Source organism: Dipodomys ordii, unplaced genomic scaffold (genome assembly GCF_000151885.1).
Source record: "Dipodomys ordii isolate 6190 unplaced genomic scaffold, Dord_2.0 Scaffold205, whole genome shotgun sequence".
NCBI lineage: Eukaryota > Metazoa > Chordata > Mammalia > Rodentia > Heteromyidae > Dipodomys > Dipodomys ordii.
This window is the reverse complement of record NW_012267421.1, coordinates 630,196-700,945: the sequence shown is the minus strand read 5'-3', so window position 1 is coordinate 700,945 and position 70,750 is coordinate 630,196. Positions and strand designations below refer to the sequence as shown.

Genomic DNA, 70,750 nt, shown 5'->3' with positions numbered 1-70,750 from the left:
TCTGGACTTAGCCTAGTAGTCCTCAGAATCTCAGAATGATGCTAAAGCCCAGGTTGGGAGCCCTTTGGGGTGCCCCTTGGGGAAGAAGCTTCAGTAGAGAGCGCCTTCCTCTGGGTAGAAGTTGCTAAAATGGAAGTCAGGGTCCATTTGTTTCCCTTTATGCCTATAGGACTCAAGACTTATGCAACAGGCCAGGAGGCCACAGTTTCAGAGACCTACCTGCCCCCAGACCATCTGTGTACAAACAGGCTGGCATCAGATGTCCCACACAAGCCCATCTAACCAGTGAGGACCACCAGCTATAAGGATGACACAGCTGCTGCCCAGAACACCCCCAAGTCCCCTGTGTGGCAAAGGCCTAGTTTCCCCACAGGCAGCACGATGAAGCAGACAAGGCCATATTTTTAAATATTCAAAGTAATAGCATGTGTCCCCTTGTCTGCAATCTTGGATCTGAATTCTGGCTTATCCTGAGCAGTTAGGCAATCTGGTAGCATTGGGCCAGCATGGACAGTTGACAGCATGTCCCCCCCAGAAAAAAAGCACTCCCTTGGCCACAACCCTCACCGATCCCCATTGCTCCCCATCCCTTCTATCAGCTTTGCCCTGTCATCTTAACAGAGAACTATTTCTCTGTCATTATATCACCATTAAAAGCTGAACATTGAATAGGAGGATGAAAGGATGTGTTTCTACAAACTAGCAAAGGCAGGGTCTTTCCTTGGAAAGCAAAGCATCATAGCATTTTACCCAGTGGCCACAGATGGGCTTTTATTTGGCATCCTAGTCTGATGCTTAAGGCCTAAACACTGAGTTCTCAGGCTGCCCAGAGACTTCCTGTCCTGATTGCTGCTTCCCAACGGGACAGACTCTACAGGTGTCCACCCACAGGCTCCTATCCAGCACTCTCCTTCCCCACTACATGCTAGCACTCCCTTAGCCAGGCTCAGTACCCTGGTGTACAGAGGGGAACCCATGCTGCACCCCAAAAGGGACAATGCTTCCAAAACAACAAGCCAGCATAGCACTGAACTGGCTGGGGAGATGTGGAGCACTAGGAGACTGTGCTGGACAAGGAAACTTTTTCTGGCTCCTCAGGCTGAGCCCTCTACAGGTCCCCACTTGAAAATCCAGCTGATGGTGGAACAAATTCATCCCTAGGCCCCCCTCCCTTCTTCCTTCTTCTGGAGTTGCCATGACAACCAGAGTTCACCCTTGATGCCAAAAACATTGCAAAAACAACACAGAAAACTCCACCCTCAGGAGGGAAGGCAGACACCGACCAGGCTCAGGACTAGGGTAAGGAGGGCCCCTTCTTCCACCCCTAAAAGAAGCACAGCCTGGGAATGTGGGATCCATGCTGGGCCAGAGGCAAAGAGCAGATAAGGGCCAACCCCAGAGGGACTGTGTGCGCCTCAGGGGTGCTCATTTCTCACGCACTCACAGCCCCTATCTGACCCCGTGTCACATGTCTACCTCATGTGTCCCTTTTCAGGGGTAACAGGCAGAATGTGAGAAGAAGGGGTATCTTCCTGGAATGCAGCTCAAAACCAGTACAGGCTTTTAGTCTGGGTGGCCACATGGCCTCAGACAAAGCCTTTTCTCACCTCCTATACCCATTCCCCCACCCTTCAAAGCTGAGCTCATGGTAGATCTGGGATCTCTTGAAGTAAGTGAAGGGTAATGATCAGTAACCTGCAGAGCAGGCATGCAATAGTGGCATTTCAAGTCTCAGGGAGCCAGGTGGGGCACTGCGGGGTATTTCCCACTCTGAAATCCTCCAGCCAGTTCTGGGTAGTGGCTCCAGAACTCAGCTGGGACCCACCTCATGCAGTCAGGTCCACTGCCTGAGGGACTAAGGACTTGAGCCTGAGGACAGCTAGAAACCACACCTTGTCCTGTACCCCAGCTCATCCTGCTGGGCAGACTATTGATAAGCAATGTTCCAACAGCTGAGGGGCTGAGGGACTGCAGGAGTGAGATGCTGTGGAGGAGCAAGAGGCCCAGGGGAAAAGTATCTGTCTGCACACGTTTGCATATGTGTGCATTCTGTGTGCATGAGCACATTCAGCTCCAAGCACTGGGCCCAGGGGGAAGGGTGTCTACATGCCTGTGCATGTCTATGTGCACACATTCTGTATACATGCATGTTTGTATATGTATATGTGAGTATATGTGTATACATGTGCCTATGGTTGCAGAAGGCAGAAAAGTAATCACAGCCTAAGCATGACAGGTGTAGGCAGCTCAAAATCATGGTGTCCCCAGAGGGCAGATTGGGGTGCATGGAGGCTGTTGTCCAGAGTGGATAGGACAGCGGGACACAATTCCACCTAGCAATTCTTCCCAGAGCTCCTACTTAATGATAAGACAGCACTCTCAAGGCTCATGTGTGCCAATCACATGTTCAAGCACTTTTCTTATACTAAGTGACTTAGTCTATACAGCAACAAAATGCATGCAAACTTATGGGCAAGAAAACTGAGGTGCAAGACTCTTCTTGCATGCTCAAGGAGACAACCAAGGATCATTGCTCTTCACCATTCCATGGAGGGGCAATATGCCAAAACCTTGGTCCCAACAACACTAAGCCCCCACCTGGGCCAGTTGTCCCTTCTCACTACTATTACAGCTAGTAGTAGTAGTAGTAATAGTGAGAAGGGACAACTGAGGAGACATCCAAGGTGTTGAATATAAGTGTTGGGTACAGAGAAGGCAAGTAGGAAGCAAGAGGAGGGTGGCAAAGAGTCAAGGGCTGAGGCGTTGGCCAAACTGTCTGGTTTCCATTGATATGGGGTCGACTCTCTGGCTCCCTTCTGAGGCCCAGGTGGAATGGATACAAGGCAGAGGAATGGGTAGAGATGGTGACACTCTACTCTCTCCAGCCTGGTGGGCTGCCAGCCTCTCCATTGCAGCTGAGACAAGAAGATGGGAAGGGCCTAGATATCCACGGGCAATCAACTGCAGAAGAGGAAAAGGCCACGATGCCTCACCCCACCCCCCAGGATCCTCTGGAAAGAGGAAAGGCCATGATGCCCCCAGGTTTCCCTAGGGTCCCACTGAGGCCAAAACAGAGTAACTTCCAGGACTTCTGAAAACTTCACAGGTGGCTCTTTCCTGCCCCTTGCCCAGATCCCATGACTTCTCTTATTCATGTATGGATTCATTAATTTAATAAGCGGTCACCATGCATTTAATGTACCATTAAATGAATCAATTTGTAGTTCACACAATGGTTGTAGAATTAATTTATGTTCGACAAATCAGCACCAACTTTACCCAAGGTAAGCCTTGGTAGGAGGGAGCAAGCCCACCCTAGCTGGATGCCCCAAGAGTGTGAGCTATGGAGCATCTAGAGCTGAACACAGAGCCAGTGGTGAGCACCTCCTTTACAAAGGAGCCAGCCCTGCCTCCCCTGCCCCCTATCCCGGCCCTGAACCCTTACCACCTAGCTGGGCAGAGAATTAACCCAAAGACCCAGGGCTTGGTGACTCTGGGATTGTGGAGGGGAATAGAGGACACCAGCTCCCAACTGCTACTCCATCTGCAGAAGGCTAAATGCCTGTGAGAGGAACATAGAGAAGTCTCATGAGAAACTAACCAGCCCAGAGGAAAGATCTCAGAAGAATGGCATTGAGATTGTCATCCCTGACCTCCAGGAGAGCCCTCAGGGGCAAGCTAGACAAAGCACAGACTCTCCTGTCCTATGGTTAGTGCCTCTGTCTGAAATAGGGACACCTTCTCAGGATCTCTTCTATCTTATTTATTATTATTATTATTACTGTTATTATCAAATAGTTATACAAAGGGGCTTAAGTTTAACCTGTCCATTTGTGTGTGCAATGCTTCATGATCAGTGTCACCCATCCGACATTCTCTCTCCACCCCATCTAGCCCATCCTCACCCATTCCCATAAATTTCCTTGTTCCATTTTCACATATGTTCATTGCCTATCATTACTGTATTCACTCACAATTCATCTTTCCATTCACCTGCCCTCTCTCTTTTAGTCTACCATCAGTCAAGATACATTACAGCTCCCTGGTATTATTCAAAGTGCTTACACCGTGGAAACCCACCCTTGTATACTGACCTTTAGTCAGCTTTGCTCTTGTGTATCGCTCGTGTGTGTGTGTGTGTTTGTGTGTGTGTGTGTGTGTGTGGATGTGTTCTCATATAGATTTATGATATAGATCTAAATTCCACATATGAGAAGAAATGTAAATTCCTTGACTCTCCAGGTTCATCCATTTTTCCCAGGTTCATCCATTTCCCTGCAATTGACATACATTATTTTTCCTGATAAGTGAATAAAATTTATATATATATATATATACATATACATATTATATATAATTGTATACATCCTGTAGATATACAATTGTATACATGCTGTATACATATACACAAATATATGATTTGTTGTAGGGCATTTGGCAGAGTTTGGCTAAAGTGAATAGTGCTGCAATGAACATGGGTGACTTGCAGACTTTTACCTAGACATTGAAATCTTTATCATCGGATTCTGTGTTTTAGTTTTGTGAAGAACTGCCACACTGATATCCACAGTGGTTGCACTAATTTACATTCCCATCAACAGCGCATTGGGGTCCTTTTCCCTCCCATATCATTGACAGCATCTGCTGTTCGTATTCTTCATGATTACTGTTCTAAATGGAGTGAGATGGAATCTCAATGTTGTTTTGATTGCACTTCCTTTATTGCCAAGGATATTGAGCATATTTTTCATGTATTGATTGGTCACTTGCACCTCTTCTGAGACGTGTTTGATTAGCTCTTTTACCCATTTTTATTCAATTATTGATTCTCTAGGTGAGAATAGAGTATTGATGTTTCCAACCACCATTGTTTTGTGGTCTCTATGTGTTTTTAAGTTTAATAATGTTTGCTTAACAAGGCTGTGTGCTCTGGCATCTGGTGCACAGATGTTAGGAATTGTTACATCTTCTCGTCATCAACTTATGATGTACATCATCCTCTCAAATTACTTAGTTCCATTTTCAGATGTGTACATTGAATATTATGGCTGCATTCTCCAACCATTTCTCTATTTTTTCTGTCTTCCTTCCCTTAAATTTGGTCTTTTATTTGAGCCCTGAAATTCTTGCAAGTTCTTTTCATATTTCTTTGCTCTTTCTCTGTATTTTCTTCTACCTTTTCTACTATATTTATTCTGTCATCAAGTCAGAAATTCTGTCTACTAAAGCATCCACTCTGCTGGAGAAGCTTTCTACTTTACTTTTCTTCTGTTGGCTTTCAGTTTGATCATTTTCCTGGATTTTTATCTTTTTCTTGAGATCCTTTTTCATGTCTTGCATTGACTTCCTTGCTTCCTTAGTTTACTTATCTTGTCTACTTCACTCTCTTTAGCTGGTTAGCAGTATTCTCTTTGAGCTCAGCTAGCTCCTTATTCATATTCACCTGGCAGTCATTTAGCTTCACTGTGTTCTCATTGAATTCTAGTATCTCTTTGCTCGTATTCTTTTTGTGTTTGTGTAATTACTTGTAGGTGTCCTCTTCCATTGAACTCTTTTATCAGCAGTTCTTTCAGCTCATTACATGGGGTTTCATTGTCATTCTAATAACTTGTTGTGTGATTGTTTTCAGAGGTGTGTTTCTTTGCTTTCTCGTATTTCTTGCGCTTCTGTGTTGGACTTTACTTATTTAAGGGCTCTTTGTGGCTTGGGGTTTTAGTTGCCTGAAGTCTCCCTCATAGGTTATTCTCTGTATCTCATTAGACTGAGTGTTAGCCGGGTTGCTGAGCTGCTGGTGTAGGGGCATATATCAACTAGAATAACTTCTCCAATCCAGAACCCAGTGAAATCTTTATATACCATTGACCATTGGTTGAATGTCTAGCACTTTTGTTATAGTGTTGTTCTAACTATCCTCTTTTTATCATTACTTGCCCCTCTTTCTCTCTAGGCCCAATTGATAAGAACTAGGGACATTCAGTGTGGAGGATTAGGGCTGACTCCTGTGGTTGAGAGGACACTGCTGGACTGAGCCTGCAGTGCCTTCTACACAGATCACTCTGAGTAAGTGAACACTCCTTCTTCCCTAATCCTGGGAAGCATCCACATCTTGGTTTTCTACCAGGATTTGAACTGGGGCACACCAGGGGCACAGCCATTGCTCTGAGTCTCCTGGGATGTGGAGCAGGGTTTCTACTATGCTCCACATACTGCACACCTGGACCTGAGGCGGGAGTGGCACAGGGCAGCCCCAGGCATCTGGGGACTTTCCAGTAGCCAGATTGGTAGCTTCCCCTGCTTCCTGGGGGTGGTCTCAAGAAAAGAAGATTGACTCTGCTGCCCCTGCCCTGTGCTGAGAAGCCTCGACAAAGAGAAAACAGACATTTGCACAACCTTCTTTTCTGGAAAAGCCATCTAAGTAGTCCCTTGACACAGAACCCTTCAATTTTCTGAGGAAGAAAATTAAATGTCTGCATAGTGCTTGAATAGCTAATGTTCTTTTCAATTCACACTGGTTTGAGAGGAGCTGAATTTTGTGATAGCTAATTACCACTTACCATTGCTGGATGTTGTATGGGGGCTTTGGGAGGTGACCTCGGTGGCCTTTCATGCCAGCCACCTCAGGGGGTAGATCTGTCCTTATTTTACAGAGGAAGAAATTAATCCCCAGGCAGTGATGGGAGGTAACACAGCTGGCAGAGGGGGAGCTGAGTTCTGACCTGGAATTTAGAATGCCTCTGTTGTTCTTTGTACACTTTGGTTTACTTTCGGACTGCAGGAACAAAAATGTCCAGAGTCCAGGTAGGATCCTGGATGCCTGGGTGCTAAAATGGAGTCATGCATGAGTGTAGGTAGGTAAGCCTCTGGTTGTTATCTCTGGGTCTCAGTTCCTCCTTAGGCAGGTGTGCCGGCAATTCTGAAATGCCAGTATCCTGTAACTGGAACTACCTGGGCTTCCCTTTCCAGCAGCCACAGCCCTGCTGTTGTTTGTCCTGAAACAGAAACACCATAGAGGGGAGTTACTTGCAGGTCAGCCTGCAGGCCCAATGAAGGGCAACCCCTGGCTAGACCTGAGAAGCCACCTTCAGGACCTCCTTGCCAGATTACTCAAGGCTGGAATCCCAGCCTAAAGGCTGCTTCCCTCAGCCCCAAGGATTCTGGCTCCTCGTGTGGAGAAGGGACAGGGACAGAGGCAGTTGTAGTCAAGAAGGGAGGAGCAGGTTGTAGAGAGTCATGCTGGTGTGGAGTCAGAGATCACCAGTTTGTTTGAGGGGCCTCGGATGGCAGGGCTGAGAGGGGCTGGAGCCCCCAGAATCCCCCAGGTGTTAAGGAAGGGGGAACCCCCAAGAAATGTGAGTAATATGCCATTCTCTAAGGAGGGAAAAAAGTTATCTGAGGTCCCTAATGTGGGAAGAGAAAATGTCCTCAACAGCTTATAAGGACCAGGGTAGTAGGCAGGGCATTAAGGAGCTAAGGGACAATGGAGAGGCAATGCCTGGTGTCCTGTGGGGACATACAGAGGTGTCATCTTCTATGTCATGTTGCACACAGAGGCTTCCACATTCCACATCCTGCTCCACACAGAGGCCTTCACCTTCCATGTCCTGTTCCACACAGTGGCCACCATTTTCCATGTCTTATTGCACACAGAAGCTGCCATCTTCCACATTCTGCTCCACACAAAGACCGTCCATGTCCTGCTCCACACAGTGGCCACTTATCTTCTACATCCTGTTCCTCCATGGGCTTGAAATCAAGTGCTGGCCCTCTGTTACCCACTTTCTCATTGCCATGCTAGAAACCCCCAAGGTAACAATAAGGAGATGAGCATCATCATCACAAAGGGCCACAGAGCAGGGAAAAGCAGTGATGCTGTGAGAGTCCTCTGTGACCTTGCACGGGGACCCCACAGCCCTCCTTTGAATAAGAGTCAGGACTTACCTGAACAATTTCCCCCCCAGGGGCCTCAGCTCTAGGGAATTACCAGACCTTTCACATCCTTCCCTATAGGACAACACTTATAGTTCACTCTTGGTTCAGAAACAATTCTTTTGCACGTCTCAGGCTTCTAGTTACCAGGAGACACAAAAGAAACACGAGAAACCATTGGCCCCTTGGAAATGTACATATTATCAAGGTCAGGACCACAGGCCCAGCTCCCTCGGACCTGTGACATTTTCCATATCATTGCATGACCCCACCCCCTGTCCTGTCTCCCTTTTCTCCTTCCTGTCTCCTTCCTTCCAGAGCATCTTGGTCCCCAATTACTCTGAGCTGCAGGAGGCCTGCCAGGGAAGAAATTAGAGCTACACATCAGCTATTCTATATTTACCACCTGATGGCTGAGGAGGATCTATCTTCTGCACAATTAAATGAAAAGAGTTTTAATATCAGCAGGCAAAGGACTCTAGCAACAATGGAGAATTAGGTTAGAGCCAGCAATTGGATTAGTGCCAAGCTGCAAGTGAAATGAGGGCTCAGACACAGGAGGGTGATCTTTCTCCGGGTGACAGGCCTTTTCTTGGTGCAGGAAAAGAGGATTGTGGGGCTCAAAGCCAGGCTGGGTTACTGAGATTTGCCCAGCCCCAGACTGAGGACCAAAGACTGCGAGTGACATACCCAGAGTCCTCTGTGGTAAAAACCCTTGCCAGCTGTGGCAGATGAGAGGGTGCTGGCCAGGAGTCCGACAGCCCGGCAGCTGCCCCCTTCTCACTAAGAATCAGCCCTCCCAAAGGCCCTCATTCATCCTTCCTCCTCTAGTCTAGGCCCTGGCAACCTATCCCAGGACTGCTCTGGCCACTCCTCTGCCTGTCTCCCTGCTTCTAGTCCAACCTGGGACTGTGCACAAGGATGTCTTCCTGTACCACCCTCCATTCCAGAGGGTGCAGTGGGATGCAGAGAGGCTATGTTCTGGGTAAAAGGTACAGAGGATACAGAAAGGACACCCCACTGTGGAGGGCGCAGACACATGATCATCCCATCCTGATTTTATTTTCAAATTTGCACCAAGTTGCTTTCTTTAGATGTATTAAATGTGAAACGCATGACTGCTCCTTAGCTCTGCTGAGTGTTTGTTGAAGAGACAAAAATCTTCCAACATTAGACCCAGGGATGCTAAGGAGACGTCGTCTGTGATCATTGTAGTTACCAAGACACCAGCGCTACCCAGATGGCAAACCCAGGCCACCGATGCCACCCGATGGCAAACCCAGGTCCTTGACTAGGAAGCAGGGCAAGTCCTCCCTGTGGGCTTCCTGGAGGTGTCACCACAGCTTCCCTAAACAGGGCCCTAGAAGGCATCCAGTCCTGCCGGTCCTGTTCCTGAAGCCTCTAGAAGCAAAGACCTCATGGCCCACTGAGACTCTTCTGGCTACTTTCTTCCTCACTAACATGAGCTTTTCCTTCCTAGAGCCCAGGAAGAGTCTAAACCGACTGCCATCACCTCAAAAAGAGATGCCCAGATGGCTTGGTTACTTCCAGCAACAGCAGGAGACAGAGTTTCACATAGGACTACTCCATGTCCACCATACCACTGCAGCCTCGCAGAGGCCAGGTCAAAGACCCAAGGTGGTGGGACTACATTACAGAAGAGTGATGCTGATCCTAGGTGATCAACTGCTTTCATAGTACATGGCAAGTACCCTGCACATTACTTGGTGTGAGACATAGATTATCTCTCCATGTTGTCCTGGCAAGTATGATCCTGACAAGTGGCGCAGGTCTGGTCAGGTCCAGTCAGGTCTAGTCAGATCCAGTCAGGTCCTTGCATCCTTGGTATAAGGATGTTAGCAATGTCTATGGTAAACCATCTCTCAACAAGGAACTGATGCAGGAGAAGGGAGGGCATTGCTCCTCCCTGGGAGGGTGCCAGAGGGCCATGCTTTAAGTGTTGCCCCCACACAAGCACAGTGAGCATCCTTCTGGAGACCTACTTCTTTCCCTCAGATCCAATCTCATGAGCCAGGAAGGGAGGGGTTTCTGGATATCTTATATTAAAAACAAGTATCCGAACAGAATTGTAGAATGGAGGGGGGGGCAAGACTGTACGCAAATACTAGAGCAATAGATTGGAGTACATCAACATGCCAAGAACAAGACCACATGGCCTTATCCAGCAGGGCTTCAATCCAGATCCCTCTCAGTGAAATCTTCAGCTGCTTGAGTTCCTCATAGAAAGCAGCATAGTATCTGTACATCTTTATACTTCACATCACTTTTAGAACACGTATAGTACCTCATGAGAAAGTACCTGATGAGAAAGCCAGTCTGTACAGATGCCCTACAGATGGTATTATTTTCTGAATAGTTGCAGCTGTGGTCGGCTGAGTCAAAGGATGTGGACCCAACACAGGGATCCACTGGACTCGAATGCATCACTTAGATACGGCAAGCGGTAACACACAGGCCCCAGACTCAATGGTTCCGAAGCCCACCATGGGTCAACAGGAGCTTAGCATTCAGCCCCAGAGGGATGACTCAACAGCACTGGACCTCTGCAGGCCCCAGAGCTGAAGGGGAAATCAACCCTGTGGGGTAGCACATTCTGACTCAAGCTTCTGCCCAGAAGTGCCATCCTGCTTCTCTTCATCATGTGCCCACAGCTAATGTCAGGGGGACACAGAGAGAGCTGGAGCCTGTAGACCCTTGTCTAGGAAGACAGCCGAGCAGGAAACCAAGGATGAGGCACCATGGCTGAGGTTCTTGAATATATAAATAAGTAGAAGACAAAACAGAACTCTTATCCAGACACTCCTACACAGAGGAGTTGTTGACCAGTGTCAGTGGTCTATGCCCAGGGTGACTGCACCATTGTGACCACCCACCTTTGGCTATGGTGGTCATCACCAGGTCTCACACCAAACTTCCCTAAAGATCAAAAGGAGAGTCAATCCCCTTTCATGAGGCACTAAGTGTCCTAAAGTCACTCCAGACTGAGTGACAGGACTTTACTCAATGGCGTGTGACTGCCCCTCCCCTTCCACCCCTCCATTGTCCCCCATCTCCACCCATCCCCGCTCCTTCTGAGCAGCTGAGTAGCCATATTTGCAGGTTTCTTCGTGCCTCAGTCTCCCTATATGGTAAGGAGCTAACAGGACCTGCCATGTAGGGCTTTGTGAGGCTTTTAGAGATGCTTAGAACGTGAGCCTGTACTGGATGGAGGGCAAATGCTTGTTGCTTTTTAGAACCATTCCAAGGACATACAGCCTATCCCCAAGACTCAGAATACTCAGCACCACACATTTACCAGAGCTTTGCTGACTGTGCTGCCTGGGACCTTGTGAGCTGTCTCTGAATTGCTCCTGCTTGCCAACCTCGCTGGCAAGGTAGGAGATGCACCGCCATCCCCTCAATGTCCAGGGGAAAGGTCTGCTCTGCTCTCCATCCATCTCTGGGACTGTTAGCAAAACCAGCTCATTGATTTTCCTCAAAGATCACCCTGTCTAGGTTTTTTTATGAAAAAAGTGATTTTTCTCTTTGATGCTAATCTATGGTAAATAATAAAGCAGGGCTCTGACCTCAGTATTTTCTCTTTCCTGGACAACACTCTCCCTGCCTAGGACAAAGGGTGGTGCCGTGTGCAAATCTCCCTTCTTCTGCATGAGTTTGCACGGGGTACTTACACAACACAAATCCATGCCTTTCCAAAGATTCTGGGAGGCTACAAGTCCAAGTTCAAGGCATTGGCAGGGCTGTGCACTGTGGTCTCCCTCCTTGTCCAGTCTCCTTTTCTTACAAAGACCTGGCTCAAGAGCTCCCTACCCTCCAGGTGAACGGTGTGGACCTTCATTTTTCCTACAGCCCCCTTCACTGTGAGTGCAGGCAAAACTCAGCACAGCGTGCTTGCCAGCATGTGAGGTACTAGGCACATTCTGAGGCCCTGGGGGTGACTATGGACTTGGACAGACACCTACAATCCATGACGCCCTCACCTCAGGTTGAACAGGAACAGGGAGCAGGCTTCCATGAATTCCACTCCACTGCCCCACCTCCTCCAGCACCTCCACAACAGGGACTCCTGAGGACCCTGTCCCATCCCACAGAAGCACCCCCTGTCCCAAAGCCATGCTCTCAAGATGACTAGAGGCATGGTCAGGGGCCCACACCCAGAGACCAGCCCAGGAGTGAGATGAGAGGTCCAGACCACCAATCCCTGTGGCAATGTTTAGGACTAGGGAGCAGGAAGAGGCCCTGGGAGTCCTCCCTGAGATTCAGCCATGGGATCTGCCTGTCTTCCCTGGGGGCCTCCCTTGGATCTATTTGTCCTTGCTGTCCACCTCTGCCTAGGCAGCCTTGGTCTGGTTGTCCCCTGTGCAGGAGGGTGGCTAATGATGTTTCAGATGTTCATGGAGTTCCTCCACCTCCACATTCTGAAGGGGTTAAAGGGCAGCCAAATGATTCCTGGAGGCAAACTGTGGCTACCGGTGCGCAGCAGTGTGTAAATTCCCTCTGTGCTTTGTCCCACCTCTGCCTCCCATCCCTTTTGTCTGTGGACCCATCTGTGAATTGCCTGACTGTCGGCTCTTCCGGCCAAGGTCTCAGAGCTTCCAGACACTATAGCGGCTAGGGAGGGGCCGTCCAAGCCTCCCATGTCTGTCTGATACTTCTATCTGCTTTCCTTGGTAAATCCCCAGTGTCTGTGGCTGCTCCCTGCATACATGGTGGAGGCTACCTCCTGCACACACATAGTGGAGGTTGCCCCCTATATACACACCATAGAGGCTGCTCCCTGTACACAATGTAGAGGCTGCTCCCTGAACATACAACAGGGTAGAGGCTCAATGTAGTTTTGAAGAAATAAGACCAGGATGAGTCAGCTGCACCATGCAGAGCACAGGAAGGTGGAGAGTGTTTTCTCCATGACACAGCCAGAGAGGCTCTGTGAGAAATCCACTACTCATGGGGGACTCTCCAACCCCAGGAGGGACCCAGGGCTCAGAGCCCAAGGCAGATGAGTTATGCAAGGCACCAATGAGAACTGGTGTGACCCTGCCTCCCACACCTGCAGCCAGTCCCCTGGCCTGCAGCCTTGAGTTCCATGCCCTCCCCAGGGTCCTGGAGAAGCTATGAGGACAGACTGTGCAGTGGCCATGGTGTTCCCTGGGGAACCCGGGCTGAACACAAACTCTGACTCTGTGTGTGGCTACAGGCATATCACTCTTCCTCTCTGGATCCTAATGAACAAAGGCTGATTCTAGGCTCCACCGGGCTCCACACTCAGCAAATGATAAACACAACATGTCAAGCATGCAGAATCTACAAAAGAAGCTTAAAGCTCCCTGCCTGGCTTTTCTGCTGCTATGAGAAGAGCAAAGTGCTATAACCTGTCTGTACATATGTGTATATGAGTGTGTGTGTGGATGTGTGTGACTCATGACCATATTGATCATGGAGATGGACCCCAAGCCCAACCCCAGGCAGGCCCTGGCTTTGGCCCTGGGCTTCATGGTCTTGCATGCTCACCACTTGCATGCTCATTGTCTCCTGCTCCCCAGTTGTAGGCTCGAGGACAAGCACTCTGTCTCCTCTCAGTCTCTTGTACAGGATCGTGTAGCAGCTGGCTGGGCACCTGGAACCTCAACAGTTTTTGTAGCAGGCCCTGAGTCAGAGTTGGAACCACCCAATGAGGCAGGATTTGGTCACTTTGTTCTCAAATTCTTTGAGACTTCACAGAAGTCATGGAACTGTCTGAATTTTGGACTTCTTTCCACCAATTTTTATTCCAAACCAATTCATTTCCACAGCATTGTTCTTTGCTGCACTCCTTTGATATCATGAAAAAGCCATTTCTCCCAAATGGCAGTGATCTATCGAGCATTTACAATGTGCAAGCTGTGGTGCTAAGTAATTACCAATCACCACAGACCCATAGATGAGACCACTGCAGGGTACTATCACCCATGTCTGCTCTTGGCATCCACAAGCACTCTCCTAATGCCTACCCCTGTGCCAGGTTCAGCTGCACCCACCACTCCAAGAACTCCACCACTGAAACTCCCACTGAGGGTGCGCTCATTATGATGGGAAGAGTGAGGAAACAAGGCCAATGACTCAGTCTCTAGAAAGACCAGGCAAGGGCACAATGCCACGGCACCAGGAGCCTTGCTGTGTTGAAGAAGCCCTGTGGGCACTTGATGGACCAGTACAAAGGCCCTATGTTCAGGATCAGCAAGAAGCTGTGCCAAGTGTGTGAGGGAAGGTGAGAAGCAAAACATAGGGTCTTTTCTAGGCCAAGGGGCCTTTTGCTCAGAATGAAGCAGGAGCTCCTGGAGAGCTTGGCAAACAACGATTATTTTAAGTGGCAGTGTCTTACTTGGGGAGTTGATTAGCCTCCATATGTTTCTGTGATTCCAACCCTAACTTGAACCCAGGTCCAACTAACTGGAGACTATAAGTACCTTCGGGACCTAGGTTTCTGAAGAGAAAGATCTGGGAGTGAAGGACCAGTTAGCATTGAGGACTGAGCCCTGGGCTGGGGCCTCAGTCCAGACCAGGAAGGGAAATCTAGGCCTGTAGGATAGCCCCTCTGTGGAGAGGTGGGGATTCCTATGGCATTTCAGGCCCTACAGCGGTGGGACCACAGGAATGTGGCCTGCATCCACGCACTGCGGATGAGGTGGGAGGAGAGGGAAGGAGCAGGCTCCAGGATTGCTCAACAGGCCCCACTGGAGCCAGCCAGCTCCCCATGATCTGTGCCCATCCCCACACCCCAGCAACAACCAGGTCACAACTCTGCTGCTTGCAGCTAGACCCACAGAGCACCAGGCTTTCAGCGGACCCTGGCATGAGCCAGAGTGCAGGGAGGAGGAGACAGGGACCAGGGTGGGGGGACCAGGGCAGCCCCTCTGGGTTCCCAGGACCCAGAGACAGACCACCTGCAGAGCTCAGTCCCAGGAGATCTGAGAGATTCTCAGACAAGATCAGACCAGTTGTGACAGGTCCGTGGATGGGACAGTGGGAGTGAGCAGTACCAGCAGTGTAGTTATGCAGGCAGAGACCAGCTGGCTCTCCCCTAGACAGTTGGAATCTGGCCTGAGAGAGACTGAGAGAGCTGAGGACCCAAAAATAGCCATGTAGCATGGTGGTTAGCAAACCAAGTCTCCAGTGCTCCTCCCCACCTGCAAAGTGGCAGGAGAACCACTCCTCAAAGTGTTTGTTATGGAGCATGTATGTGAGCATGTGTGTGACTGTTTGTATATGCATATTCTGTACACCTTGGGGGAGCATTGTGCATACATGTATTTGCATGTGTCCTGTGCATTGTGTTGTGCATTGCATGCCTGTGGGCATCATGGGGGCAGTATCTATGTGCACTGCATCATACATGTGTGCATGTGTGCTTGTGTGAGTACATTGTGTGTTGCACATGTATGCATCATGTGGATATTATGTGTGCTTGTGTATACAAGGGTGTGCACATGTGGGAGTGTGGACTTACTGCATTGTGTGTGCTTTGTGCACACGTGTTTGCATTAGTGTGCACATTGAGTACCTGTGTGTGTACATATGCACATTTTGCACATGTGTGAGTGATATGTGTGCATTGTGGGTGTGCTTGTTGCAAGTGTTTGAATGTGTATTTGCCATGAGTGTGTGCATGTGTGTGCTTGTCACAGATGTGTGTAGGTGTGTGTGCATGCATGCTTGCTATGAACATGTGTGTCTTAAAGCAGTGCCTGGCACTCCTATTACTGTCATTGCTCAGCCACATGCAGCCACTTACTGGCTTCAGAAGAGTCAGATTGTGTGCCAACAAATGCCATATGGGGCCTCCCTCTCCACCGCCTCCATGCCAGTGAACCAGGCTCTCCTGGGGGACTGATGGGGGCAGGGAGACAATGCTACCTGCTGCCCTCAGCCAGGCCCCACCCACTCTGGGAGGAGAAGATTCATTCTCAGTTCATGGGCATGCAGGTGGGCTCTTGTGGGGCCATAAGCTATGGGAATGCCCTCAATGGGGTACCTCATCCTGGGCCTGAATGCGAGGCTCTGTGGTCTCCCTGGAGTTCCCCATGGGAACTCAGCTGGATGCCGTGCCTGGGGCCCTCTCAGGGAGCACAGCACTTTAGACTTGGTGTCAGTGCAGTGTGTCCTCCCTGGAGAAATGTGGGCTCCGGTGGGACTGCCCAGACCGTGAGACAGGCCACAGAGGGGACAAATGAGCATGGAGTTGGGGGCCAAACACTGGACACCAGAGAGAACTCTTGCAGGGCTGTCCTACCCAACCACCAGGGGCAAGAGCCTCTCCCTTCCATCCTGCACCCACATGCCAGAGAGCCCAGCCTTCACCCAGCTCTGCCAGTACAAACTTCTTATCCAACATCTGTGGGTCTCAGTTCTCCTGGGCACAGAGGGCCATGCTTGCCTCACAGGGCCAGGAGGTTAAGCAAAGTCCACCAAGTATGTGAGCCATCACAGTGCTTGGCCCATGACAGATGCTGACCAAAGAGGAGAGGGGTGTGCTCCTGTCTTCAGCCTTTTATCCCTGTCCCTGTTCCATCCTCTACAGAGGTCCCAGCTCCCAGCAGAGCCTCCCCCCACCCCCAGGCCTCTTTCGGGTGCTTGGCTCAGTGAGCAAGTCTTGTAGCAACAGCAGGCTTTAGGCCTCAGCTCAGTAATTTCCCATGATTACAGCCCTGTCAGTGCACACATGCTCCAGCTGCCAGGAAGCTGTAGGGCCAGGCACATGCTCACACACGTGTCTGCACACACAGGGGCACACGTTTCTACATGTGTGGGGAGAGGGGTGTGCACACAGAACCCAGGCACAGGAATCCTCAGTCATGCCAAGAACACAGAGACTCCATGTTGCCCAGGAAGCCTTCAGGAACAGGTGACAAGTCTGACACAAAGGAGAGGGGTGGGGAGGGGGAAGCTGCAGGCTGAGAGCTCCCACTGACCCCACTCTGCTGCCAGAATCTTCCACTGTCCCTCCCCTGCACTGCTCAAGGCTGGCACAAGAAAGAGATGCCCACCCTGATGTCTTGAGAATTCCTAAGCATTCTGTGTATGCACATGTATGTGTGTGAATGTGCATGCGTGCAGTATCCTCACATGTGCTGTTCTGCGTGTACATGTGTGTACCATGGAGCATTCACTGCACATGTATATGGACATGTGTGCGGTATATTGTGATGCTGTGTATATATGTGTATGCACAAATATGCATGCTTGTGTTATGTGTGTGTTATGAATGCATATGTACATTATACTATGTGTACACGTGTGTGCTTTGCATGCATGCTGTGTGCACACAAGTGCTTTGCACATGCATGTGTGCAAGTGCATGCATGCATCAGTATAAGGAAAATCAGTCAGGCATTGCCATGGTCTGGCTGTGTCCCACAGAGGTTGGTTACTGGAGGCCAGGCCTGTGAAGGCAATGTCAGGATGACAGAACCTTAAAAGGTAGAGCTGGATGGTGGGTAACTGGGTCACAACCAGTCTCAAAAGGGATTCATGAAGGTGTCTTGCAGTGAGGTGGTTCTGAGCCAATGAATCGTTACAAAGTAACTCTTATGGTCTCTGCTTCCCTCTTGCTTCCTGTCACTATGTGACATCCAGCGTGCTGAGATGTGGATCCTGCCCTTGCTGCTGTGGTTCCCACACCCCAGCATCACAGAGCCAATCTGGATACATTTCTCTATACACAGACAGTGCCGAAAGATGTGCTTCATCCAGTGACATACGTCCTGGCCTCTGCCTCCAGGCCAGCTGTTCTCTGCCCTTTGTTCTTTGTGGCTCCGTCTGTGTCCCAAAATGGAACCAGGTCTGCTGTTCTTGTCCCCATTCCATGGTGTCCCAAGCACAGCCTGTTTGGAGGCAGCAGAACACAAGAAGGGCAAAGAGAGCAGGGGCCACATCCACCTTCCTGAGGGGGGCCTAGGGAAAGGTTTGGGGTGAGCAAAGGGTCACCAGAGCTTGCTCTGGGGTCAATGCCAGGCTCTGGTGTGGTCTGGCGGTATGGTCATGGTGGCTGTCACACTACGCCAGGGTCTCTGTGAGGCACAAGAAGCTGGATGCTCAGTCATAGAACCCTGGCCACGTGAGTGCTCCTCACATCACCAGACTCCATTGGATTGCAGGAGGGTCCCCATTCAGTGAGAGCCCAGAGCCTCAGGCAGGCGCCACGCCCAGCAGAGCAGTAGGCCATGCGGGTGCCATGGCAATGCCATTGTGGCCAACCTCTCCTGTAACCATGGGAATGTGCTCCGGGCCCTGGCAGCTTATGCAACACCTCGGATGGAGGAGACTTGCCTGCTGCCTGCCTGCCTGCCCACCCCAGGGGCACCTTCAGGAAGCCAGAGCCCCAGGAGAGTCTGGGAATGTGGGGTATATCCAACCCCCACGGTCTCCCACAGAAGGGCAGGCCAGAGGTCAAGCAGCCCTCCACTGTGCTCCGAGTCTGTGTTAGAGAAGAAGTGGGGGGCAGGAGGAGAAAGGGTGGCCAGGAAGGGAAATTCTCATAGCCAGGGATGGAAGGCTGGCCTCCTCCTTGACATACTTAGATCCCAGATGTTTGGGATCACCGACACCAGACAGTGGCTGGACACTCCACCCACTCCTCGCAGCCGAGCCAGGGCCTCTGGAAGGGGGAGGGGAAAGCAGAGAATGTGCCTGAGCAAGCCAGGGGAGCCTGACCACAGGAAGAAGGTTCACAGAAGAGCTGGGCCGCTGGACAAAAAAACAAATCTTCAGTTTCTTGTCCATTTCCAAAGCTGGGTCAGCCCAGAAGCAGCCCCAGCTCCTCCAAGAGCTGCTGGCCACCAGCAGCCCCAAGACTTGAGGCCATCCCAGAGGTGCATAACGGTCCATGGGCAGGAAACTCAGGACCTTTCCGTGTCTCCTTCTGCCTGCCCTAGTGTCCACTCCATCCCAATCCCATCCCCCTCATTCTATGTCACCCCAATCTTTTCAAACCCCAGCAAGTTTCCCCAAAGTGCAGACTAGTCCTCCACTCTGTCTGATAACAATGAAGACCAATGCCCTGGCCTTGACCTTGCTCTGCTCCTCCCAAGGGACCTTGGCAGTCTCTGCCCTCCTTCCCCCATCACATTCTAACTCAATTTCTTGACGTGGCTGCAGGCCACTTGGGCCGTGCAGAAGCATGATCCCAATTGCTAGGGTCCACCTGTGCTTGCTCTCTGCTTCTTACTTCACAAGACTGAAAGGACTTATTCCTCCCCTTCCTGTGGGGCCCACCACCCCATCCCATATGGCCAGACCAGGAATCCCTTCTTATGCCTGGCCCTGCAGGCTCACTGACCCACCAAGGGCTCCAAGGGCTCTGTCCATCCAGCCAGGGATCTGGCCATAGCTATTCTGCCACCTGGTGGCCAATGGCAGCATTGCTCTTCTTCTCCCATTCCCAGCCTGCCATCCTGAGTTCTTTCTGAAAATTTCTGACACTGCATTCTGACTCGCATCCCCTGCCAACTGGGAAAATGGAGGCCTAAGAGAGGGAAGGAGGTTTACCAGCAAAGGGCTCTTCCAGAACCTGCACCCAGGGGCATGGCTTCAGTTCACCAATATGGAAGGGACTAGAGAAGTGGCAGGAGTTTTAAGCACCACATGAAATTGGAAGAGGGCAAGAAGCAGACTTGCAGCTATAGTAAAATCTACGGGGAGAGGTGAAAAATTCCTAAAAGTTGTTTCTACCCACTTCTATCACCATAAACCAACTTCTGAGAGTAAACATTTATACTAACCAGGCACTAACCAGCATTATCTACTGCTAACAACTACCCACCAACCATTAACACCACTAACCTCTCACTACTGATGTAACAGCCACCAACCACTAAGTAACCACCAGTATTAACTAACCTAAGCCCTAGCTCCATGCTCACATCTCTAACACAGCTGGCACCACTTAAAACTCAGACACAAAGATATGTTTAATAACAATGATGATGCAGATAAACTGTATTTATACTGTGTGTAGGGATATGGTAGACCATCACTTATTGAAAGCAATTTATCTAGGTATTCAAAAGATTTCTGATGCCAGTCTCATTCCTGTAATCCTACTCAGGAAGCTGAGGTCTGAGGACCATGGTTCAAAGCCAGCCTAGGCAGGAAAGTCTGTGAAATTCTTACATCTAATTAACCACCAAAAAGCTGGAAGTGGAGCTGAGGCTCAAGTGGTAGAATGCTGGCCCTGAGCGGAAAAAATTCAGGGACAGCACCCAAGCCCTGAGTTCAAGCCATAGAACCAGAACACACACACACACACCCCCACACACACACTCACACACAGTATCTCCTTATGGCTATTGTTTGTGTTTTCTTGATGCTAGCGACATCCTTACTGACAACCGGGTGTTGAGCCTGTTATTTTTAAACATACAAACTCACAAATATTATGATCTCAAGATATTTCAAAAATGCTGAGAAGAAACTTTCAGGAAACACAAAATAGTCAGTGGCTAAAGTCCTTGGGTAATAAAATGAAAGTTATTTTTATTTTGCTTTTTAAATAGAAGGCTGTGTTGCCTGAATGCCTGCAATGAGTGTAAATGATTTTCAGGATCTGTGATTAAAGGCAGAACTGTGTGCTAGGCCACACTTTGACTTCACCTTTGTCTGACCAGGCAGGTGCCGGGCAGTAGAGCAATGTGTGGGGGCAGCAGTGCCCCCCTTAATTCCCCTTCATACAACCCCTTGGGGCACCGCATCATAGCTTTTTCTGCTCAGAAGAAATGGAGCCAGGCCCAGGATGACAAGCCCATCCCTTGTGTGGCCAAGGATCACAGGGGGTTCACAGTGACAGGACAGGTGACAGAAGGTAATCACCCAGTGGGCAGAGGCTAGAAAGGGAGATCTCTTCTCTCAGGGCAGCTGGGAAAGTGGGGGATGACCAGGAGTCTGGGGTGGGGGCAGAGCTGAGCTGCTCCTTGGCCATGAAGCAGGGAGACATCATCCTGACCTGCAGAGCTTTGATTTCTGCCTGTTCTCTGTGCTGAAATCTGTCCCTAAGGATAGCACCTAGTCCCCTCCTGCCTCTTGCTGGCAGGGAGGGTGGCAGAAGAAAGACCTGTGTGCCCACCTCTGGAAAGGTGCACGGCAGGGGCGAGGAGGAGGGGGGGAGAGGGAGACACAGAAAAACATCTAGAGTTGAGGAATTTCCACCCCACAGAAGCACAGGAAATGAAACTCATCAATTTCCAGTACAAACCCAAAAGGCTAACCAGAAAGAAAAAAGCCATCCACACCTGATAAACATCAGGGAAACGCACTGTGCTGTGCCTTTACCTCATTTGACTCTCACACATTAAAGCAGAGTAAAAGCCAAGTGTTGGTGGGGTGGCTGGGGTTCTAGAATCTGGGGAGCTACCAATGTAGGTGTACAATCTGGCACCACTGAGTCACATGAAGAAGAGGCCCCCAGCCGTGCTCCTGGGTGTGAGTCCCACAGAAAGGTTCCACAGGGGACAGCAGGTAGTAGGAGCGGGGGCGAAAGGGAGGAATGGCACCTTCATACAGCACCCAGATGTCTCCACAGCAACACGGCAGATCCATTAAAATCACAGTGCTGAGTCAGGGAGAGGCGTATGACTGATGGGCGTTATGTGAATTTAGAGCGCGTGCGCAAGCACACACACACACACACACACACACACACACACACACACACACACACACATCCCACTGCAGATTTTGCCAGGTACATAGAAATCCAAAGTGAATACATGGGTTTGCCTGCCTGTGGGAGGAGGGCAATGGGAATGAGGATGGGGACAAAGAGAATACGTTGTCTAAATAAATAAAACATGAGAACCCTTGCAGAGACAGGTGACAATCACGTGGCATGAACAGAGCTAAAAATGCCGCTCTGCACTGGAAGTCCAAGCTAAGCACGCAGACACGCCCCGCTGCACTGCACAAGCCTGGACTCACTCAAGCACACACCATCCTCGTGCAAGTTCCTTGGCTCTCTGGTCTTGGCGTAGCCCCAGACTCTAATGAAAGAACCAATGGGAACAGAAACAAGAACCAAGGAAGTCAGGGGAACCTAGAAAAGAGCTGGTGTAGGGGCAGGGAGGAAGGGCTGCTCCTGCTCAGAACTGGGCAACAGTTTGCAGGGGCTTTGCCCAAGGGCTCCTGGAATCCCCTGGATCCTCCAGAGGGTAGATGGACCAATTACAGCCCAACTTCTAGTGTGGCTTGTCCCAGTGCATGATGGGTCCAGGGTGGCTTGTCCCGGTGCATGATGGGTACAGGGTGGCTTGTCCTGGTGCATGATGGGTCCAGGGTGGCTTGTCCCAGTGCATGATGGGTCCAGGGTGGCTTGTCCTGGTGCATGATGGGTCTAGTGTGGTTTGTCCTGGTGCATGATAGGTCTAGCGTGGCCTGTCCTGGTGCATGATGGGTCCAGAGTGGTTTGTCCTGGTGCATGATGGGTCCAGTGTGGCTTGTCCCGGTGCATGATGGGTCCAGGGTGGCTTGTCCTGGTGCATGATGGGTTCAGTGTGGCTTGTCCTGGTGCATGATGGGTCCAGTGTGGTTTGTCCTGGTGCATGATGGGTCCAGTGTGGCTTGTCCCGGTGCATGATGGGTCCAGGGTGGCTTGTCCCGGTGCATGATGGGTCCAGGGTGGCTTGTCCTGGTGCATGATGGGTCCAGGGTGGCTTGTCCTGGTGCATGATAGGTCTAGCGTGGCCTGTCCTGGTGCATGATGCATCAGTCTAGCACACAGATGTCAACACTTTCATCCCCGAGCCAGAAGGCATCGCCCACTTGGCACAGGTCCTCCGAGCTGGCAGAAGTTCAGGGTCGTGACCATGCCACTTCCGCAAGATCTCATTCCTCACCTCCAGGGACAAGGGAGATGGTGTTAGGAAGATCCCCTTTCCCAGGGAAAAGGGGCAGGAGAGGCAGTATGGAAGGGGTGGGCAAGGATAGCGCACTGCCAAGTAGTACCAAGCACTGCCTTTAGAAGAGACTACCTCCTATTCCCGCTAAAGACATCTGGTCACCTCCTCCTTCCTCTGAGGATATCTAGCCCTTGCCTTTTGCTCTTTGTTTACCCTTTTAGCTGTCTGAGCCCAGTTAGAGATTTGTGAGTGCTTTCCAGAGTTTCTAGCCAAGTAACTACTCTACTCTCCCTAAAGGACTCCACCCACCCCTGCTTCAAGGTTCAGTGCTGTGAGCTCAAGTGCGGCCACCAGACATCTGAGGAGAGACTGTGATGGGAGAGAGAGGACTCAGCCCTCTGCCTGAGGTGCTAGCCCTGTCTGACAGAGCTGAGCTGGGCTGTGAGGACAGGCCAAGGGGAGAGCAGTTTCTGTCTAGCATAGGGTTGACTTCCCACTGCTGTGCCACAGAGACAACACTATTAGGAGGCAAGGAGCTCCCCACGTCTAGGCAATGTCACCTCTGTTCTCTGGCACAGAGAACAGATCTCTTTGAGGGGAGAGAGAAAGGGGAAATGTCACAATGTCTCAGGCCAGCCCTATCCTGCAGCTACTACCCAGAAGAGGGTCTTGCCTGTTTGAGACAAGCTGACCACAATCTAACAAATTGTCTAAAGGGAAGAGACTGGCTGGGATGGGAGCTGCAGGGCATAGACATGGGAAGGGAGGCACTTGGGCAAGGACTGATATGGGAAGGGAGGCATGAATGATTGGAGATGATGGTCACACACCTCTTGGTTGAGGAAGCAGTACAGGACAGCAACAATGAAGCCCTGTAGAGCCATACAGAAAGGATCCCATTAGAACACTTGGGCCTGGTCTCAACATGTCCTAGTCTGTCTATTGCCTTCTCTCCAACAGTCTCAGACTGTGACTGGGCCAAGTGTAAAAGGAGAACTTAATCATTCATCCATTACTATGTACAGGCATACATAGTTGTGCGTCCCATCAAGCCAGCCCCCCATGACTCTGATCATCCCATTCATCCCCCTGTAATGAACACGTGGATGGGTGGATGGATGGGTAGGTGGATGAGTAGACAGATATGTAGGTGAATAAGTGGATATGTGAGTGGGTGGTGGGTATATAGGTGGATGGATGGGTAGGTGGGTGGTTAGATGGGTATGTAAGTAGATGAGCGGATAGGTGGATAAATAGATGGATGGACTGACAAGTAGATGAGGGTGGGTAGGTAGATGGGTGAATGGGTAGATGGATGAAAAGATAGGATAGATAGACAGACAGACAGACAGACAAATTGTTAGATGGCTTGTGGGTAGAGGACTATGTGGATAGTTGAATGAACAGGGAAGTAGAGGGAGGGATAGAAGATGAACAGGTAAATAAATTGTTAAGCAGATGGATGGGCAATAGTGGCCCTCACCCCATCATGAAGTTAACCAACTGCCTAAGTCCTGGGTGTAGGGAAGTGGAGGAGGGGTATAGGGAGGGGGCATCACCTGGAAGGAGCCCAGTCCCAGCTCGAGGGGGAGGCGGACACCCAGGCCAACACTATCCGGCAGGAAGTTGAAGATGATGTAGTGAATCCCAAACAGTGGAATGAGGAGAAGTGTGGACCTGGAGAGTCTCCTGTGGGCAGACAAATGCTAGACTCTGAGGACACCCTGGACACTCTGTCCACTCACACAGTCCTCCACCTCCCTGGATCCTTCATCCTCCCCCCGCCTCCCAGCCCATGAGACTCTCCTCCAGGATCCTGCTGCCCCTGTGTCAGTTCTCTTGCCCCAGCAAAAAGTCTTGGCCTCTTTTAAAGTCTAGTTCAAAGGTTACTTCCTCTAGGAAGTTTTCTCCAACTCCCTTCTTGGTCCCAGAGAGCACCTACTTCCCCACGCCCCAGAGGAGGGGCCACAGTACCTAAGAGTCAGCCTAGGCAGAAGGGAAACTGGGTGTCTGGAGACCTGACTTTCTCCTACTGCAAGACAAGATCTTTTCTCATTCTGGGAATGTTGGACTGGGGTATGAATGCCTGCCATAGGAGAGGTGACCACATGGAATCCCCAACATATGCACACATGCATACATGTACATATATGCCCATAGCACCTGCCTACATACTTATATTCACACATATACATATACACATGCACACACACAGTATCAGTACTGAGACAGCGTGGGGAGCTCCTTGCACACACACACACATGCACACACACACACACATGCACACACAATAAAAAGCTCCTTGCACACACATACACACATGTGTGCACACACACGTTCAGTACCAGTACTGAGACTTGGTGTGGAGAGCCCCCTGTGCTGGCTCCAGCTTTCTCAGCAGGATGCGAATAATATTGAGAAACAGCCCGAAGTTCACCTGGAAATGGTGCACAGAAAGGTGGTATCGAGGGTGAGGGGAGGTCCTGGCAGGCCTAGGGTGGATCCCAAATCCTTGAGATGCCAGGTGGTTCTTGCAGGCAAACAGGAAGATAGATAGAGGCTCCAGAAGGAGAGTACGGAGGGCAGGGGAGGGTGCAGGACTCCCCCTCCTCTCCAGCACTGGAAGCAAGGTGCAATGGCCTTGGCATCTGTCTCAGGTCCCTAGTGGGAGCCCCCTGGGTGCCCACTGGGTGCCTGCCCCAGCTTCTCTTCCCCAGTCCAACCCTTCATCCTTGGCACCTCTGAGGATGAAGAGACCACTAGGGAAGCTGCAGCTGGGAGAGAACTAGGGCAGAGCAGAACCAGGGCCCGTTTCCTGGCCCTTGGAACTTTGACACCCACTGTATGAGACCCCTTGAAGAGCGGGATGGGGGGAGAGGGCTGGAATAAAGTGAGGATACCATCCAGAACTAACCCCCACGGAGAGCACGATGGGCCCTTTGATGATCCACCAGTAGGGGGAGCTGTCATCCAAGTCCCAGCACCTGAGGGGAGACAGCCCAGTTGTGCTACACAGAACCCTTCCTAGACACTACGCAGCCACCACACAGCATCACACAGCCACCCTACACCCCCCTACCTTCCCTCTGTACTAGAGCCCTGGGCCCTTCTCTGCCCCCCACATACCAGGGGCCTGGGTCTTTCTCTGCTCTGTTATCCACACCCTCCACCTCACCTCCACACCCTGTGTCCTGGTCCTATGTCTCAGCCACACTGGCCCCCTTGTCTGAGAGGAATCGCCTGCCCTAAAATCTGTCCTTGCTGCCCCGTTCACCTCTCCAATTCCAGAGCCCCACTGACAGGTCCCTGTGCCCCACAGCCCTGGCAGTCCAGGTCCCTCTTCTGCCCCCTAGGTGCAGCCTGCAGTCCCCTCTTGCCTTGCCCTCCCCTCCAGGCCAGGGCCTCCACTCTGCTCCTCTCCCCAGACTCCAGGCCTGGTGGGGAGCAGAGGGTACTGACACTCACGCGGCATCCTCAAAGGCCATCTTGCAGATCACCCAGGTGCCCGTGCAGAGCATGGGGAACCCTGCGCAGAGCAGAGGAGGCTCCAGTTAGGGTTGTGTCCCTGAGATTGGCCCCACGGCCCACCACCACTGCCAGGCCTGGCTGGGGCCCCAGGGACCTCACCTCAGGATCCCCACCAGTCATGTGAAGGGGCTCTGTCTAGACCCATTGGAACTCCCCGCCCCCTCCTCCACGGAGTCCCACCAGGGATACTCACCCCAGCCTGCCAGAACTAGCCACCAGAAGGCTGATCTGGAGCCCGGGGAAGTGGAGGCCAAGAGGAAACTCAAATAGACGGCTTCTGCGAGCAGCCAGCTGAAGTTGGTCATGGTAGCGAAGTGGGAGGCCGCCACTGAAACCTTACACAGGACCTGAGGGCCAGGGCCAGAGGGCTTCAGAGTGGAGACTCCCACCACAGCCCCCATCCACAATCCACAGTGCCCCACTGCTCTGAGACTGCAAGTCCTTAACCATACACCAGCAAGCCTAGACTGACTGAATCCTTGGGCAGCCCCAGGATGGGGTATCATGATATGGTGGTCAGGGCACAGACTGGAGGTCCAGAAGAGATGGACTAGTATGATATGGTAATGGGACAGACTGGGACCCAGGGCTCAAAGCTGCATGGCTAGCCACACAAGCCTCCCCATGCCTCAGCTTTCCACCCATGCAAGGAGAAACTCTTGTATCATCTTGCAGCCTTGTTGCAGTATTAAACAAAACTGCACAAGAATTGGCCACTGCCTGGGATGGGGACACACCTGTTATCTGTTGCCCATCTATGTGGTTAGACTAGGTAAAAGAATGGGTCTGACATCAGCCCAGAGACCCTCTCTACAAAAAGTAAAGCAAATAGGGCTGTGACATGGCTGATGGGTTAGAGTGCCTGCCTAACAAACCTGAGGCCCTGAGTTCAAATCCCAACACTACCAGAAATGAACTCAAAGGATACACCAGTAAGTGTATTCACTGTCTGGGTTTGCTCACCAGCGGGGTTGGGCAGGGTGGGGGAGTGAGCAGTGAAGCCACCCCTGAGCCTAGATGCCCAGGTTTGAGCCAGCTCCACCGTGTAGCTGTGTGTCCATGGAGCAGTATGTCTGTGTAGCCATGTGAGCGTGTAACCATGTGAGCATGTAGGAGGGTGACCTGGCCAGCTGCCCCCCACAGGGACAGAGTGAGGCGTTCAAGGCATTGGAAGATCCAGGAGATCATTTCTGCAAGGGCTCATAGTAAGTGCTCAGTGTATTCAATTATTCATTTCTTCATTAATTAACTCAGGCGGTGTGCTGGTCCATGCATTCACCAGCACACTGTCAGAGGACCTTCATGGTCCTGAGCCTCACTCTTTGCTTCCTGCCTGCTTTTTCAGCTCCTTTGCTCCCCAACAGCACCCTTTCTGTGTGACATCCAGTTTTGTAGCCCAGATTTGAGTCTGTTCCCCACTGAGCCCACACGAGCCCTGCCGCTAACCCAGCAGCAGAGCCCCCTCCTCCCTGCTTTCAGCTTCCTTCCCCTGAGGTCTTCAGATCTGGGTGCATTCTGTCTGCTGGGTGCTTCTAGAAGGAGGGAGCCAGCATGGCCTAGCCACAGACAGAGAGGTTCTGGGAGAAGGGCAGGAAAAGGCTAGATGTAGTGCACTGGGAGCTGGTGTACATGTGGAATATGGAGTGGCATATGAAATGGGAAGAGATGGCATGTCTCTGGATTCACCTGCAGGTCCAGGGAAGGCCCAGGGCTTGGGCTGAGCTAGAGGAGGTGTGGGTGGTTGCACAAGCTCATAGGTGTACTGTCACTGCCCCTGAGGAAGAGGGTCAGCCCACAGGAGCAGAGCAGACCCATCCTCCAGGCCCCTCCTCTAACCCTACACGCCCACCCTCCAGCCCAGTCCTTTACAGTGGAGAAGCCACAGTGGTCCGAGGTGTCACTGTCACCGAAGAGGGCGGCATCCTTCAGGAACACAGCACACGCCTTGAGGATGAAGGTGGCAAACAGCTGGGTGTGGATGTAGTTCCGGGGACAGTGGAGCCTCCTGGAAGGGGAAGGGGGTGGAAGGGGAATGGGTAGGGACCAGAAGAAGGGATGGGAGATGAGGGTGGACAAAATGGAACCAGTGGAAGGCATGGGGGGATAAGGATAGACAGGTGGAGACCAGAGGCCACAGAGGGCTTTCTGGTACCTAAGACAGGGCCAGGCTGCCCTGGACTATGCTGGTCTGGTCTGAGGGGATTTGGATAAACTCAAAATGGAGGAAACCAAACTAAATCATATGAGAGGAGGTGAATGACATTGAGCAGAATCAAGCTACATGTGAACCTTAGCCCCAAGGGTCAGCTGACCAGTACTGGTTTGGACTGGGCATGCCTCTAGGAGCTCTGCATTCAGTTGGAGAGCTCCTGGTCTGATAGAGCAAAGGCTGACATGGCAGGGCACTGCCTGGGAGCCCTGGATGGATATCAGAGACGCCCTCTTCCCCTTATAGGAGGCAGAACACTGGCCTCATAGGGGGGCTCAGACTCAGAAGTCTAAGGAGCCATTAAAACACACCGTGGTCAGGGGAGGAAACAGTCAAGAGAACCCTGGGCAGGAGGCCAAAGGGAATCTCAGAGGCAGAGGGAGCTGGGATTTTGGCAGATATAAACCCTCCCAGAGGAAAGGAGGCAATCGAAGCCAACAGAATGCTCTATGTGAGCGAAACTATGGCCCTAAGAATGAGTTCTGGTATAGAGGAGGGGGCCCATGCCTCGAAGAGTTGAGAGCCTCTAAAGTGCCCAGGCAAAGAATCAGACTTGGTCCTTGGGCAGCGGGGAGCCAAAGAGTGTTTCTGAGGAAATGAGGATGACAAACCTGAGAGCAAGCAGGATGGCAATGGCCACACACAGGGCGACGATGGAGACACTGTGGCCCGCAGTATAGATGACCTTCACTGTGGAGAAGTAAGACTTCTGGGGCAGCGCACGGGGGAGAGAGAGAATCAAGCATCAGCCCTCAGGGAAAGGGAGACTGGGAGCCTTTGCAGCTCTGCCTGCCGAGTGAACTGTGGCTCTGGGAATGCCACAGGAGACTCCCTCCCTGTACGGAGCCTCTCTCCTGCCCAGCAGGAAGTGGGGGCTGATGGGTGGAAATGTTGAACACTGGCTGCTGTAGCTCTGGGTGCCAGGGAGGACAGCAGAAACTGCCCATCCCTGGAGAATGACAGGGCCTCTGCGCTGACATACATGGGGACACAGCCTCACTACATAAAGGGAGTGAGGCAGCTTTGAGCAGCAGGGAGAGGGAAGATGCTCAGGGACCAAGTGTTTGGATCAGACTCCTGCCTGGTCCCCAAAGATGCAGGCAGCAAAAGCCAGCTCTTCTGTGCAGCTCAGAAGCCCCAGGGCCTCTTCATCTAAAACATGGCCACTCCCATGCTTCCAGCACTCAGGCCTGAGCAGAGGGAAACGGATGTTCTTTATAGGGCCCTGCTCCACAAAACTCTGGGAAGGGCTGGGTCTGTGCAAGCACACATACACACCACACACACACACCACACAGAGATATACACACCACACACACACACACCACACACAAAGAGATGTACAAACCACACTCATACACACACATCATACACACCACACATATACAGCAACATAGATGCTCACACCAACACATATGATACACACATGTACAAACCACACTCATATACACATCACACACCACACACACCAACACAGATGCACACACCAACACATACCACACACACAGCTTCACACACTACACACAGACACACAGACACAGACACACAGACACACACACACACACACACACACACACACTCGTCCCTCCAGGCTGAGGACTGGAGAAGGTAGGTACTTGCTTGCCCAGCAAAACAGCAATCACCATTTCCTCTGGAACCACCCAGAGCTCTCCGTGCAGGAGTCCAGGTACAAAAGGGGCCATAATATTGGAGTCCACACACATCCTGGTCTGCCCTCTACCTCTCCTCTCCCTCTAAGCCCTGTGGATCAGTCTTGTACGCATCGACCAAACCCACCTTTGCAGACACTCACTGCCCCCTGCCGGACACTACTGCAACTACAAGTCCAGAGAACAGTGGCAGTGGGAAAAGTGAAGCCTACAGGTACATAACTCAAACTGTTGTTTGTGGCAACCCAGACTGCAAGAACCAGACTGCAAGACCCCAGGACCTCTTACCTCCTCCACCAGGAGCTCCAAGGGCACCGGGCAGGCCACAGGGTAGGGTGGGAAGGGCTCCGACCAGCCTTGGACCGTACAATCCCGCTTCACTGCTCCTGGGGTGCAAACCCACAGTCACAGCATGCCTTCCCTCCCCCTGGGCAGGATGGGAACACTGGGTCCAAAAGCTGTGGGGCCAGGGATCCTTTCCCACAGAAACCAGGCTCCAGGTTCCCCTCTGCAGCACCTTCTCTTATCTCCATGTGCTTCTGTTAGACAGAGCAATCCCTAGTACAGGGCAGAGTACTCCCTGCTTATGGAGGGACCATATACCTGGCACCCACGCCAGGTGAAGAAGAACAGAGGCACCCACTCCACCCCCTCCACCCAGTCCTCGTAGCTAGAAACTTGGTGGCACAGGCCCTGCCTCCCCCACCTTCCCAACACGCCTTGCCCCTGCTGATGCTCTGCCCTCTCCCCCTCCACCGGAAACTAAAGTCTTACTCTCATGGGGTGGGGGGGACCCTCAGGGTTGCCTGACTTGTACAGGGCTACAAAAGTAGAGGGGAGGTTGGTGTTCAAATCCAGGTCGCTCCTCCCCCAGAGTAGAAACATACCCCACCCCACCCCACCCCACCCCTGATGAAAACAACCTTTCCTCATTCAAAGTCCCTCACCTGGCTCCAAGCTGAACTGAGAGAAGAAATCTGGGCAGGGGAGGGTCACCCACTCGCCAGAGCTTGCTGTAGGCCAGCACAGCAGACCATCCCATGTCACAGGGCAGACTGAGAAGAGCACAGGAGAGATGGAAGAGCAAGCCCACCAACAGAGTGTCTGGCCCCTACTCCGAGGGATGAGGCTGGAGGAGAGGGCAGTAAGGAAAGCCCCCACCCCTCCACCCTTAGCTCCATACTCAGGGAGGTGTTGGATGTCTCCTCGGCCTTCTGCACACAAGCATGCTCATCCTCCCTCAGCTGGGCAATGAAGTCACATTCTGGAGGTCCATAGCCCAGAGCCTGTGGGAGGATGACAGGGTGAGCCAAGCCAACTGGGTTCTAAGCCCTCTCGCTTCTCAGCCCAAGAGACAGAACAGACAAAGTCCTATGCTTTCCCTGACCCTGACCCTGGGCACAGGCCTGCTGTGTTCCATCATGATGGGCTTGGTGGGGCAGTGATCCTGGCATGGTCTCCTCTTGTGTAAGCATCCTGCTTTGCGCTCCTGCTCCCTGGAAGTGGTTCTTCAGAGTAACTCCCCACCCAAGGCTGTCTGTGTACTAGTCATGGAAGCTTGCGAATGTGTAACTTTACGTGGTTAAAGTGCTTTGCAGATGTGAAGTGGGGAATCTTGAGCTGGGCCCAGGCCCTTTGTTATCTGAGTGGCACCATGCCACCACAACGGTCCTTCTAAGAGGACAACAGCAAGGCCAGTGCCCGAGAATGAGGTGAAGTGATGGAGAGGAGAGGAAGAGAGATGGAGATCGCATCATAGAAGCTATGCTGCTGCCTTTGATGCTGGGGGAAGCGGCGCAGGCCAAGGAGAGGACAAGGAAGAGTATTCTCTCCTTTGGCTTATGGAAGGACACCACACTGCCAATAACTCAGCTATTGTCTAATGAAAACAATTTTGGAATTTTGGCCATAGCAAGTTCTGCTTTCAGAGGTTCTCAGGCAAGAAAATGGTAGATAGTGAGAGAGTACATGGATGAGTACATGAGCACTCGGACTAGTACATGGGGGAGCATGTGAATGGGCTGTGTGGGTGGATGGGTGGATGAAAGGATGGATGGATGGATGGATGGATGGATGGATGGATGGATGATGGATGGATGGATGATGGATTGATGGGGAAGGGAAGATGGATGGATTGATGGAGGATGGAGGATGGATGAGTGAGGATTCTGTATCAGGCCTTGAGGTCTATGGAATTGGAGCCCATGTTATGAGACAATCATTGGTTCTAGCACCCCAGTGACCCCTCACTACTCTAGCATTTCCCTCCCTAAAATGGAGCTCTTACTGTAGTATACACACAGAGTTGAGGAAGGGGTGTCCTCCTCTCAAGCTGGGGAAGGGTAATAAAGTTACCTGCACTGCCCCTGGATGTCAGCCCTTGACAATCAGATCCATTTACCATACAGCCCTGGTCAGTAGTGTGGCTTTATCTTTTACACACAAGAATCTGGGGGGGAGGGGCAATTCCTCAGGTCACACAGCTAGTTTCGAGGCTCCAGGATTCAAGGCCAAAGTTCTGGTGTCTAGGGTCAGGTACATCAAGGCTCTTGGAGCAACCCCTGAAAGGCTGGGGGAGAATCCAGCTGTAGCACATGGGGCTCACCCAGGACCTTGTGGCTCCCCTCCTGCCCCCTTGGGCACTTGCAGTGGTAACTTGTGGCCCTTGCCAGCACCACTATGGTTCAAGCTATAGAGGAATAATTGGTAGCCAGAAGCTTCTCAAGTGAAGGGACTCATGGGAGTCTCAGAACAAGAGAGCTGGCATCTACTAACTCCTCAAGCTCAGTGATTCCCAGAACCCTCTTCCAAGAAGCAACCTCTCTGGGGGGCTGATTAGATGGAGTAGCCTCAGGGTAGGGAGGCTCAGACCTTCTCCAGAAGGTGACCTAAAAGAAAAGGAGGACCTCACCTCCCAATTTTAAGGCCTGTCTTAGACTGGGTCAGGGCCCTGTGCACCCCAGGGGGCTCAAACAAGCCAGGGATGTATGCTGTCAGCACTGGAAGAGGGAGAAGGGAGCCCCAGGCTCAGGCAAGGCTACCCCAACCACTGCCCGGCAGCCACCTGGGATGTGTGGTGGGTGGATGGAGGAAGGAGGAAGGGAGGGAGGAAAGAAAGGAAGGAAGGAGAGAGAAATGATCTGGGGAGGGAGGGAAGGGAGGATAAAGGGAAGAAAGACTAGGAGGGATGATGGATGGATGGATGGATGGATGGATGGATGGATGGATAGATGGATGGATGGATGACAGGGAGAGAGAGGACTGGAAGAGAGGGATTGGAATGGAGGGAAAGACTGGCAGGGATGATGGATGGATGAATGGATGGATGGATGGATGGATGGATGGATGACAGAGGAAGGGAGGGAGAAAGGGAGGATAGATGGAAGGAGGGAAGGAGTGAGAGGGAGGGAGGGAGGAAGGGGGGATGAGAAGGATGAGGAAAGGACCCCAAGCTGGGAAGGAGAATGGAGTCTCCAGTTCAGTCCCCAAGGGCTCTGTGGCTCCCAGACCCAGAGCCCAGCAACAGGGCATTAGGGTCTAGCTGGCTACTCACGACTCCCAACTGGCTCAGCAAGCAGAGGGCGCAGGTACCCCACATCCCGCTGTCCATGTTGGGACTCCACAAAGGCTCCTGCAGTCAGCTAAGTAAATCTTGCCTGGTTTTCCTCCCCGATGGTCGCTTCCCCTTCCAGGTGGCTGCTTGCATAGGCAGAATCACCTACTGCTGAATATTCACCAGGGTGGCAGCACAGCTGTGCCCTGGGGCCCAGCCCTGAACAGGACTCTGTGTCCTGTCAGGGAGGAACTGGCCCAACACAGCCCTTCCCTTCTCTTCTGGGTCCTGACATTCATTCCCAGGACCTTCACTTCAGTTAATCATTGTTCCCCACCATGTTCTTCATATGACCCTCACTGGATAGCCCTTATCCTGCCTCTCTCAGGATGAAAAGGCCTCAGGAAAGAACAAGGAGGCTCTGGCTGCTGGAGGGTGAGTTCTAAGCTTGAGAGGCCCAGAAGAGCTGGGCCTATGGCAGAGAGATGAATTTTGCAAAGGAAACAGGGCCTCAAAGAGGACATAAGCTGGCCAGGTATGTGTCCCCTTAGCAAGACCTGCACGGTGAGTGACCGCTGTCCGTTTCAAAGCTCCTGACTTCATCTGGGGCCTGTCCGAGCCTCCAAAAGTCCTCTTGGCAAGAGGGGAAATCAAGGCAGGGAGGCAGTCTCACAAAGGGATCCACTTTGACTAGGACAAGGTAGTGCTTCAAAAGCAGAAATTAAAGGACTTACTCAGCAATTCAAATTATTTTGAACACTGGTCATGATTGTTGTAGTCTTGGGTTTTAGACTGCAAGATCTCTAGAGACAATGCTCCAAACCAGCCTGGACCTTGCACAGAACTTCAGAATTTGAAAGTAGATTTCATTTTCTAGGGCCATAAATGCTCCAGAGGCTGATGGGCTCTAACAGCTAGAGGTAGATCTCTATCCACAAGCCCCTGGCCACAAGCTGGAGGCAGCAGGTATGTTTACAGCCCATGGAGGTCGTGAATATGGAAGTGTCTCTGCCCACATGGCATCTGCATTAGGCGATGTCTGACATCAGCAGACCTCTATTTTTCCACCTTGATTCACACTGTCAACAAGGCGCTGACAAATACTTTGAAAAGAAAATGTGTACCACTAAAGCCCCAGGCTGCCTCAGGTTCTTGTGTGGCCTTGCCTGGTACGGACAATGCAGAGCTGAACAGGACGCAGAGCGCCTCCGTGGCTGGGTGAGGAGGATACAGGCTGAGCGCAGAAAGCTGAGAAGGCCTGGATTAAAAGGGGATCTACAACCTTCTTCCCATTGCTTCCTTGGAATAGCACCAGGAAGAATCTGGGATTCATCACTGCACATCCTTAGCCCCACTATCATTAGTATGAGGGTGGATACTCATTGGAGCTGAGGTTGGCAGTTCATAGTAGTGAACATCATCTAAATGAGAGGTTCTTCTAGGGAGCATGTTTGCCCTGACAGGAGACATTTGACAAAGCCTAGGGCAGGGAGTGAAGACAGATAGCTGCTCTTACACATCTACAATGCAAGGAAGGCTACCACCACCTTACATACAAGGAATTCTCTTGTCCAGAGGGTCAGTTACACTGTGGCCCCCAAGACTCTCCCTAGGTCCCTCCATCTGGGAAATGCAGGGCCGTGGGCCCCCTTTCTCTAGCTCTTTATGCGCACGTGCGAGCGTGTGTGTGTGTGTGTGTGTGTGTGTGTGTGTGTGTGTGTGTGTGTAGGGCTCAAGTTCTGCTTTCACCAACTTTTTCCAGTTGTGCATTTGCCCAGTGACTTCTGAGTTTGTTTCTATATCTGGACATGATCATAAAGCTAGCAGCTTTCTTAGACAGTTGATGGGATGAGCACTGGAAAGATATCTGAAGTACTTTTGTATAGGGCCTAGAAAGGTACATAGAGTACCTTGTATATGTCCTGACCCCCAGGGTACCATCCTTGATGCTATGGTGAAACAGGAGTAGATTACCAGCTAATAAAGGTAGAACAACTGGTTCTTTGTCTTTTCTTTTCTTTTCTTTTTTTTGGTACTGGGTATTGAACCCAGGATGTTGTACTTGCTAGGCAAGCGCTTTGCCACTGAGCTACATCCCAGCCCATCTTTGTATGTAATAAACGTAATCTTTCAGTCACATCTGTAAAGTATAAATCTAAAATGGTTTAAACCCTACCTATAAAACAGTAGAATAATAATAATAAATAGTAATTCATTTTATGACCTCAGAATAAAGCAGACTTCCTTATGTAATAAAACGAAAACCATACAGGAAATATCAATGATTGAACACATCAACATTAGAAATAGTGCATGCACAAGGTGTGTGCTGGTGGCTCACACCTGTCATCCTAGTTACACAGGAGGCTGAGACCTACATGATCACAATTTGAAGTCACCCCAAGCAGAAATGTCCATGAGACTCCATCTCCTAAATAACTAGCAAAAAATGCAGGCTATCAGACTGGCTCAAGTAGTAGAGCTCCAGCTACATAAGGAAGAAAGAACACATGCAACTCAAAACCAAACAAACAAAAACTTACCCAACTTAAAATTCACAAGACCTGCGTAGACTGTTCTCCAAAGATCATACATATATGAAAAGTACTGCCAATGAATAAGTAAAATAAAAGTAACTGGAAGTGAACATAGAGAATCACTATGGTAACAATGAATGGCGGCGAATCTAGCAATGAATGCAAAAGCTGAAGAAAAGCAGGCTATTTGTTTCCAAGTATCTCCCCCCATACTTTAAACACAGAGGGGAAATAGTGGGATTTCAGTGAGGAAGCATCAGACATTCAAAGTTACCACCAGTCATGTTAGTGAGATATGATTAATGAGAAGTCATATTAATGACAAAGTAAAATGAGAAAATGGTGTTGGTTCTTCCCAAGCCATCACATAAGCCACATGGAGGATGGTGGACAAAACACCAAGCTGTCACAGACTGGGGAACCCATGGAGATGGGAATGGATCTCAGGACAGAGAAGAGACATAGTTTATTTATAGACTCATGCTAATACTGATTCCTTGCTTTTAATTCATGTTGTGTGATTGTGCAAGATTTACCATTAAAACACACGGGAACACTGTGTGCTGCCTTTGCAGTTGTTATGTAAGTCTGAAGACTGCTCAAACAGGAAAGACTTAGTTAAATGAGAGACAACACTTCTGAATGTCACATCTCAGAAGGGACCCATACCAGACTTTACAACTTAGTGCAAGGGAGGAAAATCCCTGCTTTTAAGAGAATGGACCCCAAAAAAGCACATTTAAAAGTATTCAACATCATCGGCCGTTTCAGAAATATAGATTTCACCATAAGGTGTCTCTGCACACACAGGAAAGGCTAAGATTACAAAACCATGGATACAATCTTGTCAAGAATTTGGAACATCTAAAATTCTAGAATACAGAATAACACAGCTTCTCTGGAAAGTGGTTAGGACTCTCTAGAAAACAGTTTAACTATTGAAAAGAAAGTCTCATTCACTCACTCACACACACACACACACACACACACACACACACACACACACACAAAACTTATATAACCAGTCATCTTCCTCTAAGTTCAGATTTATCCAAGTGAAACAAAGCTCATCACATAGAGACTGTATGCAAACACACATAAAAGGTTTATTTGTAACAGCCTAAACCTCAAGATACTTGAAATACTGTACCCATCTCTGGTGCATGGATTAACAAATCAAAATATCTGTGTTACCATAGGAATGTTATTTAGTAATAAAAAGGAACGCACCTCTCACACACAGAACCACAGGGGTGAAAGCCCCAAAGCATTTACCTAAGTGGAAGAAGTCAGACTAAATGTGATTTCTGCCACATGAAATTCTAGAAGTTTAAAAATAGCAACAGAAAGAAGCTGAGAGGCAGCCAGAAACCTACCAGAGAGGATTATGTATGGATTAAAAGGCAAGGAATGACTGCACAGCAGTGGTAATCTCTGTTACTCAATTACATACATTCGTTAAACTTCATCAAACTGCCGTCATGGTGGGCCATTTCTTCATACATAAATTGTTGGTCAATAAACCAAATGGAAATATATAGGTTTTCCAGTAGAAAAAAGAAAGTTGCACAACGCATGTATGTAGAAAGTTTAATTTACTTTTGCAAAAAAAACTGTATATATACCAAAGTTTTAATGTCTGCAGATGGTGAAATCACAAAAATAAAGTAGATGAAGGGGATGTGGGTAATGACCAAATAGAGCATTCTCTAATTCCAATATTGTAGTTTTTGAGACAACATTATGTCCTATGGGTACAATTAGATGTCAATTTAAATTATGGTGGGATGTGCATGGGTTTTCTGTGTGGGAGAGGTGAGTGTGGGAGATGGGCATCCGCCTGTCCATCTGTCCATCCGGTCACCCAGCCCACCAGCAGGTGCAGCCCTTGATAGCTGGCCAGGGGAGGTCTCTGAGGGCCCCTGGTGGTGGACCTGGGCAACTGCAGCAGTTCCAGCTGCAGATGGGGAAAGACCAGAGGTGGGTCCCTGCTGGGGGCTGGGGTTGGGATTTGGACCAGGACTTCCTTGCTGAAGCAGCTGCAGCAGAGGGAGCTTAGAGCCCCTGAATCCTGAATCCCTGTTTGAGCTGTGGCTCCCTGCCTGTTTCCCCAGGCCTCCCCTTCTGGGGTGGGGGTGGGGGTTGGGGAGGAGTCAGAAGGGACCCTGCAGATTGAAGCCCCTCCTGGGCCTGGCCTCACTCCATAGGGCCTTGTGGAGCCCTGCCCTTCATAGCCGCACTGACCAGGGGCTCATTGGGGATGTCTGTGGTTCTATAGGTGAGGGTCAGACATGGTGCTGGGACCCTGCTGTGTTGGCCCTCAACACTCAGAGAGATGGGAGCTGTAGCAGGTCACTGTGCGTGCCATGCAGGACCGGGTCAACGCTGTTGTCATGAGACTAGGTTTGTTATGATGGGAGAAGTCCTGAATAAGAGATGAATTCAGTCCACATCTTCTCCCTCTGTTTCCGAGAAAGTTCTGACATGCCCTGGGCTGGGTGACATGGATTCACCCTGGGCCCTCTGCTATTGGCGACATGGGTGGTCCATAATGGATACTGCCCCAGCCTCCAGAACCATAAGAAACAAACCTTTCTGTAAATTACCCCTTTTCCTATCTCCCATATTCTGTTACAGCAGCACAGACACAGTAAGACAGTGCTGAGTTGGGGGTGAGGGTCAGGCAGACTGAGCATCAGGCTGAAGGCCCTTGGAACACATCTGAGAATCTGACTTGGAACCTTGGGCCCTGAGTGCTGAGTTAGTCTCTACTACTAAGATTCTTCAGACAACTCCTAATCCCAAAGTGAATTTCCTGCTGGATAGAAAGGGGAAATGAGGGACAGAATTCCATATGTCCCCACAGGACAGGGGACACACTATTCAGGGCCTGCCTTTGGCCTGGCTGCCCTACCTGCAGCTCAAGATTGGGTTTGTCCTTGACGCCTCATTCCCTTCTCATGAAAGCAGAGGCCTACTGAGCACCTGGCAGGGAGAGAGGGCGAGGCAGGTGTAGAGGGAGGGGGCACTGAGACACTGTGCTGTAGCCCTGACCTGAGAACAATGCGTCACCTTGTTCTCCTCAGCGGAAAAAGGCTTTGATTTGTACATGGATAACTTGCCGCTTTATAAACTTTAAACCTCTGGAAGACTTTGCCCTTCTTACTGCAGCAAGCCTGACTGAGGGGCTACTGGGAGATGCACAGATGATGATGCATGAGCCAGGCATGAAGCATCAGCCTGGTTTTGCAGAAGGAGATGGTGGGGGACCCCAGGTTGTCCAGGAAACTGTTCTGTGGGCCTAGATAGACTCAGCTCTCTGGACCCTAGCCCTAGCCCCAGCCTGTGGGCCCAGCTGCCTGCTCTGACTATTTGAAGAACCACAGGTTGGTTTGATGCCAGACTCTAAGCCAGGTGGCCTTGAGCCACAGCCCATGTTCTAACAAGCTGTATGTATTATATATGAGAATTGAGTATTTTAACTTTTTTTTTCTTTTGGCAATGCTGGGATCTGGACTCAGAGCCTTTTGCTCAATTGAAAGCCACCAAAGGTCCCCAGCCCTTTTGTGCCTTAATTAATTTGTAAATAGGCTTAAATTGGAGGGGGGAGGGCCAGTTGTGGGGCTTGAACTCAGGCCTGGGTGTTGTCCATAAACTTCTTTGTGCCCAAGGCTAGTGCTCTACCACCTGAGCCACAGTAATGCTTCCAGTTTTTAAGGGTTCGTCGGAGATAAGAATCTCACGGGGGACATTTCTGTCCTGACTGACTTTGAACCACAATTCTCAGATCTCAGCCTCCTGAGTCGCTAGAATTACAGGTGTGAGCCACCAGTGCCTGGCAATAGTCTTGATTTTTATGGCTTCTCACCACTATCCTACCTATGTCTCCCAGATAGCTTGGATAGTTTTACCACCATGCTTGGTTTGTTGATTGAAATGAGGTCCTGATAACTTTCTACTCAGGCTAGCCTCAAACCACAATTCTCCATATCTCTGCCTTCCAGTTGTCTGGGTCCTAAGTCTGAGCTACTACACACAGCAATATTTATTTTTCAGTACTGAGGTTTGTGCTAAGTGCCCTGTGCTTGCTAAGCAAGTGCTCTCTCACTGAGCCACACCTCCAGCCCTTTTAATTTTTAATGAAATTAAAATTAAAATGGCAGAGGCAAGAAAGGAGGTGGCCACAGAGTCTTGGGCAAGAGGAAAAGAGTCTGAGATGGAGACCACAGGCTCCCTGTGGACCTCCTCCTCCAACTCCTACCAAACCCCACCCACCCCTCCATAGGCTGCCATTTTCAGGCAGTCCTGCTTACCCAGCCCTCTCTTCCCTAAGCCCTTTGCTTCCATTTGCAAATCAAGATGACCTGGTGCAGCCAGATACCTGTGCTCTGTCTGGAGGACATCAAGGAACAAGCAAGCCTGGTCCCTCTATGGGGGGCTCTTGACACTCCCCCAGATCCCCTTTAGAGATTCTGGGCCTGGGTCCCAGCACGGGGGGGGGGGGTGCTGACTGTTACCTTTGACCTGAGAACGAGTGTCCAGGGAAGAGCTCTTCCCAGCCTCCCCCTGCAGCTTAACCCCCACTCTGCCCACTCTTCTTCACAATCCACAGGTCTGCTTCCACTAATAACCCAGGATGGGAGAGGCAGTAATCCTGGGGACTGAGGATGGGGCTGGGGCTCAGTGATACCACATCTCCCTGTGGATAGTAATTTATGCACAGAATGTGCTGCTCTAGTGTGGAATTTTCATCTCTGGAATTGCCCCCAGGAACAAGCCCCCAGATGCATGGCCAGGGACCACAAAGTAAGCTGAAGAAATGTAGACCAGAGATGGGAAACAAGCTTGTCTGGCCCACAGATGGGCAGTTTGGAGCCCTTTGCACCTCCCTGCACCACCTTTTCCAAGAACAGAAAGCACTCAACAGCTCAGATTCCATCCTGGCTTTGCCTTTTCCAGCTGTGTACGCTCGGAGTCTTGACACTGCCTTTTCTGTCCATGCAGCTGTATGCGGTTCTCCTAACCTCTCCGGTTTGAAGAATTCTTGTCTCACAATCCTGCCTGCCACAGGATAGGACCTTGTTATTTCTCAAATCCCTAACTTTCCGCTCATTTACAAGTGCCCAGTGAAGCAACACATAAAGTCTTTGCCCAGTACAGGCTCATGGCAAGGTCATGGCCACAAGGCCCATGGACACTCTGGGGGATCCATCCCGAAATTCACCAGTGCCAAGAGCTCCATGCCTACCAGGAGCTCCAAGCTCCACAGGCCTGGCCTCTGCTGTGGCCTCCCCTTGGGACCCTGCTTCTTGCTTCTCTGCCTATATCAGAAATAATGCCCTGACCTGTCTAAGGGGCCCATCTGCAAGGCTTTGCTCCCGGACACTTCCCTTTTCCTCTCTGTTCAGTGAATGTCTTCTGCCTCCTACACCCCATGTTCCAGGGACTCATGGTGGAGGAGCAGACAGGCAAGCTGGGAGGGCCAGAGTCAGAGCCAGGGTCAGGGAGCTGCAGGCCAGCCTGAGTGCATTATGCTTGGTGTGGTACTTGGGCCTGGAGAGGCCTAGAAGGGAGGAACAGGATGGCACACTCAGGGGCAAAAATATTCATGGCAAAAGGAGGGGCTGAAAATGTGGCTTAGTGATAGAATGCTTGCCTAGCATGCATGAAGCCCTACGTTCAGTGCTTCAGTACCACATCAACAGAAAAAGCCTAAAGTAGTGCTGTGGCTCAAGTGGTAGAGTGTTAGCCTTCAGCAAAAGAAGCTCAGGGACAGTGCCCAGGCCCTGAGTTCAACAGCAGGAATGGAAAAAAAAAAAAAAAAGGAGTCACAGGTAAAGTGCAGAGCAAGCTCTGGGAAGTCCTTCCCTGACCACTGAGCCCCAGGTGACTTAGTCTCATCGCTCTGCTTCAGATTTCCCATCTTGCTAATCTGTGTTGTAGGCTTGGGGCTTTGCTAAAACCTTGCCATCTCCAGCTATGACCTGGGCAGTCACACTCAGGTGACAGCAAATACATGCTCATAGGTACATATAGGCACCCATACACATATGTACATGTGCACACAGACATACACATGCACACACACACACACAGACCCATGGACTCATTCTCATGCACACTCACACACCCATGCCTGAGGAGGACGAGGCCTTCCTACTTCCCATGTCCAGCAGGTTGAGTACCTGGGGAGGTGAGGACTCTCCACTTCTGGTGTCCGTCAGGTATGAGTCCTGTGGAGGACAAGGACTTTCTACCCTCACAGCCCTGTGAAGGGGCCTCAGCTCCCAGAGCTGCTGCTCTTGCCCTGCAGTACCTCTGGGGGCAGGGTACCCCTGAAGCCCAGACATTCGCCAGACCTCAGCCCGGAGCAGGGATAGGGCCTGTGGGGATTCCAAGCCCACTAACTCCTTTCCCAATCTAAAGCTAGAGTTTTTCCTCCTTGGAGTGGCTTTCCACTTAGGATCTAGGGCCCTGCAGCCTTCAGAATCTTCTGGAAGTGGAGCTGCCCTCCATGAGACCTTCTGGGCCTGGTATCTCTGGCCCACATTCCTGGAGGCAGATGCACTGCCCCTCCCAGTCCTGGAGGCCACTGGCCGCAGTGGAATTCCTGGAGTTTGTCTCGGATGGATGGTGCCACCCGGCCATCAGTAACAGCCTGGGTACGCTCATGACTCCGGAAACTTCACGAACAGTTAAGCACTCACTCACCTTAGGGCCCAGGAGTGACAGGGTAAAATGAGGCAGAAGGCAAAGGGGCTCATGTAAGGGGGTGGGGGGCTGGAAATTTCTGTCTCCAACTTTGTCACAAACCACACCTGCAGTACAGATACTAAATGCACACCTGGAACACTGGTTTCAGAGCACTCTGCAGCGGGCAATGCCAGGGACCTGTTTGAATTAAGGCGCCATCCCCTCAATCTGCCACTGGTTTGAGGGAGTCATGGACACTAGCTGTGTGTGCCATGCCCTCTTCAATGTGGATCCCTCTAAAGCTGACTCCGTGGTGTTGTCTTGGAAACCACTTCTGTACACTACACTTTTGTACTTCATTGTTCTGCCTTTTGCTCTGAAGGCATTGTGTGTGATCGATCCAAGGAAGAGGGGCAAGTATCCACATTGCTCATATGCAGATATCCAGAGACCCTGGTGCTGTCACCTGGCCTGGCAGGTGGGAAGCAGAACAAAGCAGGACAGACTGGCAGCCTTCACTGGGCAGGCAGGGTCTAGTACAGTGTCCTCACAAGCTTCAAAAGCCAAGCCAGGCTAAGGCAAGTCCTCTTGGAGCTCAATGACCAGAAAAGGTCACTCCTGCCCTGGCAGGAAGAACCCATCCAATCTTGGGCTCCAAAAAGAGGTTGTGTTCTGTATAGGCCCTCAACACACTGGCTCAGGAGCACTGCATGATGGGAACCACACACACATGAACACGCATGTACACAGATGCACATATATTTATGCACATGTGCATGCACATATATGTACATACATAAATATGTACAACATGCATGCACAGATGTGAACACATCTACACAGATACATGTATGTACATATGTGTGTACACATGCATGCACAGGTACATGTGGAGATGCTGTATACCTATGAACACACGTGTGCGTGCATATGTGCACATATACATGCATATATACATGCACACCCGTGTGTGAACAAGTGATACTTGATGTGTACCAGTACTTTGCATGGCCTGGGCACCACCTCCTGATTGTAGGTTAAACTCAAATAATGAAGTTGAATTTTCTCATCTTCATGAGTTTAAAGTAGTTTCGATTGTCTGCTAGAGTTCTTTGAAGGTATACATTATTTATATCTATTTATGAAACTAAAGTAGATATAAACATAATGTATCTGATCAAGATGTATTATGCTAGTAAACTGACATGTTGAATTGAAACCCCTTCATACAACTACTTAAAGATAATAAAAAATAAAATTCATGAAAAATATAAGCTAAGTTTAAAAAAATAGTAAAGCTCATGTTGAATAAGATGTCTGTGACATTTGTTCAAGATTCTTGAGAATGGTGGCTCCAGTCCTTGAGAACTTACTCCATCCCTATTGTATCTCGGGCTTCATTTTTAAAGTCTCATTTGCTGAGTCTCTGTCTTTCTTCACTTTCTCCCATATCACCACTACAGGGAGCAGAGATGTCACTCCCCCCAAGTCCTCACATTAGAGTTTATTGAAAATGGGGTATACCCCCTAAGGAGCCCAAGCCAGGCCCCTCAAGCTGCTATTTCACATGAGCAGCCAAACCCAGTACAGCACCTGAAAGTGACATCTCTTAAGGACCGGGTGACCCATACAGAGGACATCTTTCCTCCCTCTGTCTGTCCACCCAAGGCAGGCTTGGTCCAGCACTAGGCCACCATGGTCCCCAGACCCCAAGTCAGTGCACCTCAAGCCAGGAGAGAGAGAATCACCTGGAAGTTTCTCAGGACAGTCAGAGGACCCACACAGGAATGACAGCATGAATGGCAAACCCTGCCATTCCCCCCCACACACACACACACGAGCATACATATCGGTATTCTCATGCACATATGCATGCACAAGTAGTACACACACCACACATTCACATACATGTATGCACACACTCATCCATGCACACACACCTTTTTTGCACCTGGCCCTTATAGGATGGACAGCTCTCTTGTGGGAATAAAATGCTCTCTGCCACCCAGAAGAATTCCAGTATTTTAAGATCCACCAAGGCTGACTTGGCCTGTGCCAACTGACTCTTCCCAGGCCCAATCAATATTGTCCCCTCACCCCAAGCCCAATCAACATGCCAAAAACAGCAGAACCAAGTGAAAATCTACATGTAGGGAATGAGGTCAAATCACCTGGGCAGGACAAGCTCATTGGAACCGTCCATGACCTCTGCCCGTGACGTTTGCATGGGTCCCTCTGCACAGTGGGCCGTAGGTACAAGCGGGGACTGATGGTCACTGGATGCTAGTGAAGGTGACCCTGGAGGCCAGGCCTCCACCTGTCCTTCCTACCTACAGGATGGTCACCCTTTGGGGCACCCAGGACAGTAAATAGTACCACCTATGAGTCCTCAGCTCCCAGGAATGCCCTCACCCTGGCCCCCTGCTTGGCAGTAAATTCCAGGCATCGTCCTCATTGTATTCTAAGCCTAGAGAAAACAAGGCACCCGCCCAGCAGCTCGTCCATAAAACATTAATCACTGTCCACTCCTGAGCAGCTTCTGACCAGGGAAGGTGTTGCTGTACCGGGCCATGGAAAATCCCAAAGGGCCACTGAGGCCTGGCCATGCCTAGGGCGGGCCCATCACCAGTTCCTCCAGTGCTTTTCCAGACCACTGTGGTTCCAAGGATGCTGGGGGCCTGCTGGGAACCCCAAAATGGAAGAACCCTTCATGTGGCTTCCAAATCCCCCAAGTCCCCATGGTCTTAGAGTCATGGGAGGAGGCTACCCCAGCCTTCCACCTGGGCCCCTGAGTCCACAGTGGCTGGAAGAGGGTAATGGTGCTGAGGTCAGGCTAGAGTTTGGACTGCAGACCCCCAGACATGCTTCACCCAGTGTTTGACTAACCACTTGGCAAATTCCAAGTTCAATTCTCCTCCTATAGAGGAGAAAAAAGAAATTCCCTAGGTCTAGAAGGAGATAATGAAACCTTTCGAGAGAACACAGGGGCCTACAGAATTCCAGGCTACCAAATATGGGGAACCCAATCAGGTTGACCCCATGATTGTGGAAACCCAATGTCAAGCTCATAGGAATGTTCGCCACAGGACTGAGCTCCTGTTCTGTATGAAAGATTTTAGAAAATCGGCAAGGGGAACGGGGCGTGGAACAGGTGGAGCAATTACAGAGCCACAGCTTTTTGCTCTCATGAGGTTAATGGAAAGAAAACCATTCTAAGATTGCATGGCAGCTAAATTACATCCTGCTTCCTGGTAGACCAAGTACAGAAGTCACCATCTTCCAGCTGCCAAGCCATCCCTGCAAGTCTTGGCTCCAGCCACAAGAGAATCTAATGGAAGAAGTGACCCAATCAGAGGGTAGAGGCCACAGGTGTCTCACGAGACAATCTCCTGACTATCTAGGACCCTGACCACAAAGGCTGAGCCCTGAATGCTTGAAGAAAAGTTTCTACCTTCATTACAATCACCTGGACAAAAGAGAGACAGGGGTTCAGGTCACTACCCCACCCTGCAAACCTTTCTCCTGTACTGGTGAGGCATGAGCATCCTGAGAGACACAGGCTTGGAGCACAAAGTCTCAAGCTGGAGGAGTCTTTGTATGACCAGCCCTAAGGGTGCCTGAGCCTGTCTTGGAACATCATTATTCCTCATAGTGCAGCACTGCCTTTCCCCTTCTGCTATGACCTGGTGACCCAACAAGTCTATCTTCCACCCAGCAGGATGACCAATGGCAGGGAAGCAGCCTCAGTCTAGTGGTGCCCACATGTCTGTGGCTCACGCCACAACCAACAAATCCCAGAATGATGGCAGTTGCTCCTAGGTCAGCTCTTCTCCCCTCTTCCTCCTTCTCCTCCTCTACACACTTCAGGGTTGCTATGTGTGTTGCACTGCCTAGCTTCTAAGCTGGTCCAGCCAACTTAGCAAAGGGTAGGAGGACTGCCACAAAACAAGCCTCCAACAATGATACTCACAAGAACTTTACCACTGGCGGGGGGAGAGGGGGAGGAAGGGATAGTGGGAGAACAACAAAGGAGCGGGTAACAATGCTTAACAAGAAATGTACTCATTACTCATGTAACTGTAACCCTTCCGTACAGTATCTTTACAATAAACTATGTTTTTATAAAGAAAAAAAAAGAAGCCTGTATCCTGTACACAAAGATTGTGGTCTTTGAAGTCAGACAAAGCAGTTTCAAATCACAATTCTACCATCTATCTTCTGGGCAGCCTTGGGCAAATCATTTCATCTTTTGGGACCTTGGCATCCTCCATAAATGAGACATTGCTATCTGCCTGTGTTGCTGTGATGATTAGAGAGAATGAAGCCAGTGGCTTACACCTATAATCACAGTTACTCACAGAGCTGAAATCAGAAGGATCATAGTATGAAGCCAATCAGGCCAAAAGTCCCTAAGACCCCATCTAAGCCAGTAAAATCTGGCTACAATAATAAACACCTAGGGCTGGGAAGGTGGCTCAGTGGTAGAGTGCTTGCCTTGCATGCATGAGGCCCTGGGTTCGATTCCTCAGCACCACATAAGCAAAAAGAAAAAAAGCCGGAAGTGGCAATGTGGCTCAAGTGGTAGAGTGCTAGCCTTGAGCTGAAGAGCTGAGGGACAGCGCCCAGGCCCAGAGTTCAGGCCTCACGACTGGACCAATAATAATAATAATAATAATAATAAACACCTGACATCTCAGCTACATGGGCAGCATAAATAGGAAGATCATGATCTAGGCCTAGCTTGGGAAAAAAAGTGAGACACTGTTTGAAAAATAACAAAAGTACAAAGAGTTGGGTACATGGTTTAAGTGGTAGACCACATGCCTCAAAAGTATGAGGTCTGGAGTTCAAAGGCCTGCACCATCAAAAAGAAAAAAAAATAGATTGTGTGATGAGTCACAGAAAGGTTCCTCTCACATAGCAGCTGAACTAGACACCCCAGCTCCTTCAGGCTGTACCTCTGTTCTAGATTCTAGAAGTCATCGATTATAGCAGAAAACTGCTGTAGAATGGAGCAGAAGTGGGAAGAGATGGAAATAAATGAGCAGATGATAAGGTAGAGGTAGCTGGGCCCCGAGGAGGAACAGGGAAGGATTAAGTACAGGAGGATGAGACCTTGAAAGACAAGCCAAGAGGGACTGTGCAAGAGACTCCCACACCTCCCAGGAGGTACGCCTCACAGATTTGACACCTGAGGCATACCTCACAGGACACACACCCCACAGGAGATAAACCTCGCAAGAGGCACACCCCATAAGAGACCCCTCACAGGAGATACACCTCACACAATGCACATCTCGCAGCAGGTACACACCAGAGGAGATACACATTGCAGGAGGTACACCTCAGGGAAGGTACATCTCATAGAATGTATACCTTACAGGAGCTACACCTCACAGAAGGCGCACCCCACAGGAGACATACTTCACAAGAAATATACCTCAGTGGAGATGCACCTCAAAGGAGTTGCACCTTACCAACAGTACTCTGTCATAGTTAGCAGACCTCCACAGCCAGTCTAGGTTGGCCAACCCTAGGTTGGCTTTCCCTCTCCCTTCATACCCACAAGTCCTCCATCTGGGGAGTTTCCATGAGCTGAGCTTCCCACTTATCCCATGAATTCTTCAGGAAGAAAGCCTCCTTCACAGCACTCACCAGTCCTTTCCTGGTGACCCGCCGGACCCGCCTGAATCCCCTCCCTGTGTCACCAGCTGCCAAACCCTCCACAGAGCATGGCAGAGACATTGGGTATCTCCCAGGAGTGGTTTTAAGGTGGACACTGGGTGTCTCTCAGGGGGTAGTTTGGGGGTGGACACCAGATATTTCTCAAGAGCTGTTTGGGGTGGACATTGGGTGTCACTCAGGGACAGTTTTGGGATGGACACTGGGTATCTCTTGGGGGAAGTTTTGGGGGTGGACACTGAGTATCTTTCAAGGCCAGTTTTGGGGTGGACACCGGGTATCTATCAGGGGCAGTCTAGGAGGGGCCAGCCCTTCCTTCACTCTTCCGTGTTCAGTTCATGCCCATGATGGACTTCTAGTCTGCTAGACAGATTTCCAGGAGGTTGATGGCCCCTAGTACCTCCCAGACTCTGAACCCAAGCCTGACCCTGACCTGACCCATTTCCAGACACCAGTTCCCAGTGTGACAGGCCGTTTACAGAACACACACATCCCTCACATGGAGGTCAATGTCCAGGACCTAGGTCATTTCTCATGAGTTCTGGCTCCTGCATCATGTGATCCAAGCCACCCTGGTTCACTTGATACGAATGGCCACATATGTTCCTCCAACCCAAGCCCTTGTAGGCCCCAGACACCATCCCTGGTACAGGGGTCTGGAGAGAGGAAGGTGGGAGCCTGGCTGGCCAGTGGATCCTAGCCCTGCTCAGAGTATGGCACATGGGTCTAACAGCACTGTTTGACTCTAGTTCAGCTTTCTCCAGCATTGGATATGGTTTTCACAACTCCATAAGTTGTCCAGAAGCTCTGTCCCCCCAGGCCTCCCAGGCCTCCACATCCACCCTGTGTCCACCCCCATCCCCTGCAAAAGGTCCTGTTGTATAGCTGTGCCCATCTCCTGAGGCCAAGATCCCGGGGTCAGAGGACAGGCTGTGGCCCCAGACTGGGTCCTTAGAGGTGGGGCCAATCTCTGCACAGACCAGGGGAGCCCTAGGGATGATGTGTGTCTAGAGAAAAAAGACTACAAGAGGCCAGAAGGACCCAACAAGTCATTTTCTTTATTTTCTTAACATATGATGAAATTCCAATTCCAAAGAGACATATACACAGAGCAGACAGATGCAGGGGTCCAGATGCCAGACCAGGCATGGGTGGGTCTGCCCTCCCCACCCCCAGCACAGCCCCTCACCCCCCAGCCATGGCCATTGCCCAGACAGAACTGCAAATCTGGGAATGAGAGGCATCTTGTGGTCCAGGGAGTGCTTAAACATGGCTGTGGTGTTAGGATGGCCAGATTTATTCCATAGCTGTGGGACCCGGAGCTCTATTTCCCTATTTGTTAAAGGGGTTAGAGGTCCTGCTAGAGAATGGAGGATGGTGTGCAGATACGATGTGCTAGTGACAACCTAAGCACCCTGGCCACCCTGCTGCTCTTCAGGCCTGCATAATTGTGTCTCCATTTGGGCTGGCACCAGAGCTAAGAGCACAGTGGTGCAGCTGCTAGGACTTAGGTAGAGAATCCAGCAGGAGATGGCAGTGCCCAAGTGAACTCTGTGCTCTGAACTATCCTTGAGTGCAGCAGGAGCTATGTCATCAGGTCAAGGGTCATGTCTCTCCTCCAGGTCAGTGGGGAACCTGGGGTCCCTCAGTGAGCCTGTGCAGTCACATGATTACCCCAAGGCCTCCAACAAAGAGCTCATGAAGGGGCCAGAACTGCTCCTCCCTGCTCAGAAACCCCAGCTCCCATAGAGGGCATCTGCTACACATTTGGTACGTTCTCTCCTCAGGCTTGGGGCTTCATGTAATCTAAACTGCTCTTTAATAAACACATACCACACAATGGCATCCTGGACCACACTGGCAAGGGGAAGTAGAGAGCTGAATAACAAGCAAGGCCATGCCATGATGGATGGAAAGACTGCCCACTTAGAGTCTGGTTCTCTCTCTGTGACGTGCATGCCCTTCCTGCTGTGACACAGACTGTCTGGGAAGCCAGCCATGGGAACGGCACCCGCTAACCCAGACCACCTTTTGGCTTGGAAGCTCGGCCCGCACACATGTGGGCATGCAGATGGGTAGGCCATCTCTGTCCTTGGGAAATGAATGAAGTTGTGTTGGTCTGGAGAATGAAGTTGTGTAAGTTGTGTTGGTCTGGATAGACCCTTCTATAACTGCATTGTGTCTACACCTTCCAAATCCACATAACTCTCCCCTCCCCTGACACTTTTCAGATGGGGGTCTCTGAGGCCCTGAGATGGGGACAGTTACGAGGTCATGTACCAAGTCCAAGCAGGAGATGGAATTCACACCGAAAAGGCAAAGCTCACCTGCAACTTGCTTTTTCCCACTGCCCCTCCTGGGACCCCTTCCCACTCAAAGCACCCTTGTGGGGGGACGGGTCAGGGTCCCTGTTAGGAGAAGGGGGTGTGGTCAAAGGCACAAAGCAATAATGGCAGCACCCTAGGCACCTGTGGCAGGCAAGGTGGTGAGCAACTTTGGGATGAGCAGGACTTTGTGGTACTCCTCCTATCACACTCTGAGGGGACAACTCGCAGTGGTCCTTCCCTTCTAACTCTTCCATATGGCCAAGGGAGTGAGTTGCTAAAGCTCTGAGACCAGGAAAGAGAGAAAGAAAGAGACAGAACTGCCCCTGATAAGGTTGGACCTGGACCACACAGGTCTGACAGCTCTCTGGGGGTAATGTCAGCCCACTTGTCAGAGTGTCTATAGTAACATGATTTCAGAGCCCTCCCTCCCTCCCTCCACCCATCCCTGCCCACCCCCTACTGATGCCCAGGCCAGGCTTTCTCTATTTGGGCTTCATCTCCACCCGGGAGTTGATGTCGTCAGCATCAAGGTCGTACTCCTCCACCTGGCCACTGGTCCACACCTTCATGCGGTCCGTGAGGTCGCTGCTACGTGGAGCCAGGATGAAGTCGTAAATCAGCACTGCCAGGGCACCACCGATGAATGGTCCCACCCAGAAAATCTAGGAGAGAGTTGGTGTGCTTTGAGTTCATCTTCCTACCTTGGGGAACCCTCCTGGATGCCCCTCAGTTGCTACCCCCAGACCACTCTTGCTCACCTTAGCCTGGGGCAGAGGCAGGAAGGGCTAAACCTTGACTTCCTGATTCCTGTGCACCCCCCAGCATCTCCTGGACAGGAGAGCTGTCACTGGCCACTCCCTGCCCTGCCTTTCCCAGGGCCCTAGGGATGGTTTAATTGGCCTAGAGCACACATGCCAACTATCATTAGATCTGAAACCCACAGGCCTTTGCCACTGCACTGAGCTATACTTTAGACTGAGAGTCCTTTCCCCACCTGGGCACTCTCAAGGAGAGCTCCCTTAGGCCTACTTCCCACTTGGGGAAACTGAGACACCAAGGAGCCTACCCAAGGTTGTTGAATCAGAAGGTGACAAAGCCAGGATTTGAACCATGATCTCCACCAGAGAGGAAGAATGACATGGGGGCCAGGCAGCCGGCTGGAGTCAGCAGGTCTGAGCTGCAAGGGCAGAGGCTGGACCTAAGTCTATTCTTCACGCTGCCTACTGCCATGCTCTGCTCGCCTCCAAGGGCCCTATGGTCTTACCCAGTGGTTGGTGAAGTTGTGGGTGAGTACTGCAGAGCCAAAGGATCGAGCGGGGTTGATGCCACAGCCAGTGTAGTCGATCTGTTGTGTGGGGAGGGAACAGGGAAAGAGAAAGTGGCAAGGGGTGAGGGGTGGTGAAGAAGCAAACATGGAATTGGAGCAAGAAGGGGGTCCACCAGCCCCAGGACAGGGACAAGACCCAGAGAACTCTGTCTCCTTCCGGGCCCTCAGAGCTGTCCCCTCCTCTTCAGCCCAGGGCCTCCCCACCAGCCCATGATACCCAGCCCTCCCCACTGCCCCATCTGGGAAGGCCTTACTCACCGCTAGCAGGTGTCCCAGGGCCACAGAGAAACCGATGGCCAGGGGAGCCGAGCCCCCAAGGTCACGGCGCCTGCGGTCAGTGGTAGCCAGCACGCAGAGCACCAGTTGCAGGGTGCCAATGATCTCGATGCCCAGGCCCTGGCCAGAGTTCACCCCAGAGGCCAGCTGCGGGGGAGAGAGAGGATAAGGCCTTTGAGCAGGACAGGTCATAGCTGGGCTTCAAGACCCCCAGGCACCAAAGTCACACGCTTGCCCTTACAGCCTATCACTGAGCCTAGAGGGCTGGTCTGCTCAGACCTACACCCTGGGTGGTGCCAACCGCACCTGCTGTTGATGCTTTCGCTCAGCATCCAGTACCTTCTTCCACCCTGCTTCACCTGGATCAGAAGTGGGGCCTCCATTTCAGCTACATCTAGGTCTGGGCTACCCAAAGCCAAAGGTGAGGGTAAACCCCAGGCCTGGAGGATGGTCTCTCATAGAAGAGTAGAAGCAAGCCAGCTGGGGACATTGCTTTGTTCTATCCCTGCCCTGTTGCACCTGAGTCTCTCCTGCTGGAGGGAAGGGAGACCTCTCAGTGATTGGCTGCTCCTTTGTGCTCTCCCCTGTCCTTGCCCTCCACATCTCTCCCTCTGTCTTCTCTCTCCTCGGTCTGGTGGCTCTCTCCCATTTTCTCTGGCCTTGTCCTCCCTGTCCCTCCTCTCTCCTTGCAGGCCCTGCCCTCTTTCTCGGCCGCACGGGCCCCCCTACTGCAGTCTGGCGGCCACCGCTGTTGAGCCACTTTTAGAAACATGACTCATGGAAAAAGAAGGGAATGGGAGCTGCCAGAAGGTTCCACGCCCTCCCCCTGCGGCCGCCCCAGGAAGACCCCTCCCCAGAGGGCCCTACACTCTCTTCTGTGGGGGTCCTGGATCAGGTGCACCCCACAAAGGAGCTGGACCACATCAGCCCTCTCTGAGGCAGCGTGTCTAGATCTCAAACCCCCACCTCAATCCTGAAGATACTGGGGAGTCACTTCTAAACAATCCTGGGTAGGGGGCAATCCTCTGCTCCCCCCACCCCAGGTTTCCCACCCCTGCCCAGCACCTCAGGAGAACAATCCTCTTCCCCTCTTCCCGCCTTTGTCTGTAGTCCTGGTTTACAGGGAGTGACTCACATCCCCTCTCCTGCCCTGCAATTCAGCTCAGGCCCTTTCCTGGCGACCCCAGAGCTGCCTCCCCTCTGGCTAACCCCGCCCTATGGGCAAGGCCCAGTTTTCTTTCCACCCCAAGGTTGGGCAGTGGAGGCAGAAGCCCCGTGTGCAGATCCTGACTCTTCTACGTATAGGTAATTTGGATGTGACCTGTCCCTCTCTGGGCCTCAGTTTCTCCATCTTCAAAGTGGATCTGATGTTTTCTCTAGAGCAGCTGAGAGGTTCAAAGGCTGTGGAGCCATGCTGGATGTTTGGAGAGTGGGTGATGGTCATAGCTCTTATTCTGTTCTGTTCTGTTGCTTCTGATGGATTTGGAGACAGGCAGGACAAAGGCTCAAAGGTGTGGAGGTAGGAGTTAGTGCCGCTGCACTGCTGGCAGAGGCTGGCACACCAAGTGAGGGGGAAGCTGTGACGGATACACTCAGTCTGAGGGGCAGGGAGCCTCCGTGGAAAATCCTCTGCTCTCTAGGCTTGGCCTAATTGCTAGCTGGCAGGATCCCTGAAGCCAGGCAGTCCTTGCTGATTAATGGACACACACACACACACACACACACACACACACACACACACTTCACCCAGATGCAGCCAAAGACAAGCTCATCTCTTCCTCTGCTTTGTAACTATATCTGAGTCCCAGTCCCTCCCCCAGGGCTCCACTTTTCATGGTTCCAAGCCCAATGGAAGAAGCTTGGAGTCCCCTATGACCTAGGGACCCCAGAAGGTGCCCCTGTCTGACAGCCAGAAGCCACAGACTGCAGCCTCCTACTCTGTTGCCTCTTCCACCGCTGCCTTCCCGGACATCTTTCTTCCTCTACCTGAGGGATCTACATTACTTTCAGCCTGGAAACTTGACAGTTCAGAGCTATAAGAAGAAGTTAAAGGCCTACTGAAAGTGAATACCCAGGAAAGAGTGAGTAAAACATCAAGCCTTATGTGGCTCTGTGCAGCCCATGAAATCTAAAACAAGTGCTTTAATAGAGCCAATCCCAGGTGTGGTCATTTGTTGGAAAAGTAATTGTTTGCACATTCCAACATAGTCTGGTTTGGCCCAGGTCCTCAGTTTCACTGATCAGAGTGAAAATAATCAATAATCAAATGTAAGTATAAGCAACAGAAAAGCCCACAGGATTCTTCTAAAGCACCAGCAAGCCATAAGCTCCCTGCCTGTCCTAGCCAGGTGTGCTTACTGCCTCAGGCCTTGTTCAGATCTAGCCCTTCACTGACCACTGCTATGGGCAGCCTCTGGCCAGGGAACTGTTCCCAGCTCCTGCCCAAAGCTCTCTATAGTACAGAATGGCAGCAAATGCTAATTTTCTAGAAACTTCATCCTCTCTCAAGGCAGCCTGGCCCCAGAGAAGCTCTTAGGACACATCACCCCTGTATTTGCGTCCTAGCTGGAAAGGTCAAACACTAGCCTTTGGTCCACAGAAGTACAGTGAGAGGCCAGCAGGAGGCAGAGGCCCAGGGAGGAGGCAGCACAGCCAGGACTATTGTCCCAAGGTAACACTGCACGCTCCAGGCCAACGCTACACACTCCTGGCCAATACCACATACTCCAGGCCAACATGTTCACTCCCAAGAAACCTAGCTGTTCTCAACTTAGACTGGGGTCGCTGGCAAAGGTATTTCTGTGACTGCAGGCATATCACAGTTCCAGAACAGGCCAGGACTGACTGTTCCATGCCATGATTTCTGATCCCCTCAGCCAGGCCAACAGAGTTGCTTCTGTGGCCTAGCACCCTCAACATGGCCTGGGTACCCTGTGTCAGCAGAGCACCTAACCCTGGCTGAGACTCTGAGCATCTCCTCCCGAGGAGCAGGGGATGTGAGACATGAGGCTTCACCTTCACCCCTAGTGTCTCCAGCACTTGGCACAGGGTGGTGGGGGGCCCACTGGGCTACCCTCTCTGTTCACATGTGCACACAGTGTACCCATGGGTTTGGCTTCCCCTGTGGCTTTGTAGACAGTGTCTCCTGTATCCATGGTGATCACATGTGCCTAGGGGTGGCTCGCTCTCTCTTTTTAGTTAGACTTTAAGAGGTTTATTACAGAACAACTAAGCTAAAAAAAAAACTCTATCAAAGAATTATAAAAATCCTCAACCTGTAAGCCCTGAGCACTCTAACCTAAAATGCATAATGTAAAAACAGACACAATTACGAGGATAACTATGTCAGTCTACTTCCACAGTAAAAAAAAATGTTAACCCTTCCTCTCAACCTATTTTAAAAACAAAAACGAACAACAACAACAACAATAACAAAAAAATGCCAACAGCACCAACAGAGAACAACTTAACCTTGAATTTAACAAGTTTGGTTTAAGAAAAATAGGGGAAATATTGTGTCTCCAAATTAGTGTATCACTTTTTAAACCCAGGAGGACATTTAGAGAGTCCAGTCAGGTGTTGGCCAAGTATCTGGGAACATGGCTGACTTGACTGTCTCCCAGAATGCTCTGTTGGGGAGGAAAACGGGGGGGGGGGTCTCTGCCAGCAGGAGGTCCCAATGGCTGTGCTGTTTATACTTCTGTGTCTGTGCTGAGTGTGTCACACTGACCCAGAGGTTACCATTAGCTGGAAAGGGGCGGAAGGGGGGCGGGGAGGAGCCCCCTTAAGTGAGAAGTGGGTCTCAAAGGCCTTTTATTTGCGCCCAGAAGTCTTCTTATCTTCCCAACAAGAACTACACAAAGCAATGGCATCTTTCTTCTTGACTCCTTTCCCTTACTCAGGCAGGGAAAGGAAGAGGTTCCACTGAGGACCCCATCCTCCTGGAGCCCAGGGCCTGAATATAGGCAATGAGTGGGTCTTAAGAATGTGCTATGTGCCATGCATGTGCTGTATTTGTGTGTGTGTGTGTGTGCACGCGCACATGCACATGCATGCATGCACACACTCATTGAAGAGACAAAAAATAACTGAGGGCAGGGGACAGTAGGCAGGGGGACAGAAGGCTTGGAGGACAGCAGGCTGGGGGTGGGTGGGCAGCAGGCTGGGGTGGGCAATGCCAAGTGGGCTGCTCAAGGGCCTGCGGGAGAATTTTCCATGGTGAGGGAAGTCACCACGGGGCTCCACCTCTTCATGCCTTCCCTATCCTTGTTCTCTGGCTGGAAACAATAATTACACGTCTCAGCCATCGCCACTCAGCCCCCAGCCCCCTCCCTGGTCAGGACAGGCTGAGTTGGTCAGTTCTGACCTCCCTTTACCCAACCTACCCCAAGCTCTGGAGCAGGGGCCAGGAGCCTCAGTGGTGGAGCAAGGAGTAGCCCTGGAGCCCTGGCACTTCTTGGCTGGGGAAACTGAAGCTCAGGAAATGGAAAGAGGGAGTATTTAGGGCTATGGTTATCAGCAGGCAGGAGTGTTCTCCAAGTACTTAGCCCCTGAATCAGCAGGATGAAGAGGACCCCAAAGAGGGCCACTCTCTGCCACAGCTCCCTAGAAGGCTAAATTCACAAACTCTGGAAACACAGTCCCCCAGATCAGTCAGATCTGGCCAAACTCTGAGCCCCCACCCTCTTCCAGAGCTCAGCCTGCCCCAGGCCCCAGCCTGACCACACTACTGACCCCCAGGCTTTGGTGCCAGCCCCTCTGCCTGGGCGTGCACAGATTCTCTCCCCTCCTCTCTCTGAGGGTCTCCACACTTTGATCACATGACATTTCCTCCCTGAATCCCTCCTGGTCCTCTAACCCTTCTAGCCCAAAAGTTCCCATCCTGCCTGACACCTCATTATCACACCTGCCTCCTGTCTCATATCACAGGCAGCTGTGCACAAGGCTTATCTAGGCCAGAGGCTGTGAGTTTCCCAGGGCAGAGAGCCCAGCTGTCCAGCCCTGTCCAGCCCAGCCTGCACTCAGCACCCAACCACACAGCCATGTCCACAAGAGTCCAGCCAGAGAGTGTAAGAATAACATTAGACAGCAAAGGCCCTGACATCTTCCACCTCCCAGAACCAGCCCTACTCTTCTGTCCCCTTCGCCGATGGATTTTAGGAACGCCTTAGCCTGACCAGGGAGTGGAGTCACCCAAAGTGGTAGCCACTGAGCCCAAGCAGAGACAGGCCAGGGTCTTCACCCCAGCTTCAGCGCCTTCGCCTGGTCAAGATTCAAGTCCATCTCTTAGACTCGTCCTGGCCCCTAAGTGCTGTGGTCTCTTTAGGGCGTACCCAGAGCCCTGACTCAGTCAGGAGAAAGTTGTCCCCATTGTGTCCCCAGGGGACACCCCCTGACTCACTCCAACCACTTCCTGCCACTTAGTCCCCTCGTTTCTTTGGAAATCTCCATGCCAACAATTTGCCCCACCCAGGTTTTGGTCGGGGTGGGGCAAGGAGCAGAGTAACAGGAGGAAAGAGAATGTCCCCTGCTCCTTCCACCCTCAGGCCCCTCCAGACCCCAGCACCAACATCTGAGGGAGCCCAGATTGTATTCAGGAATCCCAGACATCTGTGCTATGGAGGGTCAACACTGAGCCCCCACCATGAGGTCTCATCTTCTACTTGGCACTGCCCCTCCTAGCCAAGCCCTCCTTGCCACAGGTGATAAGCGTGAGCCAATAAAAGAGCGGGCAGCGTGGGTGCAATAGAGCCATCCCCAGTCCCAGGTTCCCCCCTTGCACCTTGAAATCTTCAGCAAGGAAGCTCAACCAGTTAGCAGCAGTGGGATTTGAACCCAGGCACCCTCCTCTCAGCCCAACACTGCTCCACTCTGGCCTGCCCTTCTCTTTCTTCCATCTGTACCCTGCCCCTGCCCAGACACTGGGGTGAATCTGACAAATGGCAGTTAAAGAGGGGATGGGAGCTAGAGCAGGGTGTAGCCAGACCCAGCTGGCACCAAAGAGGCCTCTTGCCTTCATTGCTGATGGCCACGCTAGAGACAGCAAAGTCTTTGCCAGCCGATATTCAGGCCTGGCCCGTGCCTGGCTCACCCAGCGTGAGCCTGGATTCACCACCTCCCCACCCCCTGCAGCTGCCCTATGCCACCTAGCTCTGTTCCCATTGGCAAGACTGCATCCAGGAGACACAGCCTCTCTGGCTCTGTTCCTTACACCTGTCACAGCCACGTCTTCCCTGGCTAAAGTCTAAACTCCAGACGCAGAGCTAATCTTCAATCTTGGTCAGCAGCAGCAGATTAGGGACAGGCTGGAAAGGAGTCACGGTGACCCAGAAGTGCTCATCTGCCTCTGCCCCCATGCCAGACTTTCACCTTGCCTTCCTGGTGGCCTTCTCCAGAACATGAACTTTGGAAACCAGAGGACTATTCACCCAGTGCTGTCCTCAAGGAGGAGCCCTGGCCAGCTCCTTTACTGTCCCCATATCCTCCTGCCTTGCCAGGGCCTGGCCAACCTCGTGTTCTAGTTCTAGTCCCTCCTCTCTGCCTCCAGTGAGGTTGCCCCCAGCTTGCTTGCCTCTGAGACACCTTCTGTTCTTACTCAGCTCCTCTGCCAGTCTGTTTCCCCACCCCCACCCCTCCACCCCCCAGCCTGGGCTCAAGTGCACTTGGCTGAGGAGCTAAAAAGCCTGGTCTGTGCTGGAAAGCCTGTGTAGCCACCACTCCTAACAGCCACTGAGCTGTGTTAAACAGGGCCGGGTGATTACTTCCAGCAACTGACTGTCATCAACATCTGTGTGCATGTCATTCAAGCACCAAGCAATGGACACAGGCAGCTACACACTCACCCCAGCTCCAAAGCACGAACGCTATACATTTCCCACAAGCCCAGGAGACCTGAGCCAGCAGACACGTGCACACCTCCACCTCCACACACACAAACACCCATGCCACACCCCTCCATGCCCAGGATCCTAGGGACACACCCTTTTCTACCTCGACTGTCATCAACAGCCCCCAAAGGGGTTGATTCCCATGTTTATCTGATGCCCAGGGGCAAAGGAGGAAGGAAGGACTCTCCCCAATTCTCTGTGTGGCTTTGGAAGCTGTGCTGGAGCCCTAACAGTGCCCCCCCCCCACACACACACAAAGGGAGTCCTGCTAAGACTTGCAGCACTGGCTACAGTGCTGGGTACTGGGTTCTGGCACGGCTGGCAACAGCAGGTAGCAGGGCTCAGAAGGAGCCCACCCCAAGGATGGCATAGGACTAAGATATTGGCAGAACCATTATCCTCTGGTTCTCCCATTCCCACAGTGCCTGGCAGAAAACAGGCTGTGGCTACAGCACAGCTGAGTTCCAGTCCCAATTCCCTACCAGACCACCTTCTACAAACCCTCATCCTCCCATTCCTCAGCATCCCCAACTCTCTACAGGACCCCCTCCTGCACCCCTCATCCTCCCATTCCTCAGTGTCCCCATCTGCACAGTGGGTAGAGGATTGGGCCAGGGCCCCTCCCCATCAGCCCCAAACCTGGGGCACTACTCACTTCATTGCGGCCGAGCGAGTTCTCAGTCAGGGAAGAGGTGATGCCCAAAAGGATGGCGGTGCCGACGATGGCCCCCACGCACTGGGCCACGATGTACATGACCGCCCGAAGGATGCTGATCTGACAGCTGAGCAGCAATCCCAGGGTGACTGCTGGGTTGAGGTGGGCACCACTGATGTGGCCCACACTCTGGGCCAGTGTGGCAATGCTCAGCCCGAAGGCCAGCGATACCTTCACGTTATCCTGGACGGCCGTCTGGTTCTTGCCAAGTGGGTAATTGTAGCCCAGGGCAGAACCGATGCTGATGAAGACGAAGAGGGTCATAGCCAGGAACTCGGCCACCACGGCCCTCCAGAAGATCTTCTTCTTGAACTCGCTGGCCATGCTGGCAGGGACTCTGGTGGAGAAAACTCACTGCTTGGTGCTCAACTCCCTCCAAGACTGAACCACAGCCTGGGCTGGGCCTATTTATAGGGCTGGGGGGGTGGGGGGGAGCACAAAGGGAGGAAGGCCTCTCCTTGCTCCTGGCCCGCCCCACACGGCACGAGCCTCCTCTGGATGGATGCAGACGCCGCTCTACTGTGGCTGCCAACTTTTTTCCTTCCTCTTCTCCCCTCCCTCCCTCCCTCCCTCCCTCCTTCCCTCCCTCCCTCTCTCCACCCTCAACCCTCAGCCCTCAGCCCTGCCCAGCTCATAGAGGCAGGCAAGAGGCAACTTTGCTCTAATAGGCTTTGGGAAATTCCTCCAAGCTGGCCCCACTCAGGGGGGTAGAGAAATCCAGGTGTCCTAGCCCAGTGTGCCGGCTTGGGGTGCCAGCGAGCAGAGCTGGCTGTGAAGGGGGTGGAGCAGGCAGGCTGGACTCTGGGTGGACGTTGCCCTCCCTGGAATCAGGCACCACAATCGGCCTGCCTGGAATCTCCAGCCCACCCTGGAGCAGCATATTAACCTCTGTGAGCAATTCTGGAGACGCAAGAAGTGGCCTGGGCCTCTGCATGCGTGGTCCAGAACTGTTTGTCACTTTAGGACCCTCCCCCCACCAGCCAGGCCTCAGTTCTTGGGACCAAAGGGACATCAGGGGGTTGTTTACCCCCACATGCAGTGGTGAGGGCAGGTCTGAGCAAAATGAACAAGGTTGTGGGGAGCCCTCACTCTGGGAACCCTCAGGCCGAGGGAGATGCGGATGGGTTTTTCCCCTCAAAGGCGATGGAGTTTCCAGGCAGTGGGGAGATAGAAGAGAAAGGAAAAGAGGAAGGCACAGGCTAAGAGGACAGGAGACAGGATGAAGACAGCGGAAATAGAAAGTGAGCAATGCTAGAATTAAGGGAAAGAAGAGACTCCCTGAGACAGGGCGATAGGCTAGGGCTGTGACAGACAAAACGAAAAAAGTAAGGAGGGGCGGGGTCAGAACCAGGCTCTGATGGCTCCCACCTGTAATCCTACCTATGCAGGAGGCTGGAATCTAAGGATCACAGTTTTTTGTTTTTGTATTTATTTTATTGTAAAGATGCTGTACAGAGGGGTTACAGTTACATGAGTAAGGTAATAAGTACATTTCTTGTCAAACATTGTTACCCCCTTCTTTTTTTTTTTTTAAAAGCCAGCCTGGGCAGAAAAATCCATGAGACTCTTACCTCCCATTAGCCAACAAAACAAGAAACGATGGGGGTGTGGTACAAGTGGTAGCACACCAGCCTTGAGCAGAAAACCCCAAGAAAGACCTGAGTTCAAGACCCAGTACTGGACAAAAAAAAGGGGGTAGAGAGCCAGCAGTAGGAGGCATAAAGTGTGCTTCAGACTTCCTCAGTCCAGCCTGGGTACCCCAGCACAAAGACCCAGTGGCAGCCGATCAACAGAGCAAGTCTGGATTTTAGGAGCTCTGAGTACAGCCAACTTGTCTGCTGTGCTAGAAGGTGAGCTGAGCAGGTAAGGGGCCTCTCTGCCCATTGAGAGGAGCCCAGAACCATCAGAGCCCCTCTGCTCCTTCTCCCTGCCCACTACATTCCTTATCAAAGGTGTTGTCTCCACTCATTATAAAAAGGAAACTGAGGCCCAGTGAGATATGAGGTCTGTGTTTTCAGGAGTGGAGCAGAATGAATGTGTGTCATGTGCCACTGTAGCCTAGGGTCTCCTTCAGAGAATGACCGCAGCCATCACTGGCTACCTTCTGCCCGTGTGCTGCCCCTGACACTCGGATGAGCTGCTGGGGACCAGCATGGTGTTTACATGATGATCAGCTGTTAACTGGCTGGCTGGTAAGTGGCCAGCTGGCAACAGGGCTCACTGTGTATACCTGAGTGCCACGAAGGCCTAGAGAAAGAGGCCTCAAGGCAGGATGTCAGAGGTCAGAAGATGCAGGGCATCTACTCAGACAGCCTGGAAGTAACCCTCTGAGAGGCTGGCCCCTGGCCCTCATCTTCCACTCTGGTTGGCCCTGGCTCTCATTCCATGCCCCTTGGTCCTAGACTGGGACCCTGGACACAATGGAGCCCCAAGGGAAGCTCTTTGGTCATTTCCAGAGGCTCCTCCCCAGAGTTCGCAACAAGGGGAGTTCCCTTGTACAGAGGTTTCTAGATCTGCCCTGTTCCCCCTTTAAGCAGGCTCCTGCAGCAGGATTGTGCCCCCCCCAGACCTGGCTTGCTTGTAATAGGGCTGTTCCCCTTCTGAAGTATCTCCTTCAGACTATACCCGCAAAGTAGAGATGCCATCCTCTGCCTCCTCTCAACTTCCTGGTCCCTGGCAGGACCCATAGTTGTCTCTGACCTTCTCTGCCTGGTACAGGGCTAAAATGTGATGCCAACAGGAACCCAGGCAAGAAGACTTGCTGGCTCTGCCTCAGAGGCTGGAATGGCCAGGCAGAGACCAGAGTCAGGAGCATGGGGCTGCTCTGGCCTGTGTGACACTGTTCACAGGCAGAGGTCCTGCATCTAAAGGTAAGTGATGTGGCCCTGCACATGTTTGTAAGTCCCTGGAGCCAGGTACCACCTTAGCACAGATGGCACGCAATCTGTGGAGAGTCATCCATGGACTGTGCCACAGCATCCTCATAAGTTAAGTGTCCCCAGCTATGTGAGGTCATGGCAGGCAGGGGGGGATAGAGGGAGAGAGGGAGAGAGGTGGGAGGAAAGGCCCACCAGACAATCACCCTGCACTGGGGCAGAGCAGGAAGTGGGGGTCCCAGGGTAACAGGTTAGACAGAGCACCTTTGCCTTGGTAAAGGATGCATCAATGTCACCTATCAATGTTTCCACCAATCTCAGGACCCACAGTGTCCTCACCTTCCCCAGGGCTTCTACCCTCCTGCCACAACCACCCCATCGCTGTGGGAAAAGACATCTCTAGGAAGGACCCACAGAACATAGGCATGGTCAGAACCGCTAAGGGGAGCTCAGTCCCTCCCACTCTCCCCAGGATACTAAGGGACCTCTGAGCCGTTACCTCACCATTTAGATAGGAAGGAAGAAGCCCTGGACTCAGGGAGGCTCAGATCCTCCACCTCCTCTTGTCTGTCACAGTCCAGGCCAGGCAGAGAAGGCAAGAAGAAAGGATAGAGCCTTGCTAAGGCCAGGGTTCACTGAACCCTGGAAGGCAGCATAACACGGAGGGTAGAGCTCAAGGGAGTAGGCACAGCTGGCTCAGGTTGTGAGCCAGCTCCTCCCCCATGTGTCCCCATACCATTTCAGGCTCCCATATGCCTCCCATGGCCTGGACCCACAGTCCCTGCCAGGATAAACAAGATGGGCTCTCTGTCTTTAGATCTGAGCCCCAGGCGGGCTGGCGTCTACGCAGAACCTGCTGGCAACAGTGGTCTTGTCTGGGTAACAACTTTTCCAGATGTGCCCAGCAGAGCTGCTGTTCCCAGCACAGTCAGGGTAGGTCTCTATGGGAGTCAGGGAAAGAACACTGGTCTCTGGCCCCAGGAGCAGAGGAGGCCAGACAGAGCCTCAGGTGCCGCCTTAGGGTGAAGAGCTTGGGTTGTGTGGAACTAAGACCCCAGGCTGGCCTGCTTGTCACAGGCTTGATGATTCTGCTGAGTGCGAGGCTGAGGGCTGAGAGCTGAGAGGGATCCTCCCTGGCCTACACACTGGTTGGGGAGTAGAGTGTCTTTATTTCCTCTGGGAAGATGGGGCCTGAGGGAAGAGGGACTTGGACACCGAAGGTGTTGAGTAAGGTTTAGCTGACAGTGTAGTTACATTTTCCTGAGTCAAAAGAGAGCTGTAAGGGGTGTGGGAAGATGGGTCACAGTTCCTGAGGGGCCTGACAGAGAGTGGTCAGAACCAAATACACATATCCCCAGCCAAAGAAAATCCATCCACTGACCAGGTCCCCCCATTCTGCCTGCAATCCTCCCAGAGGGCTGCTTGGCAGCTCTCTTCTGCCCTTCATCCCCACCTGCCAGCCCTGGCTCTGGCTGACCCAGATGGGCCCATTTCAGATGGACAGAGCAGGGGTGCAAAACCATCCTCTTGTGAGGCCAGGCAGACTCTCCAAGCCTGCAACTGGAAAGTAGCCTCTGAGTTCGTCTCCCCACTGCTTCCAGCTCATCGCATCCCTGCTCTCCTCTGTCTCCCCCTGCTCGCATGTTCCTGGCCTCACACCAGGGCTGTGCTCCTGAGCCTCAGTGCCCTGTGCCTGGAGCAAGAGCTTGCCATCTTCCTTACCTCCAGCCTGCTGAATCCCTACTCACTTGGCCTGCTGACTCCATACTCACTCAGCCAGCCTCCCCGAGTCCTGAGGCCAGGCTTTCATCCCTCTTGGGCTATCCCAGGTTTCCTTATTGGATGAAGCTAGACCTGTAAGTGGCCATTGAGTCCCTGCCCCTAGCACCTTCAGCGGGACTGACTCAGGGATGGGCATAGTTGGTGACCCAGAAGCATCTGGCCCTGGCTCTTCTGTATCCAAGAAATACCCAGAGCCCACCTCTGCAAGCCTGGAAATGCCTCCCCGTCCACAGATAGCGCCTGGACATCAGGCGTCACACGATCTCTTTTAAATAAAAAACGGATTTAGTAGGGCCGCGGTGATTCACCAGAGATGGAACAATTTAATAATTTTCTAAACTGCGGCCTCCTATTCCATCTCCTTTCCTGGTCTCCGCCTGCCCCCGCCCCCCACTGCTGCCTGTCCTGAGCAACCATATTGTCCCCTTCACATGAGGGACCACGTTATACCTATTCCTGCAAAGGGGGCTTTCTATTCCATGTTTGCCAGGATCTCTTGTGGTGGTCCCATAGGTGATAAGCTAGAGACAGGACAGCAAACTTGTCTGCACGGGACTCATGTACCACATCCAGGGATGAAGGTCACGGTGAGAGAGCCAGGCTGAGCTCCAACAAGGGCACTTGAGGAAATGGGGCTGATCTGCCTCCACTCCACCCCGCCTGGGGCTGGCAAAGTCTCTACCAAGGACTGAAGTCACATTTTCCCCAGCCCTGTCCTGTGAGGGGGAGTCCCCGCTGGCCTGGGAGGCACCCCCTACCCCCACAGAAAACGCTGCTGGTGGCATTTGTGCCCAGCAGCCCAACCACACCCTTGGCAAGGCCAGGCCAGGCCAGGCCTCTGCTGGGAGCAGCCCTGGAAGGAAGCACCTTGTGTGGAAGTGGCTTGGAGCACTTCCTTACTGCGTTCCTCCTCTGCCCTGGGCCTGGCCCAGCTGCAGCCTCCCTTCACTCCCCCACCCTGATTTCTTTCAGCCTCACCAGTCTTTGCCTTATTACACCACAAAGTAGCAAGCTGGAAAGAAAGGGACCAGATGGACTTGGCCGTGATGACCTCAGTTCATGGAGAAACTGAGATTCAGATAGGGAAGGGATTGGGCCCTAGAAGCTTGGGGTGTGACAAGGCAGAGCCAGGTCTAGAATTGGGGCTTCTGGTGCCTGGCTTGGATCTGTTAGCCACACTCAGCCTCTTTCTATCCCTGCTCTGCATGACTAAAGGCTCAAGCAAGGACTCAGCTCCAAGAAAGGACTCAGAAAAGCACCCTCCCTGACTGGGAACCATATGGATCCTCAGGAACTCTGCCCTCTCCTCATAGCCTCAGGACCTGATATATCTGTCTGAACAGAGCCTGCCCCAGCCTGCAGTCCCAACAGGGGGTCTTCCAGGTGCTCAAAGCCAGGCCAGCAGGTAGGGATACCAGCTTCTGGCAATCACCCCCTTTCCTACTGTGTCCCTTACCTGGATGCCCCATGCCCTTCTGTAGGGCCGTGTGTTGGTTGCACCCTCTCGAAGGATCTGGATGCTCTGCTCCTTCTCACTAGCTCTTCCTTAGCTCTGCCTCCTTCTGTGATGTACACAGCAGCTGGACATGGTTCCTGGGCCTCTGGGAGGCCATTGCCGCAAGTCAGCAGCTCCCCAGGGCCACAGCCTCTGTGGTTCTTTGGCTTTTCCAGTGTGCAGGCCCAGCAGGCTTCCGCAGATGGAGGGATGCCCTGCTCTGAGAGCCTCATGCCCTTCGATCCCTGCTCCCAGGCTGGCACTGCTCAGTGGGCACCTCAGCCTTGGGGCCCTTAGGACTACCTGCAGCGCTGCACCCGCAGCTGTTCTTGCACCTCACCAGGGTTAGTAAATTCATCTTCAGGCCAAGGCTGTCATAAGTCTCATTCATAACGTCTCCATGAAGGAAGGGCCCAGGAAGCCAAAGGCCCTGAGGCCCATGAAAGGGCCAAGCAGCCCTGACTGGCATCACTGCCAACTGCCAGGCATGTGTGAGTAGTATGGAGAATCACCTGCTCTGGATGGACTCCACTGACCTCCAATGAGCTCCTGGTGGAAAACTGTCCTTCAGGATGGTCCTCGGGCCTCCTGACTCCACACCCAAGACATCACACGGGCCCTTTTGGTCCCTTTCTCCTCCCCCACTGTACATGACTATGTATACATGTGCACACATGACACACGCATCCACATCTGTGCATATCACATGTATACATGTATATGTGCAGTGTGTGATAGCTTGTGTGTAACATGTATGATGTGCAAAATGCTGGTGCGTGCATACATGCACTCACACACATATGCACACACATGACACATGGGGGCTGCATGCTCACTGACCTTGCCTTCTCAGGAACCCTCTGTTTCGCACACTGTGGCACAGCTACCTGGAGTCCTGATCTCTTCTTCCATGTCTCCCTGCCCCTCTGAGGCTCACATCCCTCACCAGCTGTGCAGCTCCTGTGCAGCTCATAATCCAGGCTCTCCCTCGCCTTGCTTCTGCCATGGGCTGAATTTAAATGTGTGCAGAGGAGCCATGGCTCAGAAAGGATCAGCACTAGTCATGGCTGGGCCTCGTTGCTCTGTGGTCTCTCTCTTGGCAACTCCAGTTGCTCCATTCGTGCTACTCTCTCTTTTCCTCTCCAACTATCCCTACCTCACAGCCTGGGTGAGGCTGGGACTGGTCTTGACCAGCTCTCTGCTTATAGCCCTTTGGCTCTGCTCAGCTTCTGGGAAGCATGAGAAAGACACTCAAGCTGAATGGAACCAGCAGTCTGCCAGCTCAGCAAGCTGGAGGGGATACGGGGCCCCCACAAAGCAAACACCACACAGGGTCATTTTTTGTGTCACAGAGCTGTGGACATGGCTGGGGGGGGGTACACGCTGGGGTAGGAGGCTGAGCAGGGCCCCCTACCACATGCATTGAGACCTCTCCTTCCCTGTCTGCCTGGAGATCCTATTGGTGTGAAGCCACGGGGCTTCACGGGGCGGCCCACGGGGCCAGTAAGATCACTGCACAGGCATATCACTGTCTCACCTAATGAGAAAATGATGACACGGTCCCCCCACTATGGCCCCGGGTCCAGCCACCAACACACATGCCTCCCTCTCTGTGGCACTGACCTCCAGCTGAGCCTGTAGGTCCTGGGAAGTCACCTCAAGAGGGGTTTCACTGGTACTCTCCTGTCATCTGTGTCCATTGCCTCTGAACCCCAAGATCTTAGAATGTAAGGTCACAGGGCCTCCAGGTGGATAAGACCCCATTGTACCAAGGTAAACTGAGGCCACAGGCAGAAGTGACTTCTCAACACTATACACAATGAACCAGTCTCCCTACCCTCCGGCAAAGCATCATCTAGCCAGGCACTAAGGGCCAGAGCCCTGTGAGTGATTAGACTCAGAGCCAGCCACTTTGCACTCCTCACTGCCAGTCTAAGGACAGCTTCTGAAGGGGGCCCCCAAGTCAGACCCATGCTCACCATCAGCTGCACCTACAGAGAATGGCAGAGTATGGAGCCTGGCACCCGCTGAGAGCTGACCTACCAGAGGACAGGGTTCAGGGGCATGATTAGAGCCAGAGCTTATTTTGGGAGGTGGGTTCAGGCTTAGGCAGGGCACTAGAAGCTTCAGGCAGGGAAAGGGAGAGGAGGGAAGGAGAGAAGAGAGGAGAAAGAAGAGAGGGGAGAGAAAGGGAAAGGAGAGGGGAGAGGAGAAAAAGGAGAGGGGAGAGGGGAGAAGGGAGAGGGGAGACGGGAGAGGGGAGAGGGGAGGGGATATCCCAGACTCTCACAGGAATGTGAATCGCCAGCAGCCTGTGGAAGTACAGTTCTGATTCATCAGCCCTGGGTAGGGCCTAAGAGACACTAATGTACTGTACACTAAAGAGCACAGTAATGCTAATAAGCTTTCTAGTAATGTCGATGCCGTAGGGTCCCAGAACCAAACTATGAGCAGTAATGGACCAAATTATCCGGAAAAGTTTTAAATCTCAGTCCAGTGAAAACAAAACAGAAGGGAACTGTTCAGGGTCCAGAGAGAGATTGCCACTTAGCATTAGTCCCCAACTGAGTTTCCTGAAAGCCACGTTGAGAATGGAAAGAGCTATTTACTAACTAGGGCTCCAAGACAGTAGATGGACAGGAAGTCTTTCCCTGACTCTGGGGCCGGAGTTGGTCAGAGTAGAAAGGTCATCCAAGCTTAGCAGAACAACAGAGCTTTCTAGGGAAAGGCCTTGGGCCAGGTACCTCACTAGGGCAACATGGCTGAGTTACTGATCCGGTGGCACAGAGCCCCTGGTGCCCAGCCTGGGCTTCCCCACAAGACTATGTTGCCACTTAGTCCTGTCTCTGGCACCTGCTGGCTCAGACGCCACAGCCACTGGAAAGAAGCTGGCCCTGTGATGCTCTGCCACACAGATATTCAGGGGGGGGGGGGCAGCTGGGACCCAGGCTTACAGCACAGGAAGAGGTGGGGGTGTGGCAGCGGAAGAGCCCCACCTCTTCCTGGTAATTAGGAGAGTCTTCCTGGAGGAGGGGATACAGTCTGCAGATCTGTTTATGTGAAGGAAGGGAGGTGGTTTGGGAAGAGAAAGGTCTAAACAGTTGGGGTTGTGGGTGGGCTCTATACCCACAGAGCCACTCACCCAGGGCTGGCCTGGCACACAGTGGGAACAGGGGTAGTCATTGGCAGGCCCCACCTCATTTTCCCCCAGGATGTCCCTATGTGACCCTGACTTCTCTCCATGGCTGGCAGCTCTGCCTCCCCATCCTTGGGTATGCAAATGAAGAGGCCTGGGGTATGCAGAGGTGAAGACACTCCAAGTTCGGTCCTCAAGGAGCCCTTTCCCACCAGGCAAGTGTGATTGGGAGCCGGAAATGAAAGAGGGCCCTGGGCAGCTGGGCCTCAGGGGAGATGAGGCCTCGGGGAAGGCAATGACCTCCAGAAACTGGAATGTTCTAGAGGAGCCTGCCCAAGTGCCACAAGGTGTCAGAGTAAGCACAAGTGGACCCCACAAGCCTCAGTTCTCAGCCTTCTCCCTCCAGTCTCCCCTCTGATGAGAGTGGGGCACAGCCCTGATGATTTTCCAGAAAAGGAAATGGAAAACCATTATACAAATAAACCCAAGATGTGCCTGCTATGGCCAGGAAGGAGGGAAAAGCACTGGGTATTTCTGCCAAGGAAGCGGGGTTTGCACGAGGTGATGGTCAGATCGGCTGCCTGCCTGGGCCAACTGGCTTCCTTCTGAGCCCCCTGGCTTCTGACCCAGAGCTCTCTCTGTTCCACATACCCTTGGGGAGAGGGCTGAATGGAAGGAAAGGCTGGGCTCCCACACAATAGCTTGTGGGTATAGAATCAGGACACTCAAAGATATTCCAGAGTCCCCAAGTCTCAGGAAATGAGGGGAGCCAAGAGAGGAGGGCAGCAGGCCTCTTTCCCCTCCCCTGCTATCCATGGGGTGGGCTTCCCAGAACCCCAGCAGGTCCTCTGGGAGGTAGGGGCTAGGAGGAAGGACCTGACATTGGCTACCTGTTAGCCTTGGTTCCCAGCAAGTACTTGGGCTGAGACTGTTCTTCTCTATCCCTAGTAGGACCAAGTGCCAGATCTGTTAGAGACTGGTACTTGGTACTTGCCACTCACTGCTGATCAGTCTCCAGAGCTGTCACAGTTTGTAAAGTCCAATCACCTTGACTTATCACCTCATTGGGACCAAAGCCCAGCTTGGGGTTGAGCCTCACACCTGCCCTCAGGTAAAATGGCAGACCAAAGCACAGCATAGGGCATGGGCCCCAGTTATGTGGTGTCACAGATGCTGTCTTATGGGTGAGAAACTGAGACACAGCGTTATTTTGTGGGTTTATTTTGTAACTTAATGCAAGTGATAC

General features: G+C 51.8%; 2 protein-coding genes across 2 annotated transcripts; both read right to left on the bottom strand.

Annotated features, from left to right (window-relative positions):
• Positions 1-20,239: 20,239 nt before the first annotated feature.
• Positions 20,240-38,847, bottom strand: Ghrhr (growth hormone releasing hormone receptor). The gene is made up of 14 exons (XM_013035128.1): positions 38,822-38,847; positions 38,182-38,347; positions 31,402-31,504; positions 31,166-31,273; positions 30,507-30,604; positions 29,160-29,257; positions 28,209-28,344; positions 26,533-26,686; positions 26,277-26,337; positions 25,726-25,795; positions 25,157-25,248; positions 24,371-24,500; positions 23,642-23,683; positions 20,240-22,808 (listed from the first exon to the last, which is right to left on the bottom strand). The coding sequence occupies exons 1-14, from the start codon at positions 38,845-38,847 to the stop codon at positions 22,683-22,685; spliced, it is 1,410 nt and encodes a 469-aa protein (XP_012890582.1). The 3' UTR covers positions 20,240-22,682.
• Positions 38,848-51,464: 12,617 nt separating this feature from the next.
• Aqp1 (aquaporin 1 (Colton blood group)) lies at positions 51,465-60,693 on the bottom strand. The gene is made up of 4 exons (XM_013035125.1): positions 60,156-60,693; positions 52,596-52,760; positions 52,275-52,355; positions 51,465-51,672 (listed from the first exon to the last, which is right to left on the bottom strand). The coding sequence occupies exons 1-4, from the start codon at positions 60,537-60,539 to the stop codon at positions 51,493-51,495; spliced, it is 810 nt and encodes a 269-aa protein (XP_012890579.1). The 5' UTR covers positions 60,540-60,693; the 3' UTR covers positions 51,465-51,492.
• Between the last annotated feature and the right edge of the window lie 10,057 nt (positions 60,694-70,750).

Bases quoted from the DNA above. Each gene is read 5' to 3' on its own strand.
- Aqp1 (XM_013035125.1), bottom strand. From the start codon at position 60,539: ATGGCCAGCGAGTTCAAGAAGAAGATCTTCTGGAGGGCCGTGGTGGCC. The intron at 52,761-60,155 runs GTGAGTAGTGCC...TCTCCCCCGCAG, and splicing joins ACTCGCTCGGCCGCAATGAA to CTGGCCTCTGGGGTGAACTC. The intron at 52,356-52,595 runs GTGAGTAAGGCC...CCCACACAACAG, and splicing joins CCCTGGGACACCTGCTAGCG to ATCGACTACACTGGCTGTGG.
- Ghrhr (XM_013035128.1), bottom strand. From the start codon at position 38,847: ATGTCGCCAATAGCAGAGGGCCCAGG. The intron at 38,348-38,821 runs GTGAATCCATGT...CCTCTGCTGCAG, and splicing joins CCAATAGCAGAGGGCCCAGG to CTGCTTCAGCAAGGAAGTCC. The intron at 25,249-25,725 runs GTTAGTTCTGGA...CACCATTTCCAG, and splicing joins CCATCGTGCTCTCCGTGGGG to GTGAACTTCGGGCTGTTTCT.